The following is a 60948-nucleotide window of genomic DNA, read 5'->3' as shown; positions in this document are numbered from 1 at the left end:
AATGAATGCACAAGCAAATGAATCAAAATAGGAGTTTGAGTGTGATCTGTCTATCAAAGCTCTCTATGTATGCCAGCATGCAATATGTGTAGATGTCCAATATTTGGAAAGCATCAGACTGGGAAGTATCTTCCCTAAACTAAGGGGAGAAATAGCATTGGGGACATTATAATATCTTTTGAGTCTTTATGATAGAAGCTTATCTGGATTTCAACTAGATCAGATTAAGTGACCACATGAATTGCATGCACTGAAAGCTGACGAACTATTTAGATACAGACCAACAAATATCACATAAAAGAATGTATCATATAAATTATATTTTATGGGAGCCTAATACAATTTATCTTCTGATAGTGATGATTGCTATATGAATTTCCAAGGGCGCTGGTGATACTGGGTAAAGTTGAACCCCACAGTATTCAGTATAGATTCACTTTCACTCTGATAACTTGGCATCCTGGGATCACTTATAATATTTAGGGATCCCCAGTTACTGGAGCAAATTTACTTTTGCATTTGCTATTCCCTATTCCAAGAATGCATTTCCTTGGTTATATTTGTGACCTGCTCCTGCCTTCAGGACATCTCATCAGAGAGGCTTTGACTGCCTTGTGTAATATTTCCAGTATTCTCTCACACTCCCTAATCCTTTTACCCCATCCTTATTATTCTCCAGAGCACTTATGACCACCAAATATGTGTGTGCTTCTTGGTTTATTGGATTTTTAAAAATATTTTTTTAAGACAGGGTCTCACTTTGTCACTCAGTCTAGAGTGCAGTCACACAACCATAGCTTCTGCAGCTTTGATCTCTGAGCTCAATGATCCTTCCACTTCAGTCTGCCAAGTAGCTGGAACTATAGTCCACACCACCACACTCAGCTATTTTTTTTACACTTTTTGTAGAGATGGGGTCTTGCTATGTTGCCCAGGCTTGTTTATTGCTTACTTATCATTGTTTATTTTCCCACAAGAATTTAAGCTCCCTGAGAGCAGGTATATTCACTTTCTTTTCCCTATTTCCTTGCATAAGGTAAACGCCCAATAAATAATTGCTATATCAATGAATGACATCAATGACTATCTTTTTTATTTTTTATTTTTTTTACTTTAAAGCAAATACAGATTTTGGGAGAGGCTTGAAGTTGAAAAAAAAATCAACATTTGCTACTGTTCAGTAGTTCAGGGAAAAATTGGCATTGTAGTAAGTGCTAAAAAAACTTTTAGCAGAATCACAGAAAAAGCCATACTGACAAAAACTAACAAATCGAAGTTAATATTAGGAGCCTTATTCATCTCTCTTAAGAGATCTGAAGAGTGATCCTGACAAGATGGTCCATGCCAGCCGTAATAGCAGTGACACACAAATCCATTCTTCATGTCTGTTATTGTCTTCTCCTTACTGTTTTTAGAAATGACGAATCTGAAGCTCTTATTTAGAACATATTTCTTACCACTGCTTTCAGGCATATGCAGATAGAAGGAGGACTCAGGTGTTTTTCGAATACACCTTCCATGACTGTTACATAGACTCTGACTACAGAACTTAGCTGCAGATGTCACATTCACAGCATAATGGCCCAAAGGCCCTTGGATAGATTGTTGCACAGATAAGCAGTTCTCCTGTAGGAAAAACAGAAATCCACTTAAAGCACTCTCAAACTGTGATTCCATTATCCAGGTAGTATTAACGCCTGAAGTTTTGTATTTGGTAAGGCGGAGGAAAAACAGCATTTCTGTGGCTTAGTTATTTAAATGAAGGACTAAGCCTCCATAGGGTCACATGAGTAATGATCTGTGCCTTTAATTGGGAAAACTATGACCCAACCAAATTCATACCATTTCCAAGGGAAGATGATCCCACAGTGTCCCAGTAGAGACTGTTCCCTAATGTAAAGATACATTTGTAGTAATATTTTTATAAGATGTCAGTAATATGGGGATGATTTGTTAAAATTTAACTTTAGTTGTGAAACATTTTCAGTGCTGTTACTCAATATATTTTAACATTAGCCAGATTTTTCAAAACCTACCAAGTCATCCTATTATTCTTTGTACCTCTGAAGAGGTAACAGTTCTCCTAAAGTTAGTGAGTAGTCTTCTCACTTACGTTTTTATAACTTTACTAGAGGGTTGTGTGTGTGTGTGTGTGTGTGTGTGTGTGTGTGTGTGTGTGATTATGAACTATAGGTAGTATTATTTTGTGCTTTTTAAACATGTACTTAAATATATATCATGTAGGATATTTTTGCAATTTGTTTTTAGAACTTAACATTTTCCATTTTTTTATGATGATACATGTAGCATTTTTTCATTTTAGTTGCTGTTTAGTATTTCAGAAATATAACATACTTTGCTTATCCATCAGTCAGTTTTTGGGAGGTAGAATATAAAGGATTATTATTTACAATCAAATGCTAGTGTTACTTTTACATTGCATATACAGTCCAATGATAGTAGGTAAGAATGTCTTCCCAAAAGTCTACCATTGGGTATTTCACTAATGTGTACATAGCATTGGCTTTAACTCTAGGACACATTTCTACAGATTAATGATCACACTATGCAGCTAGGATGGGCAAGCATAACTGAAATGATGTTATCAGCTAACCCAGAAGAGCCTGGCTGGAATCTTGATAAATGCTTGCCTTGATCCATACAGGTAGGACCATGGAAAAATTCTAGTAGATTAATAAGTAACATAAATTGAGCTTTCTAGTAGCATTTAATTATTTTATCAATATTAAAACTAATGCATAATTTAAAACCAATTAAGTTTAGAACAATGGGATATTTTCTCAGTGAGAGGAGGCCACAGAACTGTGAATACAACTGGTAAAGATTTGGGAGATTCAAATTGAAAGTCACAAGGCAGAATAAAGCTCTTAATTGACAGGTAGTTTAACAAGGCCAGCACTTTGGCAATAGCAAATTCTGAAGATCATGTAAGCAACATTATTTGTTACAGGAACATTCAACCTGGGGCGGCCTCCTTCTATATTTAGAAACACATGCTGTTTTTAGCCAAGACAAGACTCCTTGTCTGAGGCATCTGAGGAGACTTCTAGGAAAGACACAATAAAATAAAACAGGCAAACAATTGAAGTAAAGGAAAGAAGGAAGGGGCAAAGGGGGCTGGGAAGGAAAAAGAGGAAGGAAGAAAGAGCAACCAAGAAAGAAAAAGGTTGGGAGGAGTCAGACAAAGACAGCATCGAACACTGGCAAATGTAATCAACTTCAACTTGGGCATTACCTGTTCTGTCGCAGCCTTCCACCTTGAAATACCTTCTTCACTTAGCTTCCGGAATAGCACATCCCTGTTTTGTCCCCAACCTTACTAGATGTTCCTTCTCAGTCTTCTTTACTGGCTCCTGTTCATCTTTCCTACCTAACATTGGAGTGCCCTCAGCTTAACTCTTAAACCTCTTTTCTTCTACAGCTATACTCTTTCACTGGATAAACTCATCCCATCTCATTACTTTAAATACAACCCCAAATGTATATCTGCAAGACCTTATCCCTGAATTGATTTTATACCCTCCTATTTACTTGACATCTTTACTTGACATCCCTACCTGGATATCTTACAAGCATTTCAAACTTAACATACTCCAAATTAAGCAACTGACCCTCTTCCCAGACTCCCCCATCTCAGCATAAGCCAATTCCCTCTCTCCAGAAGCCTCAGGGGCAAAAGCTTGGAGTCATTCTTCACTCCTTTTTCCTCTTACATTTAATCCATCAGCAATTCCTTTTCCATCTACTTTCAAAATACATCCAGAATTTAACCCTTGCTACCATTCTGGTTCAGGTCACCATTAGCTCTCACCTGGATGATTACTTCCCAACTAGTCTCCCACAATCTGTTCTAAATATAGTAAGTGTACATATGTTTCTCTCCATAATTAAATAAAATTCTAGTTTTTTACAGATTAAAATACCCTCCCACGTAGTAATTTGATCCAAACAGAAATTTGTTTTGTTACAATTTCACATTAATTAGAAAAATACAGACAACTGTAATACAACATGTTAAAATGTGTTAATATATCCAAAGTACTTTTCAGTGTTAAATGCATAGTTATAAATGATTTTTTTGACAGGGCAATCCAATTATCATACCAGAAACAAGGCATTTTGGCATTGACTTTCACCCGGACTCCCATTCAGCTACACAGCAGTGCACACTGGTAGCTGATGGGGTATTGAGTGGCATGCTTTCCACTTACACTTTAGTCTATGCTTCCTGCTCCCCCAACTCTCTGCATCCTCTCAGTCACTTTTCCACTCTTCTAAGCTCCACCTTAGTTGCTACCTGCTTCATTGAATCAGTGCATTTACTATCTCTATCTCATTATCAGAAGCTGGTCGCCAATTTCCTAGCACCCAGCAAGTGACATTTTACCCATTATGGCAAACTTTCTTGAACTTTAGTGCATCTGGAGCTTGTAGCTAGCTAAATTTCTAAAATTAGCTCCTAATTTTAAACCTTTATCTAAAGAAATATGCACCTTTTTGTGGAAGTTTGTCTTCTACTCTGTCTTTGGATCTGAAAAAATGTTCTAACATTTTAAAGCAACTAATACTAAATGCAAAAGTAACATTTTTTATTGAAATATGCCTTTGATTATTTAACATAGAGGAATAAAGTAATAAATTAAGTATTCAATTCAAGAAGTTAAAAAAATAATTTTTTAGAAAGAATCTCATGAAAGGAAATTAAAAGTTAAAAGTATAAATTTATGAATTGGAAAACTGAATTGATAAAGAGTAGGTCTTCAAAGAAAGAAAACCATCAAACATTTATATCTGACAAGCCTAACTAATCAAAAAAGGAAGAAAAATAAATATGAATGAGAAAAAAATAGAGTTAAAGCTTCAGAGGTAAATGTTTAAATTGTAAGTTAATATGATATATATATGTTTATGCTACTAAATTGGAAGTTTGGTGCTAAATTTAAAAACTTGAATCAAGAGATAGAAAACATAATTAAAAGGGATCATCAAATTAGAGGAAAGACTTACTACCACCAAAAAGTTTTCCAAATCGAAGTATTTTTGTGTTTTGGTTATTTGCAACTTTTAAGGATTAGATAATTTTCAAGTCATAAAATTGTTCCAGAGCATAAAAAAAGAAAATGAAAAGTTGTCTAATTTCTCTTTAAAGCAATATAACCTTGATATAAAAACAGAACAAAATCACAGGCCAGTTTTACTAATGAATGTAGATGACAAATCTAAGTTTAGCCCCAAACCTCAAATGGCTACATGGGCGGATAAGGAACTGGCATGAAACTCCATATAGTGGAGACATCTACCTTTCAGAAACAGTGAAATCTGGGCTATCAGCTACACATCTTTGAGTTTTCAAGAGATGTTTTAAAGCACTTCATTTTATGATGTTGTTTTTTTTTCTACAATGGGATGTGGGCAATACAAAACACATCTCATGCCAAATTTTTTGTGCACAACCCCCATGTTTGTTATTTCAGATCTATATAAATACAATGAGGTTTATGTCTATAAACCAGGAGTTAGCCAAAATACAAAGTCTCAGTACACAGTCCTGTGCAAGATCACCCTCACTTCTGACGTTGGCTGCAATGTAACTGCACAGGATTCCCTAGATCAACTTCAATTTCAATGATTCCCTAGAAGAATTCACTGAAAGCTATTATACTCATGGTTATGTATTATTACAGTAAAAGGATACAGATAAAAATAAGCCAAAGGAAGAAATGCATAGATGAAAGTCTGGGATAATTCCAAATGCATAGCTCTCTCTGTTCCCTGCCATGGAGTCAGTACCCTTCCAACACTAATGTGTAGCAATACAGAGTATTGCAATCAGAGAAGTTTGCCTGAGCTTCAGTGTCCAGAGTTTTTATTGTGCCTTTATTACAGAGCCATGATTGACTGATTGACTAAGTTGTTGAACTCAGTTTCCAGCTCATTGATAATGCATGGTCCAAAGCATCCACCCCATTGTTTTACCCTTTGTGACATGGTTGGTTCTTCTGTCATAGTCAGCCCTCATCATAAAACTATTAGAAACTATTAGGTGTGACTATATCCACCCTAAACAAAGATACCCCAAGATTACCACCAAGAAGCCATGGACAAAGGCCAGATCTCTCTTTGGGCAAAGTCAGATTCTTTATAAACCATTGTCTCTCCATCTCACTACCATGCCATCATCTAAAAATCAAATTTGGAGGACAAAGTTGTGATTGTTTTACTTTAAAAATAGGTTATATGGTGGTACAAAGAAAAACAAATGTTACTTTGTGGAATCCTAGAAGATACCTAAAAGAAATAAACATTTATTCTCCATAGCAGCAGAAACCCACAGCCTGCAACTTTACATATTAAGAAACTGTGAGTAGAGGGAATCATCAGTGGTTTCTGATATGAGCATTAAGGTGAAAATCCAAAGTGGAATATTCCATATAGCAGATGTTGGTTTATAATAAAGTTTATTTTCACATGGTCAGCTACATGAAGCAGAAGACATTTATGTATCTCGAGTTTTCCCAGACATCACTGAATAATAAAGATAATGTGTATATGTGCAAATTTTGACATAAGAAATTTTACTGTTTAGAAAGGGAATAGCTCCATTAAATTATGACGGGTAAAACAACAACAACAACAACAACAAAAACCTCCAGAGTGACATACTATATGATTCATTTATACAACATTCTTGAAGTGATAAAATTATAGAAATGGAAAGTAGATTGATGGTTACAGGTATTGAAAGGGGGTTGGGTGGGAGGAAAGTGAGTGTTATAAAAGGGCAGCATGAGGGATTCTTGGGGTGATAAAACTGTTCTGTATCGTGATGTGTCAAGGTTAGTATCATGATTGTGATCTTTAACTGCAGTTTTCCAAGACGTTACGTTTGGGGAAAACTGGGTAAAGAGTACAGAGGATCTTTTGTATCATTTCTTACAACTGTATGTGAATCTACATTTATCTCAAAATGAAAAATTTAATTAAAAAACGAGGGACATGTAGCAGAACTGTAGGGAGGATCCCTATGTATGTAGAAGGGAAGACAGGAAAATATTGAAACAAAAGATATGCAGCAGCTGCCATTAGTATGAAACTTTGGGGAAACTCAATAATAGAAATATTTCAAGGGGGTCATTAGGAAGTTCAGTTACATGTGAAAACCTCCTCTTCTATTTTACTATGAAAGTTTTGATTATATCAATCTTAATTATTGCTTCTAGAGTTGGATTTGTCAGTCTTTTGGATGTAATTACACGGCTATTTCAGCTGCCCTTAGGAAAGATCATCTGTCTTTAAAGATTTACATCAGGAACCTAAAAGAGAATTTTGTGTATTGACAGCCTGGATTTAATCAGGCCATCCCAAATACATGCTTCAATTAGGGAAAACCTGTTAAACCATTTATATGTAATGTGGCAAAAAAAGACGGGAACTTTACATATAATTTATGAAAATCTAAATACATAATATATATCATATATTTTTATATCTACATTTATCATATATATAGAGAGAGAGAGAAAGAAAGAGAGATTTCACCTGAAACCCAAAGCTGAAGACAGGTGGTTGACAACTAAGGACTTAGAGACATTTGCCCATCTCCAGCACATATAAAGAAAGGGCTAGAAATTCTCAGGGCAGAAGGAATATTCTATTAAAGGAATTTGAAGGAGTAGAGTGCACTGTACTAAAACCCATGGGAACAACGGGGAGCATGGAGGCTGACATGTTCATTTATTCACTCTGCAAATATTTATTCAGCACATATTGTTATGTGCAAAGCTCTGCTATAGGTTCTTGGAATAAAGACATTGAGGAGAGATGACAGCAGTGGGAGTGGCCTGCCTTCATGTAATTTAATCGAGCAAGGGTATAGAAGCATTTTCATGAACCAAGTGGATTTTACAGAAGTAGCCAGGCATGCACCTTCCTGAAAGACCAAGGCGAAAGGGAATGTAGGTGGTACTTCAAGGGAAGAAGTAAGGGGGAAGATTCAAGGTGGTAGCTAAAGCCTGCATTGTTCAAATCAGAGAATGATGTTTTACACAGGAGCGAAGGGGGTGATGGTGAGAGTTGTCAGGAGAGGAGGGCTTCCTGCAACCAAATTGCAGCAGTCTTTCCTGTAAGAAAAAGTCAGTCACTAAATGACAGCCATATCAAAAGGCTTTCAACAGGAAAGGTAATTAAAAATGTCATTAAATACATAAAAATTATATTGCCACCCTTTCTCACCCTCATCCCCACCTTCTAAACCCATCTTTGAATTAGCTGAACAAAAGAACTTACCATACCCCTCTTCCCCACACCTCAGATCCAGGATGAAGTAATAATCAACACCATGTGGCACCTGCCATCTGCCATGTACAGTTTTAAATGCTTTACATATATTAATAGTGTAATTCTCATAAAAGTCCTATAAGAAATACTATTATTTCCTTCATTTTACAGATAAAGAAATTGAAAAGTCAATTACTTGATCAATGTCACACAGCTAGTAGGTGACAAAAAGTGAGCATTGAAACTCAGGCAGTCTCATCACAGGACTGCTGCTCTTAACAATGCTGACATTCTAATTTGTGTCACACTGTATGAAAAGAGATTGCTGTTTTTGTATTTTATAAGACTGAACATTGTAATTCCTGAAAATGAGAGTGTTTGTTAAAACCTGGAAGTGAAGAAGAGCTGCGGTCGCAGAATTTTCACTTAGGCAGTGGGGTGGGTGAACATGCTCAAATGCAGTTGTAGAAAAGTAGTACAGTTATTTTGTGAAAAGTGATAGAGTAATTTTGTGTATACTATCTAGGTAACTTGGGATAACCTAGAAGAAATTTATATATTCTTAGATATATATATATACAACTCCAGAACTAAAAATGAAAAAATAGAATATCTGAATAGACCAATAATGAATATGGACACTGAATCGTTAATCAAAAACCTTGCTACGAGAAGAGCCCCAGACCTGAAAGCTTCACCAGTGAATTCTGACAAACATTTTTAAAAAATTAATGCTAATCTTTTTCCAACTCTTCAAAAAAATGGATGAAAAGGAAACGTTTTCAAACTCACTTTATGATGCCAGCATTACCCTGATGCCAAAGCAAGGCAAAGATGCTATAAGAAAAGAAAATTACAGGCCAATATCCCTGATGAAACTGGATGCAAAAATCCTCTACAAAATACTAGCAAACCTAATTCAACAGCACATTAAAAGTATCATACACCATGATCCAACAGGATTTGTCCCTGGGATGCAAGGATGATTCAACACACACATATATTAATAAATGTGATATACTACACAAACAAAATGAAAAATAAAAATCATATGATCATCTTACTAGCTGCAGAAAAAGCATTTAAAAAAATTAACACCCCTTCATAGTAAAAACTCTTAAAACAATAGATGTAGAAAGAATGTACCACAACATATAAAGGCTACATATGACAAGACCATAGCTAACTTCATAATCAATGATGAAAAGTTGAAAGCTTTTTCTCTGAGATCAGAAATAACTCAAGGATACTCCCTCTAATCATTTCTCTTTCATTCATTTTAATTTAATTAATTTTCTTTAAGAGATGGAGTCTCACTCTGTCACCCAGGCTGAAGTGCACTAGCATAATCATAGCTCACTACAGCTTTGAACTCCTGGGTTCAAATCATCCCCCTGCCTTAGCCTCCTGAGAAGCTAGGACCACAGGTACACACCACCACACCTGGCTTTCTTTTTCACTTTTTGTAGAGACTGGATCTCACTATGTTGCCCAGGCTGGGTTTGTACTCCTGGCCTCAAGCAATCCTCCTGCCTCAGTTTCCCAAAGTGCTGGGATTATAGGCATGAGCTATCTCATCCAGCCAACTCTGACCACTTCTACTCAACATAGTACTAGAAGTCCTAGCGAGAGCAGTTAGGCAAGAAATAAAAATGAAACTAAATTTAAAATTAGCCTTGTTGCAGGTGACATAATTCTATAGGTAGAAAATTCTAAAGACCCCACAAAAATGTCACAAGTAATAAAGAAAGAAATTATAAGAGTGCAAGTTACAAAGTCAACATAAAAATTAGCTGAATTTCTATACACTAATTAGTGAATCACCTGAAAAGGAAACAGAAAACAATTCTATTTACAATACCATTTAAAATAATAAAATACTTAGGAATAAACTTAAACAAAAAAGTGAAAGACTTGTACTCAAAAACTATGTAATATTGATAAAAGAAATTAAAGGAGACATAAATAAAAGACAACCTATGTTTATGGATAAAAGAACTTAATATTGTTAAAATGTCGATTACCCAAAATGATCTGCAAATTTGATGCTTTCTTCTTCAAAATCATAATGGCATTTTTTGCAGAAATAGAAAACAAAAAACTAAACTTTATATAGAACCACAAAAGGCCCAGTGTAGCCAAAGTAATCTTGAGAAAGAAGAACAAAGCTGGAGGCTTCACATTTCCCAGTTTAAAAATACATTACAACTCTACAATAATTACAACATTATGTTACTGGCGTAAAAGAAGACATACAAGTCACAGGAACAGAATAGAGTCCGGAAGTAAACCAACGCATATATGATCAACTGATCTTTGACAACAGTGCCAAGAACACAGTAGAGAAAGGATAGTCTCTTCAACAAACGGGGTTGAGAAAACTGGATATCCATAAGCCCAAAAGTGAAATTGGACCCTTATCTTACACCACACACAAAAGTCAATTCAAAATGGACTAAAGACTTACTTAATGTTAGACCTAAAACTGTAAAACTCCTAGAAGAAAACACAGGGGGAAAGCCTCTTGACATTCGTGTTGGCAATTATTTCTTGGACATGACACCGAAAGAACAGGCGACAAAAACAAAAATGGACAAATGGGATGCATCAAACTAAAAAGCTTTTACACAGCAAAAGAAACATCAGTGTGAAGAGACAATCTGTGGAACAGTAGAAATATTTTCAAACCATATATCTGATAAGAGGTCAATATCCAAAATATATAAGGAACTTCTACAACTCAGTGAAAAATCCAAATAACACAATCAAAAATTAAGCAAAGGACTTGAACAAACATTTCTCCAAAGAAGACATACAAAGAGGTAACAGATATATGAAAAGAAGCTCAAAATCATTAATTATCGGGAAAATGTAAATCAAAACAATGAGCTATCACCTCACACCTGTTAGGATGGCTGTTATTTAAAAAAATAAGATAACCAGTGTTGAAGTTGTAGAGAAATGAGAACCCTGTACCCTGCCGATGGGAATGTTAAAAGGTACAACAGCTATGGAAAACAGTATGGAAGTTCCTCAAAAAATTCTAAATATAACTACTATATGATTCCGCATATAGGCATATATACTTCTGGGTATATAAAATAAGTGAAATCAAAATCTCAAAGAGAGGTCTGCATTCCCGTGTATTTTGCAGCACTATAAACAATAGCCAAGAAATGAAAACAATCCAAGTACCTGTTGACAGATAAATGAAGATAATTCAGTATATACATACAATGAAATATTAGCTTTTAAAAATAAGGAAATACTGTCATTTGTGACAACCAGATGAACCTGGAGGACATTATTCTTTGTGAACTAAGGCAGTCACAGAAGGACAAGTGCTGCATGATTCTACTTACAAGGGATCAAAAATAGTCAAACTCATAGCAGCAGAGAATACAGTAGTAGTTGTCAGGGGCTGAGGGTGGGAGAAATGGGAAGTTGTTATCTAAAAGTTGTAAAGTTTCTGCTATACTAGGTAAATAAATTCGAGAGGTCCTATACAACATAGTATCTATAGTTAATAATGTATTAAGCATTCCAAAATTTGTTAAGAGGGAAGATTTCATATTATGTATTACGTGTTCTTATAACAAAAGAAAGAGTAGAGTGTTAATAAATCTTTATATACAAATAGATTTTTTTCCCACATGCATTTCTATAATAGGTAATTAGCAAAGTAAACCATCATTTTTGGGCCAGGTACAGTGGCTCACACCTGTAATCCCAGCACTTTAGGAAGCCAAAGCAGGTGGATAGCTTGAGGCCAGGAGTTTGAGACAAGCCTGGCCAGCAAAACAAAACCCTGTCTCTACTAAAAATACAAAAAAAATAAGCCAGGCATGGTGAAACAAGCCTGTAATCCCAGCTAGTCAGGAAGCTGAGTCACGATTATAACTTGTACCTGAGAGGCGGAGGTTGCAATGAGCCGAGATCATGCCACAGCACTCCAGCCTGGGTGACAGAATGAGACTCTGCCTCAAAAAACAAAAAACAAAAATAAAAAAGAATAATTTATCATTTTTGGAGAATCTGCCCTCCTTAGTGCAAATGAAATAATTATTCATTTTTTAAATTTGTTATTTTTTTCTTTGTCACATATGTATTATGCCATTTAATCTACCAAAATCCTGCAGAGGAGGTTTTATTTTAGTCTGGTTTTTTAGATGGAGAAGCTGAGACTAAGAAATGTAAATTAACATGCTCAAAATTACACCCTTAGGCAATAAATATCAGTTTCTCACTTGGCCATCTGATTAGAATGACTGTACTCTTTCTATCCTTCTACTAACCACAATGGCTGGTATAGAGTAGGTGCTCACTGTTAGACCCTGTACGTTTTCAATTTCACTAAGGTCAAGTAAGCAGATAATCAGTAACCATTTGGCTCTGATGTGGAAAAAAAAAAAAAAACTTTTTTTTAACCAATCTCTAAAGTATATTCAAGATGCTGCCAGAAAAATCATTGCTTACCTTTGAAGCAGAATATTCATATCCTCCCCACAATATTACTCCTGCTGCCCCCAATGCAGCACTTTCGCCAATTGTATGCACTAAGTCCTCCTAGGAAAGAGAAGAATCAGAAGTAGTTTCCAAGTCAAATTTTGTCACTAATAATGCAATAATAAGACACAACTCCTCAAATGCGGTAAGGAACACATTAATAATGATATCTTTGTTTCTAAAACAAAAGGTAAACACTGCATGATCTCACTCATATAGAATCTTAAAAAGTTGATCTCAGCCAGGCATGGTGGCTCACATCTATAATCTCGTCACTTTGGGAGGCCAAAGCAGGTGGATCACAAGGTCAGGAGTTCAAGACCAACCTGGCCAATATGGTGAAACCCCCATCTCTACTAAAAACAAAAAAATTAGTGGGCGTGGTGGCAGATGCCTGTAGTTCCGGCTACTGGGGAGGCTAATTCAGGAGAATCTCTTGAACCCAGGAGGCGGAGTTTGCAGTGAGCCAAGATTGTACCACTGCCTTCCAATGTGGATGACAGAGTGAGACTTCATCTCAAAAAGAAAAAGAAAGAAAGAAAGAAGGAAGGAAGGAGGGAGGGAGGGAAGGAAGGAAGGAAGGAAGGAAGGAAGGAAGGAAGGAAGGAAGGAAGGAAGGAAGGAAAGAAAGTTGATCTCATGGAAGTAGAGAGTAGAATGGTGATTATCAGAGGTTGGGGTGGTTAGGAGGGAGAGAAGATTGAGGAGACGTTGGTTAAAGGGTACATAATTACAGTTAGGCGGAAGAAGTTCAAGAGATCTATTATATAGCATGGTGTCTATAGGTAAAGACAATATATCGTATTCTTGGAAAATGCTAAGAGCATGGATATTAAGTGTCCTTTCCACGAAAGAATGATAACAATGTGAGGTCATGAATTTGTTAATTAGCTAGATTTAACCATTCAATAAGGTATGTGTACTTCAAAACATTATGTTGTACATGATAAATACATACTAAAATTGTATATCTCAAAATAAAAATTTTAATACACAGAAAAAAGTATTTCTTTTAAATAAAGCTATCATAAAAAAATAAAACAAAATTGGAAAAGGTGATACTGCCTTGGATTTTTATATTTATTTGATAAATGTTTATCATGTTCTAGATAATATTCTAAACACTGAGAATATAAAAATGAAATAGATTTCACTTCCTGATCTTGAAGGAGTGCTTTTTAGTCTAATGGTTGAGGCAGACATATAAACAAGTGACTATAATATAATAATATAATTTTTATATTAGTAGCATTCACAAGGCATATATAAATTAGAAGTGTTCCATACTACTTGGAAAAGTCTGGGAAGGCTTCCTTGAACAGGTTAAATTTCAGATGGGTCTTTGAGAATGAGTATGAATTCACAAGACGTCTACAGAGAGCAGAGTTTTATGTCCACAAGAAGAATAAGAGCAGAGACTCAGATTCAGACAGAATCACGGTCCATCCAGAGAACTCCCAGTACTTCCTTGTGGTAAAGCACACAGAATTTGGGAAGTAAAAGCACATGAATTCCTATGTATAAACAGAATCCAAATACAAAGAAAAAAAATGCTTTTTAAAGTGTTAAGACAACTGCCCAGGCACAGTGGCTCACGCCTGTAATCTTACCACTTTGCGAGGCCAAGGCGGACAGATTACTTGAGATGAGGAGTTCAAGACCAGCCTGGCCAAGATGGTGAAACCCCATCTCTACTAAAAATACCAAAGTAGTTAGGCTTGGTAGTGTCTGCATGTAATCCCAACTACTTGGGAGGCTAAGACAGGAGAGTTGCTTGAAACCAGGAGCTAGAGATTGCAGTGAGCTAAGATTCTGCCTCTGAATTCCAGGCTGGGCAACGGGGCAAGATTCTATCACAAATAAATTAATTAATTTAATTTAATTAATTCATTCATTAAATGTTAAATATTTAGTCCTAGAAGACACAACCTTGCAACTTTGATTTTTTTTTTCTTTTGGCATGTAAAGAATGCCTTGGAGGGGAAGATCAAGACAGTACAGGCAGGAACACTAATTAGGAGGTGATAGAAATTGTTCAGTAAGAAATGATGATGCCTCAACAAAGGCAATGTCAGTCCTTGTAAAGCAGAGGGGCCAGATTGAAGAGTTTTTTAGAAATAAAGATGGGTGAATTTTAGTTACCTATTGGATAATGGACAGAGGAGAAGGGAGTCAGCCAAGTCACTTTCAAATTAGGTGACTAAGTAGATTACAATTCACCAAGATAAGAAACTGAGGCGGTTATGCTAATGAATATAGGCTGAAAGCAAAGAAGTAGGAAATAGGGAGACATGGGAGACAAAGGGGATGACTGATGGAGCAATCTGCATTCTTTTCTCCCCTACAAGTTATGGAGAGTCAGAGATCCAGTGCAAAGGTGCAGTGCTCACAGACTGCAATGAGTAAATTGTCACGCCACTGTAAACTTTCCTGCATTACAGGAAGGTTTCAGCAATACTACTGCTTATGTTCTGCAATTTGTCTAAGTAATACAAGAAAGGAAATCATTCTTCCATTATACTGACTAGTATCACATTCCTTAAACCTAAATGTAGTCTCTTGTTTAAATTGAGACACTCCTAAAAGAAAATACCAACCCAGAACTAGTTTAAAAAAAAATGCATTGGAAAGTTATGTAATTTAGACAAAAAGTGAGAAAAACCCATACTGTTTTTTGATATGTGATAAATGGAAGGCAATAGGAAAGCATTAAAACAATTCAATATAATGCTCAGGTAATTCTATATATTTTGGTGAATAGAGAATGCAGCCTATTAATTTCTAAAGTAAAGATCAGAGGTGATACTTAGCCTATAATTTATTTCAAAAGTCTAATGTACCCACAAAAATTAAAAATTAAAAAGATTTAAAAGTCTAATAGCACCAAAAATAGGAAAGCTATGCACAAGGCTTTTGTGAAAATGTGGCTCATCTCATTCTTCCATTTTCTCTCAAGGTGAACTCTTTGACTGCATGAATTATTATTATTTTCTACTGTTATTACTAATAACATGTTATTCCTGATACAACGTAGGCACTCAAGAATTTCTGAATGAATAAATATAACTCAAGTTTTTTTCTGAAAAGGATTTAAGAAAGTGACATGATTTGAGAAAGCTGGCATCACTTGAGGAATATCTTAGCGAGAAGACTTTGGTAGGCATGACTGATGTCCTAAAATACCTGGACAACTAGCTTTTGAAAGAAGGATTTGATGTATTCTAAGTTGCATCAGAATTAGAACTAACAGTATGAAGTCATTAAGAGCAAAGTAGATTAAATATACTCAAAAACTTTCTAGGAATTAATATTTCCCCCAGATGGCAGTTTCCCTTCTAACCATACAAACTGCCCCATCAAAAAGTGTTAAAGCAGAGGCCAGGTAAGAAAGGGTTTGTATTTGGGTGGGAGATGGATTAAGTACCCATGAGATTCTTCCAAAGTTTTGCCTTAATGCTGTAGTTCTTTTCCTTCTAAACTTATTCAATGAACAGCCCATTCTGAATAATACTGAGTAATCCTGCAAAGATGAATGTGTCAAGTCTAATTAATAATATTTGGATTCATGGATTTTATTCTGAAATATTTGAGGAAAAATTGCCACTGCTTTTAAATGGCCTTATCTCAAACCTAAGTGGTCTAAGTGAGCTGTGTATTGTCTATACAACAGCTTTGCTTCTGTGTTGGGTACTGGCATAAAAAATGGTTGGCTCTCAGGTATAGATGGAGATTTGAGAGTTTTCTTATCTAGCCACCCATCCAATGATTGAATTCTTACAATAATGTCCTATGTGACAATTTAGTTAAAGTTCGAACACTTGCCATGTCTGTAAACTTATTATTTTCTAAACAAGCTCATCCACACATCTGTAGGCTTCCAGCTTTGTGATCAGTCTAAAGATAGTATCTTTCTCCTTATATAAACCAGTTTTAATACCTTGACAATAACCACTAGATTGCATTGTAGACTCTTAAAGACAACATCAAGAAGGTCTGTGTAATTTTTTTTGGTTAGCCTAACTAATTAAAACATACAAATGCAATATAATGAGAAATGTAGTTGCTTAATAATTTACCCCAAGCTCTACGTTGTATGTTTTTGATTTGGAAAATTGCTGCTACCCTTTCATATTAAGAAGTTAGTTCTAAAATTTCTCTCTGGCTAAAATTAATCTATCTATCACATTATTTAAATCTTAAGCTTAACATCTGTAGGAAACTCCTGTGAATGCTAACCCAGTAAGAATCATTATCCAAAAGTGTTAAGTGCACATCTAATTGCCAGGGACATTTTTCAGAATTGAGTTGACATTTGAGGAAATATACATGTTTAATAGCATTGTATTGCTAAGGGAAATAAGCATCCTAAAACATTTATGTATAGGCTTTATATAGTTATTCTACCAAATTTCCATTTTTTAAAAATGTGAGTGACTGTGCTTTTCCTTACCTGTGACAGAGCTTCAGTACTATGCAAATAAAATGGTCTGGAAAAAATAAAAACTGGCAAAACATAATTATGTCTAGCCATTTCCGCAATCCTCATGGCTTCTCTAACTCGATAATGAACAAATTTCAAAGCATTTACACTTGACTTCAATATTTTATCCAAATATATTGAAGGATAAAGTGCTGCGCTTTTTTCCCACAGCCACAGGAGTTGGTCATTGCGGAGAATTTCATCATTTGGACAGTTACCTGTGTACATCTCTGGATTTATTCTGTAATCATAATTGTAGCAGTCTGGATAGAGATAAAAGCCCCATAAACATTTTGGTCTCATTTCTAAAGCCAGTGTGAGAGTAATGTTCATGAAATTCCTTCCAGCATTTTCAAATTCCTCTTGGGCAACTGTTTCCACTTTCATTTCTGACCAATAAGGATGGTGGTTTCTAGTGAAGGCTAAAGAGTGGTTTTTATATACGATTCTGCTGCCCCGATTTCTATCCCATTGGGGTTTCCAACTTTCCCAGTCAATAACAACAAGTCCTTCTGATCTCCACCAAGGGATAGCTTCTCCAATGTCATCAGCAGTTTTCCTAAGGTGTTCAGAAAGGCTCACGTTCTGCGGTATTCCTCCATTAAAGGATTTTCCATCTTGAGAGAAGTAAGGGTAATATCCTAATTCATTTGGATAAAATATGGCAATTTTTGAGCCACTTTGAGTCTCTAAAGGATTCGATATAATGTTAAATACTTGAAGATTTATATCCACATTGAAGAAAGGCATACAATACATTGTTGGGGCTGCCCAGAAAATGTTGAAAGGCTGGTTCTTGATCACTGGAGGTATTGCTGGTTTGAGGGCTGCCTGAGTTAATAGCATAAGGAGTGGCAGCACTCCTAACCATGCCACCCATGGATTACACATGACTTGAGGTTTTCAGCATTACAGCAGTCTCCTTAAAAATAATAAGCAAAATATCATACATAATGAATTCAAATGTCCCTTAAGTTTTGTGGTATACAATGAATAGACCAAATATTATAAAATATCTTCGAGGTTTATTAATATCTAGGCCAATGTATAGTTTCATCTGAACAAGGGAGGATAAGTGAGCCTTTTTTGTTTTACTTGAAATGTGAAAAAAAAATTTAGTGAATGAAAACTATAAAAAGTTTCACACATTCATCAGCTATGCAAACTCTACCTGCCAGCCATTCTGGTTTTAATTTCCTATGATTCTGAATATACTAACCCAATCCTTGTACTGACAAGCCTTTACTGGCTATAAGAGGAAATAGAAAAGAAAGTCTGAATGGATTGTCATATCTTCTTAATCACGACTCCACGAACACGCCCACTTAAAAATTAACATATATTGGGATTTTAACAAATATTACACAGAACAAAAAGAACTGTACTAACAGCAAGTAATACTTTACATGCAATTTGAAATGCACTGGCCTCAAATGTTTGATTTTCAAACAGAGAGCAGTTACCCTTGCAACTAGCAAAGGCTGAAATAAAAAACAAGTAGAAATGTTAATTACCCTTTGTTGATTACAGACTTTGGTGCTGTCATCTTCTTTTAAGCAAATAAACAAGCCTAAAATCCTATTCGTTCTTTAACTCCCATGGTTTTTCCATAAAGAAACTGGAGTGTATTTTCAGCAGTTAAATCGTAAATAAAACTTGTCTCTTTAGGCCCCTCTAACTAGTCCGTTGGGAAAAAAACTGCCAAAGAATCTTTCCAGAATATAAGGACTATCTAATAGTTGATGCATTCTAGCCAACAAGATCTCATCCTAAAAGCAATATGGTTGCAGTTACATATAAAAATTATTTTATCATATGGATTTTTTAAATAAAGAAATTTATTTTAAATAGATTTTTCTCTGATGTAATTAAACTAAGGTGTTTGTTTGTTTATTTGTTTTTAGAGATGGAGTTTTGCTCTTGTCACCCTGGTTGGAGTGCAGTGGCACTATCTCGGCTCACTGCAACCTCCACCTCTCTGCAACCTCCACCTCCCAGCTTCAAGCAATTCTGCTGCCTCAGCCTCCCGAGTAGCTGGGATTACAGGTGCCCAACACCATGCTCGGCTAATGTTTGTATTTTTAGTAAAGACAGGATTTTGCCATGTTGGCCAGGTTGGTCTCAAACTCCTGACCTCAGATAATCCCCTCCACCTTGGCCTCCCAAAGCGCTGGGATTACAGGCTTAAGCCACCTCACCTGGCCCAACTCAGTTTCTTTTTAAGAGTCATACATTGTTTCTTATGTAGTTCTTAGTGTCTTTATTTAATGTACTAAATTCAAGAAAGACACCAACCAACATCATAGGCTAACTCTCACAACATAGCACCCCAAGTTTGTAAAACAACTTGAGTAAGTCGTAGGCTTTCTATACACTGAATTTTTAAATCAATAAATATGGATGATAATTTACTTCTTTAAATAAATTGGATGTTACAGAGACAATTGCCTTCATGTGGAGTGTATATTATAGCACCAAATGAATCTCCAAGCTATCAGAGACTGTTTCTCTCCCACCACTCTTCTCCAATCATGGGGTCTTAATTTGACCCCCACTCCCTCCACCCCCCCACCAAAATATAAAAGCAAATCTTCTTCATTCTTTGTTGTTCAGGGAAAATGTAAGAATGCCTGCTCTCCATAAATATTATTCTTTACCTCCCTCTGGTCATGACTGCATTGGGTATACATGCCTAATAAACTGACACCCTTGGGGGCAAAAACACCTTTTTAAAATGTCATATCACAATAAATTTTTTAGAGACAGAGGGACGAAAAACACAAAATACTGTGCTTTAGCAAAATACAGTTACAAATTTACTCTTCTAGGAATTTTAATTATGTTTTCCACATATATAAATGGCATACAATCATCTATTTTTATAGCTAGCCTATGGAAAATTATTTTGGTGTTATTTTGGTCCTTAGTCTGCAATTTATAACAAACTTCTACTACAGTAACAAAAATATGCATTACAATTGCATGAATTTTTAAATATAATGAATTCTTTCTATATACTACTTACTTAGATTTTATTTTTTCTAGACATTTTAATATTCAAAATATGAAACTAGATATAAATTTTTCCACTTATAAAATAGATACACTAATACATACATATACATATATACTTGAATTTTTATTCAACAAATCTGATATGTTTCAGGCAAGTAGCCAGGTCTAGAGATGCAGTGGGGAAATCAACATAAGTCTACACATTATAAAAAGGTATAGATACTTAGATGTAAAATATAAAACAATAAAACTCCTAGAAGATAATATAGGAGAAAATTTAGATTACCTTAGATAAGGAGATGAGTTTTTAGATACAACACTAAAGGCACAATCCATGAAAGAAATAGTTGACAGGGTGGATTTCATTAAAATTAAAAATTTCTGATCTGTGAAGACACTGTCAAGACTATGAGAAGACAAGCCACAGACCAAGAGAAAATATTTGCAAAAGACATATCTAACAAAGAACTGTTATCTAAAATAAACAAAATCTCTTAAATTTGAACAATAAGAAAATGAACAACCAGATTTAAAAATGAGCAAAATACTTGAACAAATAACTCATCAAAGAAGATATACAGATATTAAAAGATGCTCAACATCACATGTCCTTAGAGAATTGCAAATTAAAATAGTAAGGAGACACCACTACATGCCTATTAGAATGGCCCAAATCCAGAACAATTCCAACTCCAAATGTTGGTAAGGATGTGTAACAACAGAAAACTCTCTTTCATTGCCGATTGGAATGCAAAATGCTGCAGCTATTTTGAAAGAGAGTTTGGCAGTTTCTTATAAAATTACATCTACTCTTACCATACAATCTAATCATTATGCTCCTTGGCATTTACCCAAATAACTTGAAACTTATGCTCACACAAAAATCTGCACAAGAATATTTATAGAAGCTTTACTCATAATTGCCAAAATTTGTAAGCAACCAAAATGTCCTTCAGTAGGTGAGTAGATAAATGAACCGTGGTACATCCAGACAATGGAATATTATTCAGTGCTAAATAGAAATGAGCCATCAAGCCCTGAAATGACATGGAGCAAACTTAATATTACTAAGAGAATTAAGTAATCATCTTACTAAGTAAAGTAAACAAATCTGTAAAGCTTACAAGATTACATATTGTACAATTCCAACTATATGTGACATTCTGGAAAATAAAAAATATGGAGACAATTAAAAAAATTAGTGGTGGCCAAGGGTTGAGGAGAGGGACAGATGAATAGACGGAACACAGTGGACTTGGAAAGCAGTGAAACTATTCTGTGTAATACTTTAATGGTGGACACATGCCGTCATACATTTGTCAAAAGCCATAGAATGTACAACACGAGGAGTCAACCCTAATGTAAACTACAGACATTGGATTAGAACATGTCCATGAAGATTCATCAGTTGTAACAAATGTGCCACTCTGGTGTGGCATGTTCATAGCAGGGAAAGTTGTGATGTGGGGGAGAACGGCGTATTCGAGAAGTCTCTCTACGTTCTGCTCAATTTTGCTAGGAACCCAAGAGAGCTCTAAAAAGTAGTCTATTTGATACACTTGCATTCACTGCAGCTATGTTTGTAATCAGGAATTCTAGAAACAACATATATGTGACCAGGAAGGAGTTTACTATACTGTGAACTATATTATGATAATTCCACCAAATATTATAGTATGAAGTAATGTGGGTTTTTTTTTTCCAGTTTCTTGTTGTCTTTCAACTTTTTCATTTATTTTGCCATGAAACCCCTCGCAAGAAGAAAGTCAGCTTTAAAGAGCCAATTTCAGATTGACACCTGTGAAGTAAACATTTTTTGCTTCTCTTGCAGCCACTGATACCCATACTTCAACCATGCAGGAGCCAGACGCAAGCTAGTATTTGGGAAAAAGGGCTTGGCAAGAGATAGAGAAGTGAAACACACCTCATCTTTTCTCCTGGCAGATTTTCTTTCATCAGATTTAATCCACAAGAAAGAAAAAAGAGTTAATTTTTATTAAATTTTGAATTTAACTTTATAAACTTAATTAGTGACTGAAGTGTTAAAATCAGGTTGTCCTGTCTAAGGATCTTTAGGTGACTATAACTTTGAGGGATTTGGTCTACTGTTCAGTTTGATCTGATGGTATATGCTTCAATAAACTGGGGCTGTTCAATACATTGTTAATGGAAGGGACACTTGTTCCTCCCCTGTCCTGTGGGATGTAACAGGTGAGAGAGAACACAACTAGCAGGTAAGAGAGATGCAGAAGAAAAGGTCCTACAGATGGATGGTGATGATGTTTGCAATGATATGAATGTACGTAATGCCTCAGAATTGTGCAGGTAAGAATGTTTTATTATATACATGTTTTGCCACAATTTTTTAAGAATGAGAGAAAGAATGCTGCAAATGCTGGGTGCAGTGGCTCACCCCCAGTAATACCAGCACTTTAGATGGCCAATGTGGGCAGATCACTGAAGGCCGGGAATTCTAGACCAGTCTGGACAACAAGGCGAAAACCTGTCTCTACAAATAATAATAATACAAAAAACAGTTAAGCATGATGATACGTGCCTGTAGTCCCAGCTACCCAAAAGGCTGAGGTAGGAGGATCACTTGAGCCCAGGATGAGGAGTTTGCAGTGAGCCGAAATCATGCCACAGCACTCCAGCCTGGGCAATGGAGTGAGACCCTGTCTCAAAAAAAAAAAAGAAAGAGAGACAGAAAGAGAGAAAAGAGAGAGAGAAAGAGAGAAAAAGAAAGAAGAAAGAAAGAGAGAGAGAAAGAAAGGAAGGAAGGAAGGGAGGGAGGGAGGGAAAGGAGAAAGAAAGAAAGAAAGAGAAAGAGAAAGAAAGAAACAAAGAAACAAGAAAGAAAGAAACAGAAAGAGAAAGAAAGAAAGAAAGAAAGAAAGAAAGAAAGAAAGAAAGAAAGAAAGAAAGAAAGAAAGAAAGAGAAAGAAAGGAAGGAAAGAAAGAAAAAGAGAGAGAGAGAAAAAGAGGGAGGAGAGGAGGGTGGGAGAATGGGAGGAGGGGAGGAAGGGAAGAAGGCAGGAAGGAAGGGAGGGAGGGAGAGAGGAAAGGAGGGAGAGTGGGAGGGAGGAAGAAAGAATGCTGCATGGGAAGCAGTGCACTTGGAGGACAGCCAGTTTTCTACTATAGCAAGAAAATAAAGAGAAAACTCAGAGAAGATGTATTTGATCTAGGGGATTCTCTTGATTGCAGATTTTCAGTTACAAAGAACATAATGGAGGTTTTCAGGGTCAGGGAATGGCATGATCTTTGCTCTATTAGAGGGACTAAATAATACAAATAATAATAATAATAATAATAATGGCCAGGCACAGTGGCTTACCACTGTAATCCCACCACTTTTGGCAACCAAGGCGGGTGGATCATGAGGTCAGGAGTTCGAGACTAGCCTGACCAACATGGTGAAACCCTGTCTCTACCAAAAACACAAAAATTGGCCAGGCATGGCAGTACGCACCTGTAATCCCAGCTACTCAGGAGGCTGAGCCAGGAGAATTGCTTGAACCCAGGAGGCAGAGGTTGCAGTGAGCTGAGATCATGCCACTGCATTCAGCCTGGGCGACAGAGCAACACTCTGTCTCAAAAAAAAGACAAATAATAACCTGGGAATTTGGGCTTCATGTGTCAAAGACATGATGGAATGAGTTCTGGGGGATTCTTCAAGGGAGGTGAATAATCTGTTCCAATTAAATCCTCCTTCTTGTTAGTGGTACTTTGGTCTGAATGTTTATGTCCTCTCAAAATTCATATGTTGAAACCTAATCTCCAGTGTGATTGTATTCACAAGAGGGCTTTTGGGAGATGATTTGGGAGGCTCTTCCCTCATGAATGGAATTAGTGGCCTTATTACAAAGGCCCCAGAGAACGTCTTTACCCCTTCCACGATGTGGGGAAACGGTGAAAAGATGCCATCTATGTACAGTGAAGAGGTGCCATCTATGAACCAAGGAGCAGGCCCTCACCAGACACCAAATCTACTGGGACCTTGATTGTGGACTTCCCAGCCTCCAGAACTGTGAGAAACAAATTTCTGTTGTTTATAAGCCACCCAGTTTAAGATATTTTTGTTATAGCAGACTGAACAGACTAAGACCATTGGTATCTTAGACATTCTGTAGTGGGAAGATCTAGAGAGAAAGTCCATCAGCATTTTCTCTTGATCTTTCAGAGTTCTATGGGGTCTCTTTTCAGTTCTGCCTGCCAAGGACAGTGTCCAAAATGAGGAAGATATGGTTGTACCATGCTTTTCTTTACATATTTTCTGCAACTGAAATGTGAGCTTATTGACATGGTGCTAAACCAGAAAATACACACACACACACACACGTATGTGGTAATATATATAAAGAGTGTGTGTGTGTGTGTGTGTGTGTTTCCATATTCCTATGCAACTGGGAATTTCATTCAGGAAATTCAAGAATTTCAGTTACATCTGGAAGTGAGAATACGTTACATTTGTAAGCTGTGAAATCATTGTGCTTAAGATAAAAAATTTTAAATGTTCAATAAGAATTCATTGATATAAAGATATCATGTGAAGGACTTCCTGTGGAATAATGCGGAATCTATAGCCAAGGTTTGTAGAGATTCTCGCATTCAGATTCAACTCAGTAAGTATCAGCAGAGTTCACCACATTCATGACATGGTGTTTGATGCTAAAGATGACACAAGAATGTGCCTGAGAAGTTCAAGGTCCAATGTGTGGGTGCTGTGTGTGTGTGTGCACACACAGAATGTATGGATGTGCATTGGATGGGAACAGGAAGGAAAGGAACATATACATCCTATTTAAAATACCAAGGAGAATAGCATGAGTGCTCATTTTTCTTTTTTAAAATTAGCTGTTATAAAATTAACAATAATTCCACAAAATATAGAAAAATATAGACAAAATTAAGATTCATTTTGTTATTACTCAAAAAGTAATCTTTTTCCTGTGTACCCCAAAGTGCTGATTAAATGGGAATCTTTTCCCTCCCTTCCCAATTGAAGAGGACAATCAGGGCAGAAGGCCAGACTTCCATATAACTGGTCTCAGAGCACTGGCATTGTAGTATTATTACACCTGTGAATCAGTAATCCCCAGTGGTGGGTAAAGTCAAGAAACATATGTGTATAACCACACTCACCATAGACTTCTTTACAAAAACAGTGTCATACTATACATGCCATTTGCTACTGTGTTTATTCACATAGGGTGGGTGGTGGCTTGGGAGAATAATCAGCTTTGTTAGAGAGGGGAGAAAGCTACAGTTTCTTAGCATATATAGTATGTGAAAGCAAATTGTGAACTCTAGTATAAGGATAAGACAATTATATAAATAACCTATATATTATGTGGAGTAAAATAAGTTCCATAAGCTAGACATCCCCAGAATGCTGTGTGAGTTCAAAACGTGGAGCCATCAAGTGTGGTTTAAAAGATCTGGATAAACTTCAAGCTGGATGTGGTATTTAAGGCTTGAAATATAAGCAGAATTTCAAAAAGCTGAAATTGCAAAGGGACTCCAGATGGAGGAAATGGCAAGAGGAAAGATGCAGAAGAAGAAAGACAAAGGGCATGTACCAATGGTAACAGACACTGATTTGGGGGTGTACATATCTTCCTTCACATGAAGATCTGCTGCAGGCAGTTAGGAATTTTTCTGGAAATATAAAATTGGGCATCTTCTGTGCTGAAGTGATGGTTGATGCAAAGGAGGAAAATATCTACAGAGCAGAGATGAGACCTGAAGATAGACTTTTCAGTATCACCTACATTTGTATTGAAGAAGGAAAATGTCCAATAATAAAAGAAAAAAAAAGTCTTGAGAAATTGGGAGGACAGTACATTGTACCTAAAGATAAGGAACACAAACTGTGCCTTAAGGAAGGTAGGTTGTGGAGGATGAAATCCAAGAAAAGGCAACTTTGCTGAAGCAATTAGATGCCGATTAAAGATATCAGTATACAAGTATTAAAACAGTGAAGGGGTTTATGAGTAGATCAGTTTAGTGAAGACAGCATTCTTCCATATACTCAAGTGATGTCTCTGTGGCCTCCTTTTTTAAATTTTTATTTTATTTTTTAGAGACAGGATCTCATTACATTGCCCAGGCTGGCCTCGAACTCCTGGGCTAAAGCAATCCTCCTATCTCAGGCTTTCCAGCAGCTAGGACTAGAAACACATGCCACCATGCCCATGTGGTCTCTTTATCACTCCCTAGAGATCCTTCAACTAGAGTAGAGAGAGGATTATTTCTCAAGAAGGGAATGGTTGGATAGTTACAGCCTCTTGACTTGGCGGTACTCAACTGAATTTACTCCTGAAAGGCTAGGGAACAGAATGACACCAGATTTAGAGTTGTGGTAAATAATCAGGTATATGGAGCCTAGTGTCTTTCAGTCCTGAGACACCAGCAAGGTCAGCCATGACAGATTTTAAGACATAAGGTTGACCTTACACAGTAGTGTAATATAGTTGTATACAATTGCATATGTTTCATAATCTTAAAATATGTATCCTATTTGAAATGGTACTACATCTTTTGAAAATTATTTATTAAGCGATCTTATTTTTACTAGCAGTTGAAAATATTTGTTAATATTTGACTTTTCCTTTAGTATCTTTTGTTTTGGTCTTTAAAGACTCAGTGCCATAAAAAGATCTATAGCGTGTTCAAAAGTAACACATACCCAAGCTATACTGTTTTGTAGGGAAGTCTTCAAAAGAAGAAAAAACAGAACAAAAATTTCCCAACTTCGGATCTACAATGTGAGTTAGATATTTAAATATATATTAATAGTAAATGTTGCTAGAGAATATACTAAACAAAGTTAATGGAACTTGATTTGTTGTCTAATATGAGCACTGTTGAATGTGCCAAAAGGCACAAATTCCATTTAAGTCAAATTACCTTGATTTATTAAAAGTTGAACAGGGGATTGTCGGCAACAGAGAAGTCATCCTTGATATGCAAAAATGAGACAAAAACTCTCCTTTAAAAAGAACATTCTATCTGAAGATTATTAAAAGATTTACAGTAGAGGGAGCTATGGTGAGGAAAGGAATATGTTTAAATTTAATTTTCCAAAAGTCCAAATGGACATTTAAGTTAGAATATGAAGCAAAAAAAATAATATTCTTATATAATATCAGAAACTTCTCCAACAAGCAGCTGGGGAAATCTTTCTCTTTTGGAAGCATTAGGCATTTTATTGGTTGCTTTGGCAATAGTTATACTTGGAGATTATACATTCAGTTTCTTCTCATGAACTCAGCAATCAGAAAAGTCACTCCTCCTCCCCTGGAGAGGAATAAAAGAAGAGACAAGAAAAGATAAAAGCATTTTCCATACTATTCTAGAAATTCTCTACCCTCCTTTACGACACAAAAACCATGGGGAAAAATGTGTTCCCCTCACACCCGTCTATACGGTGACCAGACAGTCTGGTTTGCTGGGGACAATCACAATCTACACCTGTTGCCCTTGTGTGATAATTAGTAGTGCACATTTTAATCCCCCAAACTGTCCCAATTTAGACAAAAAATTTTATGAGCAGCCTAAATATGTATCAATTGTAGGCTCAAGAGATGTATGATACCGAAAATAGAAGTTTCATAATAACTTCTACTTAGCCTACAAAATGAAGGAATAGGATGCTTAAAAAAATTATAAAATCAAACATGAAATAGAATTAATGAAATCAAATAAGTAAGATACATTTACTTATCTTATTTTGTATAGAGAAAGTTTAAACAGCTTAGAAAAAAGAATAAGGTTTTATATTTATAAATGTAACTGTAGAATTTGAGTCATCTTGAATAAGTCAATTTTTATTTTTTCCTCCTTTCTCCTCATGAGAGAAAAGTCCTCAGGTAATTTATGGTTCAAGCTAATGAATACCTTAAAATAGTTTACCTACTTTTCAGTGAATATTAAGGTACATGGATAGAAAACAGATCAGTACTCCTTTTCTGGATTAATAACTCAATTCTATTCCCACTCCCACTCAATTCTACATAAATTTCAAAGACAATCATTTTTTAACATTTTTTAGTAGATTTAACAAGATTTATTTAAATGCCTCAATAAGAAAATGAAAGGTGAATGAGAAATAATATGAATAATGCCTAAACTGACCATATTCTCATCAATGAGGGACAAGGAAATGAGTGGTGAGTAAAGGGAGATAGCGAAGCCTATCGTTCAAGGCATTCTCCTTCTAGTGGGTGAAATAGACATACAGGACAATGTTGCACAATAAATTTTACTTTGAAATTACATTGAGGTTGGGCACAGTGGCTCACGCCTGTAATCCCAACACTTTGGGAGGCAGAAAGGAGTTCAAGACCAGACTGGAGTACATGGTAAAACCCCATCCCTACTAAACACACACACACACACACACACACACACAAAATCAGCCAGCGTGGTGGTGTACACCTGTAATCTCAGCTACTCGGGAGGCTGAGGCATGAGAATTGTTTAAACTGGAGAGGCAGAGGTTACAGGGAGCTGAGATTGGGCCACCGCAAAAAACTAAAAAAAAAAAAAAGAACAAAATTACATAGAGATTTTAAATGGGTATTACACTAAATGGAATTGTTAAAGACGCAAAGAAATGAAGTGATTGCATTCTAATTAAATCATAGAAGATGATATGCTTATTTGATATTTTAGCTACCAAAAGAAAAACTTCTATTTTCATTTTTGTTTTTTTTTTTTTTTGAGACAGAGTCTCTCTCGCAAGCTGAAGTGCAGTGGTGCGATCTCAGCTCACTGCAACTTCCACTTACTGAGTTCAAGCAATCCTTCCACCTCAGCCCTGCCTCCAGTAGCTAAAACTGCAGGTGGGTCACCATGCCTGGCTGATTCTCTGTATTTTTAGTAGAGACGGGGTTTCACCATGTTGCCCAGGTGGGTCTCGAACTCCTGTGCTCAAGCAATCAGCCCACCTCAGCCTCCAAAAGTGCTGGGATTACAGGCGTGAGCCACCAAGCCCGGACAAAACTTCTATTTTTAATTAATAGTGATTTCATGTACCAAATAATGTATTCAAACAAAAATTCATATTGGAATTGAAGTAAATAAGAGACCTTGTTTAAAATGCAAGTCATTCCTTGGTAGAAAAACATGTCTGATGAAAAGAACAAAAAGAACAAAAAACATGGAACCATAATGAGTAAAAGAAAAATTATTAACAAAAAATGCTAGCAAAATGTTGCCTTCCATAGTATTATATTTTCAAAAAGATTAGAAAAATAAGCCTGCTGATGAAAGAATGGGGAACAGAAAAAAATTGGCTTAAAAGGAACTATGTAATTAATTTTTTTCTGTATTGCCTTTTAACCAGAAAATTAAAGGGAAATCTACAATGAAGAAATAATAATGTCTTTACATAAGGCTATGAGGAGAAGAAAGAGGAAACTACATTGAATGTGACTCAGTTAGAGGGAAATGGCATTACTTTAGCAATACTAAAAGAGTTCGCAATGAGTCTACTGATATATGTAATTAACTCTGATAAATGTGGATGCCCTGAATTATTTAATAGCCTCTTACAAGTTTCCCTACTTATACGATTGCTTCCTGCAGTCTAGTTGCAACCATAGTGTTCTCTTAAAAACTTAAGTCAGATCATCACTCTCCTCTGCTCAAAGTTCTTAAACAGCTTTCAAGGCCCCATATAATCTAGTCACAGTTACTTCTCTGGCCCTATATAATCTAGTCACAGTTACTTCTCTGACTTCGTTTCCTATTTCCCTCCCCTAGACCATACTCTAGTATAAAGTAATAGAACTTTCTGTTCCACACAGTCACTCAGAGACCCAGGCTACTGGACCTGACACCATCTTGTAGCTGCTTCATCCTAAACATGCTGCTTCCTTGGGTATTCTATAAAAGGGAAAGAGAAACTTGAGAAATCTGTATAGATTTTTCACTACCTCAATCTGGAAAGGACACACTTACATCCACAAATATCCCATTAGTCAGAGCTTGTCCTATCCACGGATTTAATTGCAAGAAGACCAGGAAGGGAGTAAATGGCATGTTTGATGTGTTCCTGCCAGCCTCGTGAATGTGATTTGCACACCCAACCACCTGTCCCACTCCTTGTTTCAGCTCTGTCTTTCCTAAGGTTGCTTTTAAGTTCATGATAAGTATGATGTTCCATTTTTAGAGGTGGGTTTACATTTTGTGGTTTGAAAAGGATAGTGCAAGATCCTTATAAGTCTTTATTTGGGACTAAATTATGGTTCTAAGATCATTGTCAGTAATCTCTCTCTCTTGCTCTCTCTTTTTTTTAAATGAAGCAGTGTTTATGAGATGAAGGAACACACCTACTCTTTCCCTTATTAAGAACAAAGCACCGAGCAAGTAGAAGGGTGGAGGCTCTGATAATTGCATAGTTTTTATAACCACAACTGACCCATAATCACTTGACCTTACCTCTGGCTTACATACACAAGAGTGACTTAAAAGTTAAACATCTGAGTGTGTTGCAACTAGCTCCATAACTACCACTGACAGGTTTTCAATTACAAAATTCCTATTGCATTACAGAGTCTTGAATAACAGAAACTTGCCAATTTGAATATTAACACAAGATACTTAAAACAATATAAAATTTCCTTCAGAAGCCAGGCCACATCTTTAGGAAATGTAAGGAAGTAGCACCCTCTGGTGGGGAAAATAAAAGGAGAATTTGTGGAATTGCTTATGTGGAATGTGTGATTGTGAGCACTTTTTAAAATTATTATTGTTGCCATAGGTGTGATCAAGTTTTCAAATATAAGCTTTTTGAGAACTTGGAATTGAGACCTCGGAAACAAAATGCTTTTCTTAGAAAACACTGATAAATAGAAAGTGTATGACTTTGCAAATTGCCATTTTTGATTGACAGCTACTCGTAAGAATTCCAGGTGAGTTAAAGCAGTCTCTGGTAATGATGAGAAGGTTATTTATAACCTGAGACTATTATCATCAAAAAGCCATGTGCTGTGGTAATTTTAAAAAGTTTAAATTTGCTAGGCCCTGGCCTTAGTGTGGGCCTCCAATTTACTTAGTACTTAGCAGCAGAGCCCAGCAGGGGGGCCTTTTTCATATCTAGTTGATCTATTTGTTAGCCAGTTTCAGAAATAATAGTTTTTATTTGTGTTTTCTTTCATTTTGTTTTTGCAAAAGCAAGAAAAGTTTTTGGCCTTTTGGCTTTCAAGTATCTGGGCCCCATTTATTTCATTTCCTTAGCTGACATTTTTCTTAGAACTTTAACATTGCTTCCTTGGGCAATTAAGTTTGGAGTTTTGTTTGACTAAAAGGTTACTTAGTTCAACAGAGCAGCAATGTGATGGACCTATTCTGGAATTTTCCTCTGGCACTTTATCATAGCTTTTTCTGTGATTCTCAGTAGCAATGAGAGAATAGAAGACCTTTTGTATAAAAAGAGAAGGAAACACGAATAGTCATAGCAAATAGTGCGAAAACTTCATAGAACCTGTTACTCATCCATTTACAATTCAGCCTTATTAAGCCAGGCTTCTTTTTAACTTTTTACCTTAAGGATACTTTTTACCTAACTTTGCCTCCATATGAATACCAAAGCCATATGTATTTTATGGTATCTGAGTATATACAGCAAGGCATTCTAGTCAGTAGGCTTCTGTGATCAAGACAGATGAGCATAGCCCAGAGATTCAGAGCCCAGATTCTTGATCCAGATCCTGAGGTTTTTTTGAGATCCGGTGTACCCCTTAGTTACTAATTCCCCTGTGACCTTTTTCTGCACTCCACCCCCCAACTTCTAAATCCGTTTTCTGTCTTTATAGATTTGCCTATTTTGGACATTGTATATGAATGGAATCATACAATATGTAGTCTTTTCTGACTAGCTTCTTTCACTTTATATAATATTTTCAAGGCTTATCCATACGGTCGTATGTAGTATGTATTGGCACTTCACTCTTTTTCATGGCTGAATAATATTCCATTGTATGTATATACTATATTCTGTTATTCATCTGTTGGTGGATATTTTGGTTATTTCCACCTTTTGGCTATTATGAATAGTGCTGCTATAAACATTAGTGTACAAATTTTTATGTGGACACATGTTATCATTTATCTTGGATATATACCTAGAAGTGGAATTACTAGGTCATGTGGTAACTCTGTGTTTAAACAAACTACCTGATTTTTAAGCCTGGCTGTTGTTACTTGCTCTGTTGTCTTGAGCAAATTATGCCTGCTTTTTTTTTTATCTATAGATAGAACTGACAGCATCTTATATAGTTGTTTTAAAGATTAAATAATTACTTAAAAGGATCATAGTATACTCATAAACACCATATAAGTGTTTCTTAAATAAAATTCCAGGCTCTCTTTTTTAAAGATTTTGTGAGAATCCTTAAATCAGAGTGACAGAAGGAATCGTCTCAGGTTGGCCAGGTCTGGACAACTCTTCCTGTGAGGCTCCACTGTTTTCTGTTCCTGTGTTGTCTAACCCACACTGTTCTGTGTTTGGATTGTTGCTTGGTTCCTTCAGTGCATCCTGGGGATTTACAAATAGTCCTTATTCTTTGCATTGGCAAAAGTTCAAAGTTCACTTAAATACAAGCTTCACAGAGGCTTCATTTCCCTGCAATATAGTTTGCAAATAATTGACTTCCTGCTTTCTCATAAACCCTGGGGAAGGTTTTTATTTATTTGGTTGGCCCTATACTCTTAAACCAAGCATCCTATCCTATGTGTCTCTGTCAAACAGCACTCAAAGAACCAGTTTTATTCTGCTCCACTGGGGTAAGAATCTTTCACATGTTGGGCCCAAGCTGTATGGATCCCACCATGATGCAGCACTGTGACTCTTCCTTTGAAACTAAACATTCCACTAGTAGCATTTCTGATCAACCCTGTCATGCTTATAGCTGCATAGGCTACATTGATAGTGTATTAGTCTGTTCTCATGCTGCTACTAAAGACATACCGAATACCAGGTAATTTATGAAGGAAAGAGGTTCAATTGACTTACAGTTCAGCATGGCTGGGGAGGCCTCAGGAGACTTATAATTATGGTGGAAGGGGAAGCAAACATCCTTTTTCACAGGGTGGCAACAAGAAGTGCCAAGCAAAATGGTGGAAAGCCCCTTATAAAACCATCAGATCTCATGAGAACTCAGTATCATGAGAAAAGCATGAAGGTAACTGCCCCATGACTCAATTACCTCCCACTGGGCCCCTCCTATGACACATGAGGATTATGGGAACTGCAATTCAAGATGAGATTTGAATGGGGACACAGCCAAAACATAATTCTGCCCCTGGACCCTCCCAAATCTCATGTCCTCACATTTTAAAAAACAATTATGCCCTTCCAACAGTCCCCCCAAAGTCTTAACTCATTCCAGCAATAACTTAGAAGTCCAAGTCCAAAGTCTCATCTGAAACAAAGCAAGTCCCTTCTGCTTATGAGCCTGTAAAATCAAAAGTAAGTTAGTTACTTCCTAGATACAATGGGGGTACAGGCATTGGGTAAATACACCCATTCCAAATGGGAGAAGTTGGTGAAAACAAAGGGGCTACAGGTTGCATGCAAGTCCAAAATCCAATAGGGCAGTTATTAAACCTTAAAGTTCCAAAATTATCTCCTTTGACTCCATGTCTCACATCCAGGGCACACTAATGCAAGAGGTGGGCTCCCACAGCCTTGGGCAGCTCAGCCCCTGTGGCTTTGCAAGGTACAGTTTCATTCCTGGGTGCCTTCAGGGACCAGCATTGAGTTTCTGTCATTTTTCCAGACATACAGTGGAAGCTGTCAGTGGATCTACCATCCTAAGGTCAGGAGGACAGTGGCCCTCTTCTCACAGCTCCACCAGGCAGTACCCCAGTAGGGACTATGTGTGGGGGTTCTGACCCCTTATTTCCCTTCTGCACTGCCATAGCAGACATTCTTCATGAGGGCTACACCCCCTGCAGCAAACTTCTGCCTGAACATCCAGGTGTTTCATACATCCTCTGAAATCTAGGCAAAGGTTCACAAATCTCAGTTCTTGACTTCTGTGTACCCACAGGCTCCAAACCACATGTAAGCTATCAAAGCTTGGGGCTTGCATCCTCTGAAGCAATGGCCTGAGCTGTATGTTGACCCCTTTTAGCTATGGCTGGAGCTAAAGTATCTGGGACTCAAAGTACCATGTCTCAAGGCTGCATAGAGCAGGGGGACCCTGGGCCTGGCCCAGAAAACCATTTTTCCCTCCAAGGCCTCCAGGCCTATGATGGGAGGAGCAGACACAAAGATCTCCAAAATGCCCTGAAGACATTTTCTCCATTGTCTTGGTGATTAACATTCATCTCCTTGTTATTTATGCCAATTTCTGCAGCCAGCTTGAATTTCTCCCAAGAAAACGGGTTTTTCTTTTCCATCACATCATCAGGCTGCAATTTTTCTTTTTCCTTTTTTTTGAGACAGAGTTTCACTCTTGTTGCCCAGGCTGGAGTGCAATGGCAGATCTCGGCTCACTGCAACCTCTGCCTCCCTGGTTCAAATTATTCTCCTGCCTCAACCTCCCAAGTAGCTGGGATTACATGCACATGCCACCACTCCCAGCTAATTTTTGTATTTTCAGTAGAGATGGGGTTTCACCATGTTGGCCAGGCTGGTCTTGAACTCCCGACCTTGTGATCTGCCCGCCTTGGCCTCTCAAAGTGCTGGAATTACAGGCATGAGCCACTGCACCTGGCCTCAGGCTACCAATTTTTCAAACTTTTATGCTCTGCTTCCACTTGAACACTTGTGCCACTTCATGGTTCTTCCACCAGATACCCTAAATCATCCCTCTCAAGTTCAAAGTTCCACAGATTTCTAGGGCAGGGGCAAAATGCCACCAGTCTCTTTGCTAAAGCATGACAGTCACCTTTACTCCAGTTCTGAAATGTTCCTCATCTCCATCTGAGACTACCTCAGCCTGGACTTTGTTGTCCATGTCACTATCAGCATTTTGGGCAAACCTATTCAATAAGTCTCTAGGAAATTCCAAACTTTCCCACATCTTCCAGTGTTCGAGCCCCCCAAGTCTCTAGGAAGTTCTAAACTTTTCCAGATTTTCTTGTCTCTTTCTGAGCCCTCTGAATGGTTCCAACCTCTGCCTGTTAACCAGTTCCAAAGTCGCTTCCACATTTTTGGGTATCTTTACAGCAACATCATTAAGCCATGGCTGAAACTAAAGCAGCTGGGACTCAGAGCACCATGTCCAACCTCACATTGCTAATAAAGACACATCTGAAACTGGATAATTTGTAAAGAAAAGAGTTCACAGTTCAGTATAGCTGGAGAGGCCACAGGAAACTTAAAATCATGGAGGAAAGAGAAGTAAACACATCCTTCTTCACATGGTGGCAGAAAGGAGAAAGTGCCAAGCAAAAGTGGGACAAGTCCCTTCTGAAACCACCAGGTCTCATGAGAACTCACTCACTATCATGAGAACATGAGGGTAATGGCCCCCATGATTAAATTGTGTTCCTCCCATGACATGTAGATTATGGAAACTACAATTCAAGACAAGATTTGGGTGGGGACATACCAAACACTATCAGATACTAATCTCCCAAGTTCTGAGATGTTCTATGTAATAACATGACACAGACAAATTTGAGTCTCAGATTTTATCACTGTAAAAACGGTTAGCTTGGCATAAAGGCAAAATATTTAGAGATGACGGTCTAGAAAATGCTTCAAACTGTTCCTAAGCAAAGAAGGTAAAATGGGTAGCTTATTGTGTGACAAGCACTAGTTGTGATAGCTGTACGAGAGAGCTCAATCCTGGTCCACCGGTCCACCAACTGTTAAAGCAACCACACACCAGTCTAGGAGACTGGGATCCCCTGAAAAAGACTGGCCTGAAGAGACCTCAGAGCCTGTGAGAGGAGGTCTGGAAGAGCAGGCCTGAGCTGCTAGCCTGCCTGAATGTCAGAGGAGCAGTGGGCCATGGCAGGAGGAGACTGTGCTTGACCTTACCTGATATTATTCCCTTCCCCCTGAGCATCAGTGCATTATGACGGGAGAAGGTAGAATGTCAGTGACATCTGTTCCTAGTGGCCTAACTGTTCTGCGAAAAATATCTCTGCTCATGAGACTCTTAGTGAGTTTCCCTACTGTCCAGAGAGGTAGAGAAGCAAGAGATCAGCAGTCTGGGAATGAGAAAGAACATGAGAACAAAGGAAATTTTCGGCAAGCCTCACCCCTGGCACCTCCCAGGCAAAATAAATTCAACAGGAGAGGCTTCTACCAAAAGACCCAGTCTAGCAGGTGTGGGCTCCAAGCCTTGAGATTTGGACTATTATTATACATGTGACTATTTGTATGCCCTGGCAGGTAAAGCCTTCGGCTGTGTTAGGTACATTTAACCTTTCCAATTAATTTTACAGAAGAGAAACTGAGACTCAGTAAAGCAATTAGCATAAGTGCAAAGAGATAAGAGGCAAAGCCAGGCTGTCTGACTCCCAAAGCCAGGCTCTTTCCCCCACACCTTAAAGCATCTCAAGAGATAGAAGGTTCAGTGGAACATAACCAATAAACACGTACAGTGTTCTAAATAACGATAAAAAGCAACCTAAAGTGAGCAACTTCTATGTGCTATGTGATTTGCCTATGTAACAGTGTGACTTCCTGAGGAATTTATCAGAATCTTGATTTATTTTTTTCCCGCTATTTTCTTCTCATCAGTGAAACAATGAGGTCAAGCCTCTATGCCTTTGAGATCTGGATTTCCCTTGTCCTCAGAGTGAGAGTTCATAGGACTCATTTCAAAGCCCTCAGCCAATGAAGAAATTAAACTGGACTGTCTCAAAAAAGATGAAAATAGAGGCTTTGAAAGAGTGGCCAAACACTGCAGTTGGTTCCACAGATGAAATAATTGGGAGGATTATTAATTTCTTCATATGCTTGGACTTGGCATTCTGGAGGTTACAAGTCCTTGTATGGGCACAGGTGTTTGAATACAGATGAGAATTGGCCATTAAATGCTGTGTCTTGAGCATCTTTTTAAAACATTTGTGACTAAGCAGTCAGCACGGAGGAATGTTGAAGAAGTTTGGGGCCAGTTCTCCCAAGGAGACTGTCTCCAGTGCATGGCAAAGAAACCATGCTCAACCACTGCTGAACATTTGGAAGACTGAGCTGCCATCCACGTCTGTGAAGGTTGTATAAAAAATGGCCCTGTGCATAGCACCCAAGTGGAGCCAAGGGATAAATGGTTCTCCCTGTGGACTAAGAACCAGGTCCTTTCCCATTTTCCTAGGAAAACGTAAGCCCCGAGGGGTTTGTAAGTTCCAGTGAGGATAACCCCAGATAATCACTGATATCAAGCTTGTTATTGAACCTAATAAGCTATGATTTGGAGATAGCTTTATCTGGGAAATAAAGAATACCATCTCTTGTATCTTGAGTGTTAAGAAGCTATTCATAGCTTTACACAGATAGTAAATCATGTTCTGTTTACATGAGGTATTACTGAAGTTCTATTATCATTCTCTTTTTACAGATGAAGAAATTAGACCTCAAACTTGACCAACTTGCCCATGTTGACACGACTCATAAGCCTTTGTAAATATAAGGAATTCAGGTTTATGAATTCCCATAAATGCCCAGATTTATGACAAACACTGTGGCACAGCTCCGCATGCTGTGAAAACTAATTCAACAAGTCTGTTACCACAGGCTGCATAAACAAATTGTTACCAGCATAAACAGGATGTATAGCAGAATTTATTCTTTAAAAAAAAAAATACTGATATTCAGGTCAAGTGCAATGCCTCACGCCTGTAATCCCAGCACTTTGGGAGGTTAAGGTGTGTGAATTACCTGCGGTCAGGAGTTCGAGATCAGCCTGGCCAACATGGTGAAACCCTGTCTCTACTAAAAATTAGCCAGTCATGGTGGTGGGCACCTATAATCCCAGCTACTTGGTATGTTGAAGCAGGAGAATCACTTTAACCCGGCGGGGCAGAGGTTTCAGTGAGCCAAGATCATGCCACTTCACTCCGGCCTGGGTGAAAGATTGAAATTCCATCTAAAAAAACAAAACAAACAAAAAAAAACCTTACTGATATTCAATTATATGTAGGACACAATATGGTTGGCCATAAACAGGCATGTCTTTGAATTTAGTTGGACAAATAGAATATATATCAATAAAGGTACTTGGCACTAAGTTTCAAGAGAGGATTACAGACAATAAATGCTATGGAACTAGTAGATGGCACAACAGAAATATCACTGGATAATGAATCCAAAGACATCAGTTCTAACTCTGACGTCAGCTGTGCCACTTACAGTTCCCTAAACTTCCAGATTACTAATTTATCTGTGCCTCAGATTTGTCACTTAGAAACTGTTTATAATAATATACTCCCTTCTTCTCTCACAGGATTTTTAATGATTATATATGCAAAAACATTTACAAAATATAATGAGCTATAAGCAAATGAAAGGCTTTACTGTTTTCCCTGTTTTCATTACTGCCATGTCTTCGTGATTCATGACAGCTCTGATGGTCAATTTCATGTGTCAACTTGAATTGGCTAATGTGGGAGGGCTTCAACCAATCAGTAGAAGGCCTTAAGAGAAAAGACTGAGGTTTCCCCTGCCTCAAAGAAGAAATTCTGCCTCCAAATTACATTAGACTCAAGACTTTGAGATAAATGCCTGCCAAAATTTTCAGCCTACATAACAGCCCTTTAAATTTCAGACTTGCCAGCCCCCATAATCGTGTGATTCAGTTCCTTAAAATCTCTCTCTCTCTCTCTCTCTCCTCTCTCTCTTTTCTCTCTCTCTCTCTCTCATCTCTCTCTGGCTCACTCATTTTCGCTTTTGCTCTGGCTCTCAATCTCTCTGTCCAACAAATAGGATGTATACACACACAGACAGACATGTTTGTACTAATGTGTATATGGGTATATATACATACATATATGTATTCTTATATACATCCTATTGGTTCTATTTCTCGAGAGAACCCTCACTAATCTAATAGCTGAGTTAACAGCTTACTGTGACAAGAAAAATGTAGAAAGCAATCAAAAGGACTTCAGAAAGTACTATTTTACTCTTGATATATTTTCTGTTAGTGATTTTTGAATATTTATGAAGTAGCAAATAACAGAGCATATGTTTCATAATTATATCTTTGATTATTTCAATGAAACATGAACATTTGATATACCCAAGCAGGAAATACAATGACACATGACTATTCGCTATTGTTTGGAGCAGCTGATTTGCATGTCTTGGTCAGAGTGTATGTCATTGTTCAAGGTGTTCCTTACATCATATTACCTCCCTCCCTCCCCAGTCACCCCTTGTCCAAATGGATTATAGTTCATTCTCAAAAGCATAGTTCAATGAATCCTCTAAGCTGAAATGCTCAATTCCTCTAGCTGAAAATGGTCACCACCTCTCCTAAACTCCATTTCTTTTATACTATTTATTACTTCAGGTCCTGAATTACAGTTTTTTGTGTGTTTGTGTTGTTTCCACCTCTAGAAATAACAATCTTCTTGAAAGCAGCATTTACTGATAAATCACAGTTTTTATCAGAGCCCACTATGGCTCCTTGTGAAGATGTCTTCATAAATATGTGCTGGATAAAAATACCTTCATGAGTCATTTCAGTCTCCAGAATTCAATCTCTTCTCTCTGATTTGTGCCATAACAAGTCCTATAAGTAATTTCTATTGGACTGACTGTAATCTTTAATGTATGGTGGTGGTCTGGTGGTAAATATTTATTAGATAGTGAAAGGATGAAAAGTAGCAGCATGGGGCTTTAGCTATCTAAAGAACAAGCTTGAAAACTGGCTTAGAATTACATTTTTAATGAAGGAATTTATGAACAGAGGTAGTAAAATAGCACAGGCTTTGATGTGTACACTGATATCTGCACAGCAACCAAGGTACTTCCTTGTTCTCACATGAAATGTTCTTGATATTTGTCAGTGATATAAACTAACGGCTAAATATATAACAAAAGCAAAGTACAAGTGTCTATGTACCCATCAAATATTTTACTTTCAAAAATATTCCTGTACCCTCCATGAACAGTGTGTACTTTTCATCTAAATTCAGAACACTTCAGTAACTTCACAATATGTGAGGAGACACAGTGGTACAAAGAGTTAGAATGATTTCTCAGGGGTTAAAATCAGAGCTGAGATCTATTTTGGATCTCAGAACTTTAAATTTTTAATTTAGCATGTTTGATAACCAATATTCCTTGTACATTTGGGAGCAAATTTATCAAAATTATGGTTGGAGAACAGAAATTTGTTCTTGAGTTCTATTCAACCAGTTTCATATTTTAATGCATCTAAAAGTTTCTAAGACCAGAATTGTTCTAGAAGACACAAATAGTAACTGACAATACATTCAGTTCATTGAGTGAATTTTTTTTTTTGAGACAAAGTCTCACTACATTGTCCAGCCTGGGCTCAAGCATTCCTCCCACTTCAGCCTCCCAAGTAGCTAAGACTATAGGTGTGTGCCACCATGCCCAGCTTAATTTCCAAAATTTTATTTTAGTAGAGATGAGGTCTCACTGTGTTGCCCAGGCTCGTCTCAAACTCCTGGGCTCAAGTGATCTTCCCCCCTGGTGCACAAAGTGCTGGAAATACAGACATGAGCCATCTCTCCTGGCCATTGAGCCAGTATTTATTGGCCGATAACATGTACTATGTTGAGTGCTGAAGACCCATTTAGAAAGAAACAAAGCTCCTATCCTCAAGACCAATGTCTATTGAGAGGGGTGGACACACACCAAACCAACTGGTAAGTTGTGTTTGCTGCTTAATGCTATTTTTAGTTTTCCCTGCTGTTGACTCACCATGATAAAATAAATTATCTCTTTTTTTGTCTTTCATCCAAACAGGCGAAGTTTGCTCTCACTGCAGTTGCCTCTCCTCCACTCAGCAAACACACACTGAAGTCTTTAGAGACAAAGTTAATCCCTGTTTGTGATTCAGGCCCATTGACGAAGATTATGCTTCCTCGTCTTAGATGGAGAATGGATAGAGGTTATTGTTTGAAATTGAAAAGGGGGTTGACTGTGCCCTAGAGAGGATTTCCTAAAGTGGGTAGGGACTTGGGTCGTATTCCCACTCAGAATCCCAATAGGGGGCAGGACTGCTGATAAGAAATGCATATAGATAGCTGGAGACTCAGTACTGCCATGGCCTTGCAAGCTTTGGAGAAGGCTGCTAGGGCTGAGTTGAGCATGGAGAAGGATACTTCACCAGCTGCAGGGCAGCCTACCTTCAAACAGGCCACATGGACTTGAGCAATGGGCATGACATTAGGCAACTAGAATAAACTCAAGTCAAGAATCCTTTCCTCTCCTTAGCCACCCTGTTACAGACCAAAAAAAAAAAAAAAAAAAAAATATAGAAGAAGCTTCTTCCATGATAACATGGGATGAACTATATAATACCGCTGGGAATCTTGAGGAATACTTAGGAAGGGCCCTCTAGTAAATCACTGGCATGTTGACAAGGAAGTTCAGAGTGAGATACATTCTGATTTTTCAAAATAAAATAATGCAGCTTTTTTTTTTTTTGAGACAGAGTTTCACTCCTGTCACCCAGGCTAGAGTGCAATGCTGCGATCCTGGCTCACTGCAACTGCCACCTCCTGGATACAAGCGATTCTCCTGCCTCAGCTTCCTAAGTAGGTGGGATTACAGGTGCCCGCCACCATGCCCGGCTAGGTTTTGTATTTTTAGTAGAGCTGGGGTTTCGCCATGTTGGCCAGGCTGGTCCCGAACTCTGACCTCAGGTGATTTGCCCATCTCAACCTCCCAATGTGCTGGGGTTACAGGCATGAGCCAACGCACCCAGCCAGTAATGCAGTTTATTTCACCCAAGTCTCATGAAACGAATTCATACCCCTTACAGTTTATATAGATGGATAGATATAAGATAGATAGATAGATGAATGTGATACATACCAAAATACAGAATGTATTATACACTAGCATTGCAACACAACAAATGTGGTAGACAAAGCAACTACCCCATTTCCTAGACTTTAAAATTGTTTGATTACTTCAGTGTTTCTCCATTGGACCATGTCTTAAAACTGATGCATACTTTTAATATTCTATTTGTTTTGCTTTGATTTTCAAAAAAAAGAAAGCTGACATTTTAGAATCAAGAAGTCATCATAATTCTCTGTAGGGAAATAACAGAGAAAAGAAGGTATCATAGATGAATTGATTTTTCAATTGGCTTAAAAGATAAGTAGCGAACAAAGTGGAGTAAGGATAGTAAGTGTGGAGGTGGAAACATGTAGAAAAATCATAGTGAGTGCAAGAAAACCTCAGCATCATTGGCAAGCAAGTGATTTAACACCTCTTTCACTCCAAACTACATTTTGAGCACTTATGTAGAGTATGAAAAAAATCATATTAAAAAATGTTTTACATAGAAACAAATTTCTTTGCTGATTGACTTCTGCTTAAAGCACAATCCATGTTTTGAAAAAATGTGACCACTTAGTTTGAAGCATATTCAGAGATTTAAATTTTAAACTAAAAGATGAATCATGTCCCTATTAAGCAGTATTATGGCCTGCATTTTGGACCTTGGGATTTTGGCTGTTCATGTGCAAGAAAGCTCAGAAAAGAGAGGTGACTCTAGCAAGGAGTTTTAGCTGTTTTTTTGTTTTGGTTTGGTTTTGTTTTCTTGTTTCTACTGAAGGGCTTACTTCTTTTTCCAGGAAAGGAACGGTAAACTTACATTTTGCCTAGGATAGCGAATCAAAGCCTACATTATCGGGTGATACATTTTCAATGTAATCCAGGGCTGGGTTGCATTTTTATTGGATGGCACTCAGCTGAGGCTGTCTGTGTGTCCCCATGCCTTAATCCAGCTCTGAGTTCAAGGAACTTAAAGAAGTAAAGGGGAAGTAAAAATGTGTTTGTGGAAGGGATGGGAGATGAAGGAGTACAGCCGAGAGCAGCCCATTATTATTTTCATAAAATATGTGGCATATACACTCTCTTTTGATCACTTCTTTGCAGTATAGATATCATCATCCCCACTCTTAAAGGTGGTGAAACTGAGACTAAGAAGTTAATCTGCTTTAGACAAAGTTAATCAAATAGTAAATAAGTAGACGACTGAGTGTAGGCCTTCTGAATCTCAACTCACTAACTGCCCACTACCTAATGTAACAGGCATAGTGGCTAGCTAGCCAAGTGAGAGATGTTTAATTTGTTTAAAGAGATCCATATAGTTAGGCCCAGCACAGTGGCTCATGCCTGTAATCCCAACACTTTAGGAAGTCAAGGAGGGAGAATCACTTGAGCCCAAAAGTTTGAGAGCAACCTGGGCAACACAGGGAGACATCTTCTCTACAGATAATCAAAAAAACTAGACAGGCATAGTGGTGTGCACCTGTAGTTCCAGCTACTTGGGAGGCTGAGGCCAGAGGATCTTTTAAACACAGAATGTAGAGGCTGCAGCGTGGTCAATGGTGGCTGCAGTGAGCCATGATCATGCCACTGCACTCTAGCATGGTTGGCAGAGCAAGACTCAGTCTCAAAAAATATATACATACTTAATTTTTTGATAATTGTTTATGGTACAAGTATTAAGGCAAATGGAAGAATGAAAATAAATTATCCAACTGGTTTAGATCAGAAAAACACCACTTCTCCCTTTGTGATGCTCAACATACAAATCCCCAACACAGAGGCAGGATTCTAGTTGCTAGTTCTAGATGTCACACAGCTTGATCTCTGGCTTACTCTGAGATATGTACAGTAATAAAAGCAACAACCACATAATCCAACCTGTGGCTGCTAAGGTCCTTCCAACATCCTGGAAGGCTCCTCGTTTTCAGAGGACTTGGTAATGGTGGTGAAAACTAGTAAATTCAAATCAGAGCAGATGTGGTTTGTAGACCTCTTTATAGAGTTAAGGTAAGCAAATTTATTTGTAGCAAAACACACGCAATGAAAGTCCTTTAAGATAAACATACTTAAATAAAGTTACTGAAACACTGTGGATTTTTAACCACAAACTAATTCCCTGGTAATCAGTTTCAAATGCTGACAAGCTTGTTTTCTTCCTGGTTTCCTATTTCTGACCTTCTAATTCCTTTCTTTAGCAACAGTAAGAATATTCCAAAATAATTCTTTCCAAGGACTCCGTGTCAACAGCTGTGAAGCCTCTAAGCTTCTGTTTTCCTTTGGCTGGTCATTAAGTGAGGTCAGTGTGAGGCTTATGTCATATTTTCTAGTTGGATTAAGCAACTTCTCAACTGGTGAAAAATGTGACATTCTAGATTATCAATATCTCAAGAGCTTTGAAAACCAATTATGATATTGCTATTATGTAGCATACAAAAAGTCCGTGCTAAATTTATGACTAATATGTTTGTTAGACATAGTTTGAACTCACTTATCTAACATCTTATTTTAACAAATATGCTAAAATTAAAGAGTTTCTTTTTTTTAAATCAAGATTAGACATACTTTAAAATACCAGGAAAATTATTTACTCGACAGATGGGAAACTAAAGATATTCAAACAACAGAATTAAACTCCCTTTTACAAATATACTCTGTGGCTATTACATGAACACACACACACAGGTACACAGTGGCTAGGTACTTACTGGCAGAAGTTCTTGCTAAAATAGTAAGATTAGATTACAAGCACATTTTATGACAATTATTTTATTGAAAGGGAGTGACCAAAAGCCATTTTACGTGGTGCTAGTTTAGCATACTTTTTATTTCTTTGGTAGATGTTTAACACGCCTGTGAAAGTTTCTCATCAGGCTGTTAGAGTTGGCTGTCCAATACTGAAAGGCACTCATCAAGGTCATAAAGTTTAGTCATTAAAATCATAGGTCATTTCATTCTCCCAAAATCGAATTTAAAGAGACTTTATATTTGGTTCCCAATTATTTTTTTAAACTTATATTTGCCCCCATCACCCTAACCTATTCCCAGCAGCATGGAACATAGGCCTACACCGTCTCTACTGGCATTGTTTTTTAACTGTGCAAACAACTCTCTTGGCCTGAAAATACTTAAACTCTTTCTGTGTCTGTCAGCATTTTAATGTTTTTCAAGGCTTCACTCACTTAGGACCTCCTCGGTGAAATCCTTTTCGGTGATTCTGGAGACAGCTGAGTAATTCCTTCTGTTTTAATATCACTCCATTTATGTCTTGTTCTGTCACTTAACCGTTAAGTCTCAATACAATCATGTGTGTTCTACCACTAGATTAATTCCACTAACCTTCATAGAATGTTGATAATATGATAAGGTGTAGAAATACAATTATGATAACAACCAATCAACAAAAAATAGGGGGGAAAAAAGTCCCTGCATAGAGAAGACAAGCTAATGTGCATTTTTCTATAAAACTTGATCCATAAGGGATCGTGTCTGATTCATCTTTGCATGATCGGTACTAGCCAGGGCTTGATGTGTAGGATGCATGGGATGAATATTTATTGAAATTAACTGAAATTAGCAGGAACACAGATTTCCTGATCACGAATAAAAGCAAAGCATTTCCTTAAGTAGACATCTGCTCATATCAATGCTACTTTAGAAAAAGTCAAAGAGGCTTATTGTATAAAGATTGCATATTTATTTACATAATAATAAAAAATTGTAATTCCTCCTGTGGTAGAAACCTGTTAGTCAAAAACCTGGCACTGAAAAATTCTCAATATGGTTAAACTAATTTTAAGTGTGCTCCATGAGTTGCTATATGTGTCACAGGAAAAAAGGAGTTTCATAATGAAATAAATTTAGGAAACATTGAGTTACACTAAGTTAAAAACATTTATTATATGACTTCTCGGAAGCTAGTATATGTTGTAAATTTCTAAGAGGGAAATGAAATATGATTAATTTCCCAAGGTTACTGAACCAAGAAATCCTATCATCAATAAGGATATTACGAAAGATGAACCATGAAACTTACTGTCCAAGCTGAAACAGTTTTGAAAGTGAAAGGAGGAGCTAGTTAATAAATTATACCAGAACAACTGGTATAAACTGGGATCCTGCCAGGCAAATCAGGATGTACGGTCACCCTACTTTTACAGAATTTTTTTTTAATATATTTCAAAAAAAGAAACTATATTAATATGGTCAAGAGATAAAACTATTTTATGTCAATACACGTCTGCTATTAGTATTTGTGTTGATGATATGAAGACGAAGATCACTTGCATTTTAAACATAATGATATCTTTTAATTTTTCTAGCTCAAGGAGTCTCACCATTCTTTTTTTTTTTTTGGCTGAGCACAGGGGACTTTATTGATGGTACACGACAAGGTGGGGCTCCCTAGGCCCCTCCCTCTTCAAGGGGTCTGCATGGAAACTGTGAGGAAGGGCAATTCAGTGTGGTGGGGGACTCTGTGGCAGGGACTCCCCAGCAGTGAGGGCCTCTCTTCCTCTCATGCTCTCGCTGGGGCTGGTGGTCCAGGGGTCTTACTCTTTGGAGGCCATGTGGGACATGAGGTCCACCACCCTGTTGCTGTAGCCAAATTCATTGTCATACCAGGAAATGAGCTTGACAAAGTGGTCGTTGAGGGCAATGCCAGACCCAGCATCAAAGGTGGAAGAATGGGTGTCGCTGTTGAAGTCAGAGGACACCACTTGGTGCTCAGTGTATCCCAGGATGCCCTTGAGGGGGCCCTCCAACGCCTGCTTCACCACCTTCTTGATGTCATCATATTTGGCAGGTTTTTCCAGACGGCAGGTCAGGTCCACCACTGACACGTTGGCAGTGGGGACACGGAAGGCCATGCCAGTGAGCTTCCCGTTCAGCTCAGGGATGACCTTGCCCACAGCCTTGGCAGCTCCAGTAGAGGCAGGGATGATGTTCTGGAGAGCCCCACGGCCATCACACCACAGTTTCCCAGAGGGTCCATCCACGGTCTTCTGGGTGGCAGTGATGGCGTGGACAGTGGTCATGAGTCCTTCCACGATACCAAAGTTGTCATGGATGACCTTGGCCAGGGGCGCTAAGCAGTTGGTGGTGCAGGAGGCATTGCTGACGATCTTGAGGCTGTTGTCATACTTCTCATGGTTCACACCCATCACGAACATGGGGGCATCAGCAGAAGGGGCAGATATGATGACCCTTTTTGCTCCCCCCTGCAAGTGAGCCCCAGCCTTCTCCATGGTGGTGAAGACGCCAGTGGACTCCACCATGTACTCAGCGCCAGCATCGCCCCACTTGATTTTGGAGGGATCTCGCTCCTGGAAGACGGTGATGGGATTTCCATTGATAACAAGCTTCCTGTTCTCAGCCTTGACAGTGCCATGGAATTTGCCATGGGTGGAATCATACTGGAACATGTAGACCATGTAGTTGAGGTCAATGAAGGGATCATTGATGGCGACAATATCCGTTTTACCAGGGTTAAAAGCAGCCCTGGTGACCAGGCGCCCAATACGACCAAATCCATTAACTCCGACCTTCATCTTCCCCATGGTGTCTCAGAGATGTGGCTGGCGATGGGATACTAGATGCGGCTGTCTGGCAAACAGGAGCAGCAGAGAGCCGGAGTCTCACCATTCTTACAGCTCTTTTCCTGAAACTGTAATGTGAATGATAAGGTTGTATTGTTGGGGAACAATAATACACAATGGAAATTCTCACTTAGCAGTTAGGAAGATGATTGAAGAATGCCGGCTTTCAAGATATGTCTAGGTTGTGGCACTGATATCAGCATTTCATTTGGTCTTGGACAATAGTTCTCAAACTTTTTCTTCTCAAAACCCCTTTTTATTATCAAAATGTTGAGGACTTCAGAGGGCCTTGGTTTATGTGGGCAATAGCTATTGATGTTTACTATGTTAGAAATTAATACTGATAATTTTTTAAAATATTTATTATTAATTTATTGTAAAATAACAATAAAGTTTAGTTGAAATGTGGAATCTGGAATCTTATGTAAGCCTCTTACATATTAACATGGGTAACATATTTGTATGTAAATATATTTATTTTTCCAAAACAAACAAACAAAAAATCTAGTAAGAAGAGTGGCATTATTTTACATTTTTACAAATCTCTTCAATATCTGCCTAATAGAATTCATTTGGACTCTCGTCTCTACTTTTGCATTTAAACTGTTGCAATATACTGCTTTGGCTAAAGAATAAACAGAAGTATGATTAATTCAAGTATGATGCATCATTATAGGCTAAAAATATAGGTTAAATTTTGAAGAGGAATATTTAGATATTTGGATTGTCAAAGTATCTCTCTACTGACTATTTACAAATTACAAAGGTAAAACCTGAAATTTTACAGTACAAAAATCTATGGACATCATCTTAATCAAGCTGGCATCACCAAAATGGGAAGCTAACATCCTGTGCTCCTGATGTGGCGCCTGAGATCGCAACATCACTTAGGCTGCACTCCTGCCAAAAGATTCATAACCTGCATCTCATCACCAGGAAACTCACATCAAAACACATTGTACAAAACAATTAAAAATTATTTCAATTTAAGAGGCCCAACACTCTTAAAAATATCACTGCCATGAAAGACAAAAGTGAAAAAAAAGGGCTGGAAACCGTTATTGATTAAAGGAAACTAAAAAAGACATGACAATTAAATGCAAGGCATAATCTTGAATTGACCCCCCCATCAATTGGCAATATTTAGATATGTATTGTATAATGGATAATTGCATCGAATTAGTGTTAAACGTCATGAAATTGATCCGTTTATTATGATTTTATAAAAGAACACACTTATTCTTAGGAAATGCTCTTTGATGTACTTTGGAGTAAAGAAGTATAAATGCCTGCAACTATCTCTCAGATGACTCATGAAATAATATGAATAGATGATTAATAGATAGATAGATAGATATGGAACAATAAAGCAAATGTGGCAAAAAATTGATAAATCTGCTTGAGAAGTATATAGGAGTTGTCTTACGCTGCTCTTATAAATCTTCTGTGAGAAAATTATTTCAAAATAAGTAGCTAAAAATAAAAATAATTAGAATTTTAGAAAATCAGTTAATATTTCTTTCAATTATAAATTAATAAAATCTTACAGAAATAAGCACAAAAAAAGCTAATGAAGAAATATGCCCTCATTTCTTTCTTAAATTTCTCATTTTAGAAATATAAAACAAGGAGATCGAAAAATAAGCTCATAATGGAATTCAAATAATTCTGTTATTCATTAGCACATTTTCTGAACTGAATGCTTTTTATAGCAATACAAAATTCTGTTTAAAATCAAAATGCACTTATCTAGGACACCACCTAAAAGTGATTCACAGTTTTATGGAAATTTAAAAAAATCTTTTAAAATTAATTCAAATCAATAAGTATGTAGTGAAATCAGGTGCTAATCGTGCTTAAGCATCTGGACTAATGAAAAATAGAAACATAGAATTTATCCTCAAGGAATTTATAATTTTATCAAACCAAAACTTTTTGCACATGTGAATTAAAAATTAAAATAAGCAGCATATGATTTAGCACTTAAATGTTAAGTATCAGTCATCTCTGTCTAATAAAATTATGTGAGCCACATGTACTATTTTTAATTTTCTTTTCTATTAACCACACTAAAGTAAAAAGAATCATATGAATAATTTTAGCAATATATTTTATTTAACCCAATATATTCAAGACATCATTTCAACATGTAATCAATATAAAAATGAATAATATTTTACATTGTTTTTTATACTATTTCAGAAATCCAGTATGTATTTGACACTTATAGCTCATGTGAATTCAAATTAGGTACATTTCATGTAGTCAACAGACACATATGGCCAGTGGCCACCATTTGGCACAGAGTAAGAGTAAATAATGGTAAGAGAATTCTTTCATAAAAATGGCACAATGGTGGTGGTGTATGGCTTCAAAACAGTCTCATTATGGGAGCACCAAGGAGTTTTTATTAACTGTAATTACTCAAATTTGGTGAATTTCTTATTCTCCTATGCACTTCCCAGGACAATGGTCTGTTGCATAATTCCCCTTCACCATAATTATTTTTTGAGTTTTCAGGGATATTTTGCCTATGGTCACAATCAATGGATCCTTTCACCAACCTTGGTTGAGAAGCCACTTGAAGGGAAGCATCATCACTGTCAAAAGACATGTTTCCTAATACATCCCAAATCTGCAGTGTAAGGATAAGAAAGAGCACCCCACAGCTCTTCGTGCCAGCACTGTAGTGTGTGCTGCCCCAAAATGTAGGACATGTTCCTCTCCCAAACCTCATCTTCCCTCATGAAAATGGCGCCTTCAGCCAGGCATGGTGGTTCACACCTACAATCACAGCACTTTAGGAGGCCCATATGGGAGGACAGCTTGAGGTCAAGAGTTCGTGAGTAGCCTAGTGCAACGCAGCAAGAGAACATCTCTACAAAATATAAAAATAAAGGCAGGGTGCGGTAGCTCATGCCTGTAATCCCAGCACTTTGGGAGGCCTAGGCGGGTGGATCACGAGGTCAGGAGTTCAAGACCAGCCTGGCCAACATGGTGAAATCCCATCTCTACTAAAAATACAAAAATTAGCTGGGCGCAATGGTGGTGCCTGTAATCCCAGCTACTCAGGAGGCTGAGACAGGAGAATCGCTTGAACCCAAGAAGCACAGGTTGCAGTGAGCCAAGACTGTGCCACTGCACTCTAGCCTGGGTGACAGAGCAACATGCCATCTCAAAAATAAATAAATAAATAAATATTAAAATTAAATTAAAATTGAAATTAGCCAGGCCTGGTGGTGCCCACCTGTAGTCCCAATTACTTGGGAAACTGAGACAGAAGGATCACTTGAGCCCAGAATTTTGAGGTTACAGTAAGCTATTATCACATTGCTGCACACCAGCTTGTGCAACAGAGTGTTTCCCCATCTCAAAAATCATAAAAGCCACACACCTGCAGCTTTTGCCTAACATGCCTCTCCACAAGGGGCCTTGATTTAATATAAGATCAAGAAGAGACAGCATGTTGCCCCTTATTGCATTGGTTTCTAGCTCCCAGGCTCCCATGCATAAAGCTTCCTCAGACTTCCTGCAGCCCAAAAGTCTTCATGCCAATCAGTCCATGAAACCCATGCTCTTCTTAGGCTTGTCCTACCAGTGCTCAAATGCCACCCAGTCATGCTGAGTCCCAACAGTAGGCCCAGTCCAATTTAAAGCTGAGATCTCTGCCATATAAGCAGAGACGTATAGAAAGATATCTTACTTTCTGTAGAAGATGTTTTCTTGAAACTTTTATATAAATTGAAACTGTCTTAATTCCTATTTAAAATGGATTATAGAAGGCAAGTGTTGGGTGTGCCTGAGAAAATCTTCTCTAACCCAGTTCCTCTGATTTTCCAGATGACTAAAGTGGCCAGGCCAGTTTGAGCTTGCAAACGTGACATACACGTGGTCTGCTCTATATTTCCAGATAGCTACAGGTCTTCCAACTTCTGGTTTAGGGGACTTCCTGTTACACCAATTGCCTAGGGTAGTGTGCCATTTTAAATATTCATCTAGAGAATGACCAAAAAAAGTAGGGAACTCTTTTTGGTGTGTCACTTAATGCAGAGGAAAAAAAAGATAAAACAAAATTCAGATATTAAAATAAAGTAGGCTACATCAAGTTCCTGTCACAAATAGACTGCACTCAGCATTTTACACATGGCACAAAGGACAGTGACTTTGCTGTTTTTTTTTTGTCTTATTCCAGATGTGGTTGAAGACTAACAAGTCATTGCTGATTTTAAACATATAGCTTAGTATGAAACATAAAATAGGAACCCTGACGGTATTCTTTTTTTTTTTAGAGACAGGATCTGTCTCTGTCTCTCAGTATGGAGTGCCATGCCGTGATCACAGCTCACTGCAGCCTCAAACTCATAGGCTCATGCAATCCTCTCGCCTCAGCCTCTTGAGTAGCTAGGACTATAAGCATGTGCCACTATGCCTAATTTTTAAATTTTTTGTAGAAATGTGGTTTTGCGATGTTGCCCAGGCTGGTCTCAAACTCCCGGCCTCAAGCAATCTTCCTGCTTCCACCACTCAAAGTGGTCTACCCAATGTGCTGGGATTACAGGTGTGAGTCACCATGCCTGGCCTCTTAAGACACTTTTAAAAGATATACAAGTATTCTCTTAAAATATGTCATGAGTTGTTGCCTTATTCAATCAAGTGCTTATTTAGCACCTACAGTACAACAAACACTAAGCTAGATTCTAGGTATCTAGAGAGGAAAGGATATTTCCCTGCTCTCAAGTTGCTTGTGGAAGGAAACAGGACAAAAAGAGAAGAAATTTTAGTACTGTCTGTGGTAAAGGTACATATAGAAGAGATATCTAACCCAGAGAAAGCTTCCTGGAAGTAGTGAGCGTAGTGAGACTTAAATTTGCCTGGAATTAGCTAGGAGAAGCATAGCGAAGAAGGTGAGAGATAAAGAATACTGACAGGAAGAGTCAGAAGGGAAGGTGCCTCCAAAGACCCAGAGGTTAGAGAACATATGTTCAAGGATCTAAACAGGCAGATGAGATATATGTGAGACGGATCAGAAAAAGGCTTGAAGAACATTAGGAATCTGGACTTTTATCGTAAAGGACATGAAAAATATTGAAGGGTTTTTGAGTGGCTTGAGACAGTCTGCTTTGCATTTCAAGGAGATCCTATGACCGCAGCATTGACCATGTATTAGGGGAAAAACAGAGATCTATTAATTAGCAGTTGCCACTATCCCAATCATAATAGATATCTGATCTAGGATGGTAACAGAGGCTGGGAAGAAAAGCAAGAGACAGATTTCACGGGAAAAAAAAAAAAAAAAAAAATGCAATTTAACTATCCACCTTAAAAAAAAAAAAAAAAGCAGAATTGACAAGATTTTGTGACAAATTGAAGGTCAAGGCAAGGGAGCATGCCACACTGAGCAAAACATAGGAGCAAGAATTAAGCATGTGACTAGGCGTGATGGCTCACATCTATCATCCCAGCACTTTGAGAGGCTGAGGTGGAAGGACTGCTTGAAGCCAGGAGTTTAAGACCCCTGGGCAACATAGCAAGACCCCATGTCTCTAAAAAGTTTCTAAAAAATTAACTGGGCATGGTGGTATGCACCCCAGGCTACTTGGGAGGCTGAGGTGGGAGGATCACTTGAGCCCAGGAATTGAACCCAGGAGTTTGAAGCTGCAGTGAGTTTACGATCAAGCCACTGCACTCCAGCCTGGGCAACAGAACAGGATTCTGCCTCTAAAAAACCCCAGAAATTTAAAAATTAAAAAAAAAAATGAAGTATGTGAGACCATATCTCACTCACCCTTGACTCCTCACTGAGTAGCAGACTGCCATGCATAACAGAGCGTAAAACAAATGTTTGATGAACAGATGGATGAATATGGAATTATTGACTGACTGACTAAATGAATTTATTAAGAAGCAGGAAACTTGAAGGGAAAGATGAAAACAAAAATGAGCATTAAGAAGAAAGTTCAACTTGAAAAATTTAAAAATTCCCTTTTAGATTAAGATATCTTTTGAATTCTGCATCATGAGCTTTAGGGATTTAATTAGGCAAACAGTAAAGATTTGATTCAATGAGTTGGTTTCTGTAAAGAAAATGCACACAAACCATCCCCAACGTGAAATTGAATTGTTAAGAGCTAATAACATGTAAAAAATGTACATTATATAAAAACATTCTATGAGATAAAATTTATCCCTAAAGTATATAGGTATCCTGTAGTTATCCCTGTTTGAACAAGCATAAATTGAGCTAGTATAAACTAACGTGAAATTTTTAAACCAATTATGTAATTTCAGGTAGTAATTAATTTGTTCTTATCTTAATCTTCCATAGAAAACAGAAAATAATTAAGGAAAATAACAAAGCATAATTATGATTCATAAATAGATACGTTTTAAATAAATGAAACAGTAAATATTTACTTTTTTAAACTGCAGAAATAGAGTCAAATCTGATAAACCACAGTTCATCTTTCCCATATAAGAGCACAAACAGGAACTCACACAAGAAAAGCACCTGGACTATTTGTTCCATTAGCAGCAAAAACTCCTTAATTAACCATAAAATATAAAGAAGCAAAAACTAAGTGTGAATAAGAATCAGGAAAAAACAGAAGACTGCCACAAGCTTCCACAGGCAAGATTAGACTTAAACCATCAAAAAATATTCCTATGGAATACAAGTTCCAATGACATAGAAAAACAAAAAGAAACCAAATCAAGACAACCACTGAATCTTAGGAGACAATATTGTATGCCATGAATAGCTGGCATTATCAGTTCTTTTTCATGGTTGTGGTCTGGTCTGACATAAGATTCCACTTTTTAACTGTAGTATCTACTATCAGTGTCCTTGTCCCTCACTTGGTGGATGGCCCTCTGCACCCTTTGACCTTCCAGTCCCACCCCATTTCTTTCTGACTTGAGGCTAAAGGCGCAGAAGCAGCTCTCATCAGGCAGAGCTTGGCTTTAAGACAATTTTCTGTAATTCCATTTCAAAGATGCTTCACTTCCCACAGGTTTCATTTACTATTCCACAAGTCACAATTTCTGCACTACATACATCAAATAATTGGACTGCTGCTTTGTCCCTATTTCTTAGTTTCAGTCTTAGTTTTTTGCCTACTTACTCATTCCCACCACTAAGATGAAGCACCCTTTTGTCTATTTTAACTTTAGTCTCCGCGTTTGAAATCTTGTACCAGAAACATTGTTTTCAATGGTTGGAAATCCTGTTATTCGTGCACAAGCCTCTCAGATGACAAGTCCCCTGTGTCACATGTCTAGATGCCAAAGTGTCACATGTCTCAGGTACATGGGTATTATGATTACGCTGTTGCCACTCATTGAGATGCCCACCTATTGCCTGAACCATGACTAGATGTTGCTGTTACCAAGGAATCTATCCACCAATCGCTCTGCTTCCAGCCTTAGTGACTTCTATCCAAATCCAAGTATATAAGTCAAGGTTCTCTAGAGAAACAGAACAGGAAATATATACACATATCAGAGCTTTGAACTTCCTGGGTTTCCCTTTTTATATACAAAGAAGGAGATTTATTCTGAGGAATTGGCTCACATGGTTATGGAGGCTGAGAAGTCCCATGATCTGCCGTCTACAAGCTGGAGACCCAGGAAAGCCAATCAGTCAGTCTGAGTTCAAAGGCCTGAGACCCAGGGGAGCTGATGTAAATCCCAGACTGAGAGCTGGAAAAGATGAGGTGAGGTGTCCCTGCTCAAGCAGTCAGGCAAGCAGCAAAAGTCGTTAATTTCTCTTCCTGTTGCCTTTTGTTCTACTAGGCCCTCAATAGATTATACGATGCCCTCCACCTTGGGCAATGTACTTTACTGAGTCCATTAGTTCAAATGCTAAAGTCTACATGGATGGGTAAGTTAAAAAAAAAAAAAAAACTCAAACCAAACAAACAAAAACACACACACAAAAACAAACACTAATCTCATCCAGAAATGCCCTCACAGACACTCTCAGAAATAATGTTTACCTTGGGCACCCTGTGGCCAGTCAAGTTGACACACTAACCATCAAACCAAGTAATCAGTATCATGTCCAAACTACCTATAATGAAAAGCCAAAATACCATAACAACTAAAAGGTTTTAAATTGCAACAAGATATTAGTAAGGAGATGAAGCACTATGAAAGAAAAATATTGCCAATGTCTATGAATGATAAGCTGAAGAGAATAACAAGCTGGGTAACTGAAATGGGATACTACATGCTACTGGTATCTAGTGGGTAGAAGCTAGAGAGGTTGCTAAACACCCAATGCACAGACAGCCTCCTCAACAAAGAATTATGCAGTCTGAAATATTAATAGTGTTAAGGTACAGCAACACTGATATGTAGTTTTTGAAATCTGTGTTCCTCATTTCAGATAGTACCATGTTGACTGAGATTTGGAGTCAGTGAATAGTAAGGAAATAATTTCAACAAATATGAGATTCGGTTAACATCGTACCATGCAAAATGAGGACTGCTTTTATTTATTTGTCGGTTGAAGCTCTACTATCCATGCTATTGTAACAAGAAAGGAAAGTATTTTTAGAAATAGATCTTCTTCTCTTTAGCCTGCTCTTCCCAAGGCAGATTATTTAAAGTTAGGATGCTTAGAACTAACTGAACTTTTCATCTTCTTTCTAAAATCTCTCTTCCTCACTCTCTTTTTCTGTTAATGAAGCTACCATTGTTTTTTCCTCTTTCTTCTCCATAAGCCCTCCAATAAATTGCCAAGCTCTGGTGATTCTCTTTCTACTGTATTTACATTCATTTCCTCCTTCTTATTCTCAGTACCCCACCCTTAATTCATATCTTCCTTTTGCCTTTCACAGACTACAACAATTGCTTCATAATGAGACACAGAATCTCTGCCATGTAATCCATTTAAAGAATATGTCATAAATAAAACGTTTTTACTGATGAATTACTTTTCTTAAAGCACAACTCAGATCATGTAAATTCTTTGCCCCAAAATCTCTACTACTTCCCATTGTCTGCTGAATAATCTGACCCCAATGTACTCTAGTTTCATTTCTCAACACTCCTCTCCATGACTAATGCTCCCTTGAGCAGGATTACTACACTTCATTGTGTTATTACTCCCTGCACTTCCCCATCTGTGAGCCTTTGTTCACACTGTTCACTCAACTTGAAACCTCTTCACTGACTCATCTTGTTACCTATCTTTCCAGCTTTAATGTTACCTTTTCTACCAGGTCTTCCCTGGAACTTCCATGGTAGGATTTTTTTTTAATTTCCCGCTTATGGTAATAATTTCCAAATGCCAGTACATGGACAAACCATCAGTGATAAACTTTTCTCCTGTGGGTGATGAAATGAAGAATAATGCAGTGAATGTTTTACAATGGAATATTTATTCAGTTTAAACTTTATCTAATATTATGCCCAGCCTTTTATTATTAAAATATCCTCTTTTTAATTATTGTTAAAAAAAAATCTTTACTTGGCAAAAATAAAAGCTGGTAACCATGGGTTTGTCATTTCAGTTGTTGAGAGAAATTTCACTGTGAAATCCAAGAGTCTTCATACAACATTTTACCTAGGATTAGCAAGGGGTCAACTTTTTGTTTCATGGTGGTTGTTTTTTATTCAAGTCTCTTTCTCTTACAGATTTGAGGCAGCCATTATTAGTCTATAAGATTATTTACAAAAGGACTATTTAAACTATAGAGCAGACAGATGTTTGCATTGCATAGTCTCTTGCACTTGGTGAATTGTAGTGGGCACTGTGATGCATCACTCAGATTCTCCTTCCAGGAGGACTTGTTTTTCCCATGCTAGAAGGGCTGTTGGCAGGAGCCATCAGCTGACAGCCTTTTCAGGATTGCTCCAATTGCAGAGAGCCACCTCAGTCAAGGTCATGCCCCTTTCTTGGCACTTCATACCCAATGACTAATTCACACAATGTTGGGAATACTCTGAAGGGCCATTCTAACCCCAGAGGTTTTCCTAGGACCAGAAAAACTGTTGCTGGTTCTGCTCCACAATTCAACTTTTCCTTCTGCCTACTCCTGCTTCTTCCTTACCCCTCTCTCTAACAAGTACAGATCCCATAAACGTTCCTATACACAGTCTAACTGCTAAACTCCATCCCAGAGTTGGTTTCCTATAGAACCCAATCTTTTTATTAACTCATTGAAATCCAGAACTATGCTTTTAATCCTTACATCTTCCCAAGAGCCTTACACTGTATCTTGAACATGTACTTGACACAATTAGAAAGGTTAATTAGGTTAGATCTTCTTGCTTGAACCCATAATTCTACTTAGGAAAAAAAAAGAAGAAGACTAAACATACATAGGTAATGAACTCACTTGTGTTTCTCTCCCTGTGACAATATCATAAAAGCTCTACTTCAGTATTAGTATATTCTTATGTTGAATTTATAAGCTGACATGAGAAATACGATTTAAAATATCAAAATCATGTGACATTTACTTAGAAAGGCTCATGGGTCTCTGAAAATAGAAACAGACTCTAGCATACAAAAAGGAAATTATTAGAAGGCTCATACAAATCTTAGGACAGAAACAGGGGCAATGTCATTTGCCTGGAATCATAGCAAAAAAAAAAGAACAAATGGACAATCTCCTCGGCTAGTTCATCAGAATGAATAAACTCCTCTTCTGGCTCCAAAGTAATTCCTCTTGAAACTCAAAATTGAGGTAGAAATTGTTTGCTTAGCCTGAGTTGTGTCACAGGTTCACCTGGTCAGAGATGGCAGGACACTGAACTGACCATCCTACCAAGACTACATGCCACAAGAGAAGATGTACTTCCTCAAATGGCAGAGGAAGTGCTGCCATGAGGGTGGTGGTGCAGGTGTACAGTATACACTGATGAATCAGCCTGCCTAATACAAGTCTATCAGATGACATCAGCAAAAAAACATCCTAAGACTCTGAGTCTCAGGATGAATCAAGAAAACATTGTAGTAGCCATTGCCCAATAAATGTAACCAAAATGACTTATAATTTCACATTTCAGGAGTCCTAAACAAGTGGAAATATCCTAATAAGATAGGTCTTTCCCAGAAAAACAAACCAGAAAGCACAAAATATAGATATTAAAATTATATCAACGACATCTATGTAAATAAAGTGAGGTCCGGTTGCTTAAATTATTGAAATAAAATTCTTTGGTTTTTATTTTAATAATGAAAATTTAATTGTAAATGTTATTTATTTTTACTGTAGTTATGTAGTACTGTAGTTATGTTTATAGTACCTATGATTCTAGATGGATGAAGTGGCTGCCTAATATAAGATTACTTATTTTCCTATTCTTTTAATTTCAATCTTATATTTTTTAAAAATTAAATTTATGTATATACATTTGTGGTAGGGTTGTCAGATAAAATATAGAATGCTCACTTAAATTTGAATTTCAGATAATTAATAATAAATAAATAATTTTTAACAAATAATTTAACAGATAATAATAAATAATAAATAATTTTTTAGTATAAGCAGTCCCAAAGGTTGCATGGGACATATTTATACTAAAAGTTATTCATTGTTTATTTGAACTGTAAATGTCCTCAGGTGTCCTGCTTTTTATTTTCCCTCTAAATCTGGCAACCCTGCTTTGTGATGCATACCTAATGTTTTTGATTAACCACTACTCATCATTTTCCCTACCACTCGTAACCAAACCTCTCTTTTCCTTTAGAGGACTATCCACCCTACTATTAATATATGTGGTGTCGTGGAACTGACACATCTCTTACAGGTGCATGATCCAAGCTGTATCAACCTAACTACAATGTCATGCCACAGTGACCGGTTCAGTAATGGGCACATGACTCTGGTCAGGACAATGAGAGCCAGACCTAAGATTTTTGCTCTTTGTAGAAAAGATGAGAGATTTTGTTTGTTTGTTTTGTCTTGTTTTGCTTGTTTGTTTTTGCTGAAATTATTGCTAAGCTGGTTGGTGACATGTCCTGGAGCTTCAGGGAGCCAGCATATGAAAAGAGTCTGTCCGAAAATAGTGGCTACATAGGATAAAGCTGAAAGATGAAGAATAAAGGCTGAGACCTGCTGATGTCATTGAACCCTGGATCCAGCTAAGCCTGAAGAGTTCTATCTTGGACTTTTCCATTATTAGAACAGAGAGATCCAACTCACTTAAAACAAACAAACAACAACAACAACAACAACAACAACAACAAAACCCATAAGCGAATACATTTAAATTGTTGCCATTTGTAGTCAAAAGTCCCTTTTAGCAAAGATATTTTGAGGCAATGAGAGGCATATACAATAAAGTTATTAAAAAGAAAAATCAGAACCAAACGTAGGAGGACAAAATAAGCCAATCCTAAAAGTTAACATAATTTAATGTCTTCTAATATATGTGTACCACTGATAGTATGTGAGATGATTCTAAACATATATAAATAATAATTTTTTTATTTTAATAGTTTAATACTATTTCAATGTGAATTAAATACATAGCTAGCACATCACACCCGAGTATTCTTATAAAAGATATTTGCTGAAGTAAAAACATGATTTGATTAAAATTAGAATATAAATTATTCTTCTGGAAATATAAGGATATGGAAAACATCATGAAGGTATTATGCAAGGTCCAAAATTTTGAAAGCATTGACATGGTTAATGTGATTGTATATCACGTTTTGCTCTGAGTAACCTAGCAGTCAGGGTTGGGGCAGGAAATGGGGAGAAATATGTTATTTTATAATTATAATGAGAAAAGAAAAATTATGTCAATATTTCTGGAAGACCTATTTATTCTCTGCAGCCAAATTCCAAAACAAATTTCTCATTTATTACTTATATGAAGACTGTTAACCATTATTACTTAAGAAAAATATCCTCTGCAATAGTTTTATAATCAAAACTATCAATATAAAAACAAATTTTTAATGTTTTTTTCTTATAACAATCTTCCATTAAAGTCAACAGTTTTAAAAATAAACTTTAGTACAACTGGTTCTATAAAATGTAAGTTAATAGGGTACAACCATGCAGTCTTCCAGGGCTCTAATTTAATGGAAAAAAAAAAAAAAGCTTAGGCTACCTAGGGGTTTCAATGAAAAGCATTTA

The 60948-nt window shown here is 37.2% G+C and overlaps 2 protein-coding genes across 2 annotated transcripts; both read right to left on the bottom strand.

The window, feature by feature from the left end:
• Positions 1-1185: 1185 nt before the first annotated feature.
• Positions 1186-18175, bottom strand: LOC108288649 (hyaluronidase-4-like). Its single transcript, XM_037731091.1, has 3 exons — positions 17255-18175; positions 12775-12864; positions 1186-1626 (listed from the first exon to the last, which is right to left on the bottom strand). Exons 1-3 carry the CDS (start codon positions 18173-18175, stop codon positions 1186-1188), a joined length of 1452 nt encoding a protein of 483 aa, XP_037587019.1.
• Positions 18176-46593: 28418 nt separating this feature from the next.
• Positions 46594-47872, bottom strand: LOC108288673 (glyceraldehyde-3-phosphate dehydrogenase-like). Its single transcript, XM_037731094.1, has one exon. The coding sequence runs from the start codon at positions 47807-47809 to the stop codon at positions 46802-46804; it is 1008 nt and encodes a 335-aa protein (XP_037587022.1). The 5' UTR covers positions 47810-47872; the 3' UTR covers positions 46594-46801.
• Positions 47873-60948: the final 13076 nt, after the last annotated feature.

The sequence above is a fragment of the Cebus imitator genome, unplaced genomic scaffold (genome assembly GCF_001604975.1).
Source record: "Cebus imitator isolate Cc_AM_T3 unplaced genomic scaffold, Cebus_imitator-1.0 Scaffold381, whole genome shotgun sequence".
Classification (NCBI taxonomy): domain Eukaryota; kingdom Metazoa; phylum Chordata; class Mammalia; order Primates; family Cebidae; genus Cebus; species Cebus imitator.
The sequence above is the reverse complement of the archived record's forward strand: the minus strand, read 5'-3'. Positions and strand labels throughout refer to the sequence as shown.

What these genes read in the sequence shown, in the direction of transcription:
- LOC108288649 (XM_037731091.1), bottom strand. Translation starts at nt 18,175, where the DNA reads ATGTGTAATCCATGGGTGGCATGGTTAGGAGTGCTGCCACTCCTTATG. An exon ending in GTACTGAAGCTCTGTCACAG is followed by an intron (nt 12,865 to 17,254) that starts GTAAGGAAAAGC and finishes TCTCTTTCCTAG; the next exon opens with GAGGACTTAGTGCATACAAT. An exon ending in ATGAATATTCTGCTTCAAAG is followed by an intron (nt 1,627 to 12,774) that starts GTAAGCAATGAT and finishes TTTTTCCTACAG; the next exon opens with GAGAACTGCTTATCTGTGCA.
- LOC108288673 (XM_037731094.1), bottom strand. Translation starts at nt 47,809, where the DNA reads ATGGGGAAGATGAAGGTCGGAGTTAATGGATTTGGTCGTATTGGGCGC.